Source organism: Mus caroli, unplaced genomic scaffold (genome assembly GCF_978045245.1).
Source record: "Mus caroli unplaced genomic scaffold, Mus_caroli_1 scaffold_1, whole genome shotgun sequence".
NCBI classification, from domain to species: Eukaryota; Metazoa; Chordata; class Mammalia; order Rodentia; family Muridae; genus Mus; species Mus caroli.
The window spans coordinates 34732862-34802799 of NW_028227256.1; the positions used below are offsets into that span (position 1 = coordinate 34732862).

General features: G+C 42.6%; 6 protein-coding genes across 17 annotated transcripts in view; 3 read left to right on the top strand and 3 right to left on the bottom strand.

Annotated features, from left to right (window-relative positions):
- The window catches only part of Tsga10 (testis specific 10), a 101346-nt gene extending 76651 nt beyond the window's left edge, over positions 1-24695 (bottom strand). For 2 of the 3 annotated variants that reach the window (XM_085836496.1, XM_085836506.1), the window contains exons 1-6: positions 24624-24695; positions 14634-14762; positions 8661-8876; positions 2495-2560; positions 1281-1448; positions 598-756 (exon numbers count right to left, since the gene is read on the bottom strand). In XM_085836496.1, the coding sequence (XP_085692622.1) occupies positions 598-756; positions 1281-1448; positions 2495-2560; positions 8661-8876; positions 14634-14762; positions 24624-24695 (810 nt within the window). Of the gene's footprint in view, positions 1-597; positions 757-1280; positions 1449-2494; positions 2561-8660; positions 8877-14633; positions 14763-24623 lie in introns of those variants that run through there. The other variant, XM_085836507.1, reaches the window with a different exon arrangement.
- A 5517-nt stretch (positions 24696-30212) lies between these two features.
- On the top strand, positions 30213-36230 carry Lipt1 (lipoyltransferase 1). Of its 6 annotated transcripts, XM_085836515.1 has the most exons (4): positions 30213-30661; positions 31640-31970; positions 32232-32265; positions 34818-36229. In XM_085836515.1, the coding sequence occupies exon 4, from the start codon at positions 34819-34821 to the stop codon at positions 35938-35940; it is 1122 nt and encodes a 373-aa protein (XP_085692641.1). In that variant the 5' UTR covers positions 30213-30661; positions 31640-31970; positions 32232-32265; position 34818; the 3' UTR covers positions 35941-36229. The 6 variants fall into 6 exon arrangements, with proteins under 6 accessions (XP_085692641.1, XP_029334853.1, XP_029334843.1 ...); XM_029478993.2 differs by lacking the exon at positions 32232-32265 and having other exon boundaries at positions 34818-36230; XM_029478983.2 differs by lacking the exon at positions 30213-30661 and having other exon boundaries at positions 31487-31970.
- A 1233-nt stretch (positions 36231-37463) lies between these two features.
- Positions 37464-38391, top strand: LOC110297750 (mortality factor 4-like protein 1). The gene has a single exon (XM_021166706.3). The coding sequence runs from the start codon at positions 37580-37582 to the stop codon at positions 38285-38287; it is 708 nt and encodes a 235-aa protein (XP_021022365.1). The 5' UTR covers positions 37464-37579; the 3' UTR covers positions 38288-38391.
- A 1462-nt stretch (positions 38392-39853) lies between these two features.
- Positions 39854-51294, bottom strand: Mitd1 (microtubule interacting and trafficking domain containing 1). Of its 2 annotated transcripts, none has more exons than XM_021166728.3 (7): positions 51066-51294; positions 46116-46217; positions 43570-43706; positions 42727-42777; positions 41930-42045; positions 40535-40595; positions 39854-40338 (listed from the first exon to the last, which is right to left on the bottom strand). In XM_021166728.3, exons 1-7 carry the CDS (start codon positions 51214-51216, stop codon positions 40243-40245), a joined length of 714 nt encoding a protein of 237 aa, XP_021022387.1. In that variant the 5' UTR covers positions 51217-51294; the 3' UTR covers positions 39854-40242. The 2 variants fall into 2 exon arrangements, with proteins under 2 accessions (XP_021022387.1, XP_021022377.1); XM_021166718.3 differs by having other exon boundaries at positions 39856-40338; positions 42691-42777.
- A 69-nt stretch (positions 51295-51363) lies between these two features.
- Positions 51364-59325, top strand: Mrpl30 (mitochondrial ribosomal protein L30). Of its 4 annotated transcripts, none has more exons than XM_021167632.3 (6): positions 51364-51500; positions 53860-53940; positions 54856-54932; positions 56248-56328; positions 58680-58826; positions 59050-59325. In XM_021167632.3, exons 3-6 carry the CDS (start codon positions 54882-54884, stop codon positions 59251-59253), a joined length of 483 nt encoding a protein of 160 aa, XP_021023291.1. In that variant the 5' UTR covers positions 51364-51500; positions 53860-53940; positions 54856-54881; the 3' UTR covers positions 59254-59325. The 4 variants fall into 4 exon arrangements, with proteins under 4 accessions (XP_021023291.1, XP_021023307.1, XP_021023299.1 ...); XM_021167640.3 differs by having other exon boundaries at positions 51430-51613; XM_021167648.3 differs by lacking the exon at positions 53860-53940 and having other exon boundaries at positions 51397-51500.
- Positions 59326-68084: 8759 nt separating this feature from the next.
- The window catches only part of Lyg2 (lysozyme g2), a 9603-nt gene continuing 7749 nt past the window's right edge, over positions 68085-69938 (bottom strand). Inside the window, exons 4-5 of the mRNA XM_021175975.2 lie at positions 69338-69476; positions 68085-68203 (exon numbers count right to left, since the gene is read on the bottom strand). Coding sequence (XP_021031634.1) covers positions 68085-68203; positions 69338-69476 — 258 coding nt within the window. The remainder of the gene's footprint in view (positions 68204-69337; positions 69477-69938) is intronic.

Sequence of the window (69938 nt, forward strand, 5' to 3'; positions counted from 1 at the left end):
CAGGGTTTTTCTGTATAGCCCTGGCTGTCCTGGAACTCACTTTGTAGACCAGGCTGGCCTCGAACTTAGAAATCCGCCTGCCTCTGCCTCTGCCTCTGCCTCCCAAGTACTGGGATCAAAGGCGTGTGCTACCACCACCGGGCTTTTTTTTTTTTGACACTTAGTCTTAATGAGACTTGATGAGATGAAACTTCTCTGAGGAGAAGGGGAGTGGGAGGTTGAATGGGAGAAGGGGGTGTGAGGGTAGGTCTGGGTGGAAAGGAGCGGGGGTGCCATTGGGATATAAAGTGAATAAATTAATTAATGAATGAAAAATTATTACATTGAAAAACAAAAAAGTACCTTGAGAACAGGGCTGTGGATGTAGCCTAGTGGTAGAGTACTTGCCTAGAGTTCACAAGGTCCTGGGGTTTGATTCCCAGCACCACAATAAAGGAAAAGGAAAAGGAAAAGAGAATATCTTAGGAAAAAATATAATTCCAAGTGTTAGATTAATTTGACTGGCATGTTTCCTTGCAGTCATAAAACCTACACAGAATTATAAAGCTCTAAAAGTGAGTACTGTTGCTTATACAATCTATGTATTTATATGCTTACCTGCTCATAAAGGAGGAAGGTCTTGTCTCTCTCAGATGTGAGAACCTTGACATTGCCCTGGATTTCTGCCAAATGACGTTCATATTTTTCCAGCATACACTTCAGCTCTTCACGGTCTCTTGCAGTTGACTTCAAAAGCTCTACATCACAGTTTGCAGCCTAGAATTATTATTTAAGATATCTCAAGTTCTTGCTTTACTTTTTGCTGCTGAGACAGTCTCAAATAATTCAAGCTGACCTTGAACTCACTATGAAGCCAGGGCTAGCCATGAATTCCTGATCCCCCTGCCTCTGGCTCCCAGAGGCTGAGAGGATACTCGTGTGCAGCAATACTCCTGGCTCGAGATTCTTTCTCTTACAGCCCTGAGGAGACAGTGTGGCTGCTGGCACTGCAGTCTCTCCTCAAGTGCCATCACCAAGGAATGAGGAACAAAAGCAAAACCGCCTTCTACAACCCCATCCCAAACTACACCACACTGGTCTACTTAGCGCCCAACCACAACTTTCACTAGGAATAAAGAGCTTTGTTGTTCGCCGAGCCATCAGAGACCTGTCTCCCAACCCCTTTGATACTGTAATTCATACAAAATCACATTAGTTAGTCCCAAATTAGATAAATCAAATAATAAAAGTCAGAACTTGAGAAACAAACTAAAAGATTCAGAAATGTCCTCCAAACCTACCCGGGAAGTTGGCGATGGGCGTCTTGGACTCTTAGATCTATTTCTCATCATTTTTCTTAAATTCTGAGCTTCAGTCTTATAATAATCTCTGTCTGCTTCTAAAGTCTTGACAAAGGAATCCAGTCTAGAAGGAGATGTATTTTGTGCTTTTTCAGTCTCTAAAATTATCTTGCCAAGGAGGAAAAAGTTAAGCAATTATTTTAAGCTAAATTCTTTTAAAAGTAGAAACACAAAGAAGTCTTCAAAATATTAAATTTAGTATTTTTTAAGTAGAACATGTAAAAACTTATTTATTATTTTTTTAAAAACAACACACCATTTTTAAAACAATTTTTACCATTTTGGTGTGCTTTATTTGAATAAAACACTATATTTGGTTAATCATTTGGAGAAGAATATATATGTTATTATATATTATATGCTTATTATATATTTTCTTAATATCTAATATATATAATTATATACATACATACATACTTAGGGATTTCAGAAACATGCAGACCTGAAGCGAATCTTAGAATGACTGACTCTGGAAATCTTTCCTATTACATAACGTTTCAGTGTTCTACGTTAGTTCACATTTTGTTCAATACTTGTTCAGTGAATGGATATGCTAATGAATCCTGAACAGTTCATACATTCAGGAGCCTTGCTATGATCTCCCATTCCCACGGACATTTAGAAAAACTTTTAAAATGTTTTTATATTTGTTTTATGAAAACTGAGAAAAAGTTGACATGTTTCAGATGGTGTCTTAAGTATTTTAAATAACAGATTAAAATATTTAAACAGAAGACTTTTCATTTCATGCTGTAAGATTAATACAACATCAACTGGTACTGATAAATAATTTATAACTTAAAAATATTAATTACAAAGGCATAAAATTTAAAGTATAGAAGAATGTACCTTTATATCAAAAATTAAAAATTCTGAAGCCATTTTAAAGCTAGGAGCAATTAGGAAGCTCTTTGCTAAAACCCACCGAAGGTTACCGTCACTGTCGAGAAGAAGGCGGTGGTGCCAGAGAGGCAGGATGGCACACTCTGGGATGAGGACGCCCACAGACCTCTGTTAGTAAGTGTTAAGTTCACAAAACAAAATGTTTTACTGTTCACAGAGGCACGAATCAAAGGGTATATTTACTTCTTTCAGTAGCTTACTAACTAAATAAAAATGACTGCTGACCATGTATTTATGAAAAATGTACTTACGGACTTAAGCCTTTGGATTGTATCTTCTAGTACTGTTATATTATTTTGCTGGCAAATGAGTTCAATCTGAAAAATTTGAAATTCTGTCATTTATACTGAAGATACTCCCCTTAAAAATAAAAGCATTTACACTGAATATTTTAAGCAGAAGGTAACCTGTCCCTCATGCTTGCCTACTTTTAGCAGTAAAGGAATCCAGACTTTAAAAAGGGGTTCCTTTACCCATTGTTTTCCATAAAATATTAATTTATTAAATTGTACAAAATTATATCATTAACTGAATCAAAATGTTGAGAGTAACTATAGTTCTGATGATTATAACAGGAAAGCAATACAAGCCTGGAGTGAAGTATTTTCAAACTCCCATTCAGTCTTCTTCTCTGATGAACTATTTAATGCGCTACTTCACTCGACCCACAGGATACTTTCATGTCAGTTTTATGATTGAACATATGCTCACTCCATTTTACAGTACAGCTATAATCTATAGCTATATAAGTAACACATCTATACCATATGTTTCAAAACACGTGATGTTTTTATTACAGATACTAAAGCTCTTTGCTTAAAGGCAGCAAATAAGTTCAGTGAATATATTTATAATTAATGAACATCAGATTATTGCCTCATTATCCTGAGCTAAGATAAACAGGCTACAATTTACATTAGAATTTCCTGGGACAATCAATTACCTTTGCTAGGATCCATGCGCAGGGCCTCACAAACACTAATTAAACGTTCTATCAGTAAAATCCAATAAAACCCCATCTCACTTTTCTTTATTATCCTTCTAAGATTCCTCTAGAAGTCAGACTATAGTTTATAAAATATTAAGAGGTCCTAATGTTTGGAAAATAACTTACAGTTCGTATACACTTTGTAAACAATGAATCATTAATCTTCAATGTTTTATTTTATGCTACTGTGATGGGTGTTCTTGGTTGTCAACTTGACAACATCTGGAATTAACTAAAACAAAAGCAGGTGGGCACACCTGTGAAGGACTTTTCTGAAGTGAATCATTTGAGTGCAAAGACCTACATTTCATCTGGATCATCTAAGATGGGAAGATATACATTAGTTATATGTATATATAACACACCTTAGTTATAAACATTTTAATCTGGCCACACCTTCTGGTGGCAGCCTATACAAGGACATGGAAGAAAGAAGTGCTTGCTCTCTGCTTGTTTTCTCTGTTCACTGGCGAGCAAGGCATTCCTTGTTTCCTCATTCCTATTCTTCAGTATTCTGGCACCTACTGAGGACCAGCTCAGGCATCCAGCATCGGGGACAAAGCAGCTACTGGATTCTTGGACTTTCCATTGGTAGACAGCCATCACTGGACTAACTGGACCAAAGCCTGTAAGCCACTCTAATAAGTCCTCCTTTCTATATACAGATTCATTTCATTAGGTCTGTTCATCTAGAAACCCTGAGTCATACAGCTTACTGTGTAGACACTAAAAAGACATAACTCTAGTATAAATGTATAAAGATTTTTGTTCTTTCTTCAGTATGAAAACCCTGTAAAAACAGAATATACAGTGTGATACTTCCTCTTAAAAATGGAAGTACACATATGCTAGATACAGATGAATCTTAACCAAAAATCTGTAACCAGAAGAGAGAGTGAGAGTAGATCCAAATATGAGAGCAGTAGGTATTATTTCCTTCTTCATAGTGTTCTAGGTGAACTGAAATCTTCTTGAACCTTTCTAGGCAAGCAATCTACCACTTAACTATACCTATAACATTGAAAATTTTATAATAAACATATAGAACCTTTATTACAAAAGTGCTAAGCCTACTCTGAAAATAATTATAGCTGGCCCAAAGAACAAGTGTTAATCCTGTGTTTTTACTTTCCTAACATCTGGCTAATGGTTGCTTACTGTGTGCCTCCCTGACAGTGCCATACCAATTCATGCTGGGAAACACAATAATGCAACAAGACACAAATTTCTGCCCCAGGGAGTTTACAATCTAGTTAAAGTGAGAAAGAAAAGATGATAGTCAAAATATATATCAAATACTGTCTATGTCACCAAAAGAAAACATAACAACATAACAACCATTCAGATTCTAAGACTTTTGAGATATTTTAAGATTTTATTTTATGTATATGGGTAATTTTGTCTTCATATACATCTGCACACAATAAGAGGGTCAGATCTTATAAGACTATAGTTATAAACATTGTGAGCTACCATGTGGATGCTAGGGATTGAACTCAGGACCTCTAGATGAGCAGCTGGTGCTCTTAACCATTGAGCCATCTCTCCAGCACCCAAGAGATTTTTTTTTTTTAAGCAAGCAAAACAGTTCAAGATTTTTGAATTTAAGGACACCTAATATTCCACCTGGGAAAGATAAATGTGGTGGTTTGAGTAAGAATGGCCCACAGGCCATTTGAATACTTAGCCACTAGCAGAGAGAGCTGTTTGAAAACATTAGGTGTGGCTTTGTTGAAGCAAGTGTGTCACTAGGAGTGGGCTTTGAGGTTTCAAAAACTCACACCATACCCAGCCAGTCTCCCCTCTTCCTATGGCTCGCCTCTGCTCCCCTCCCTGTTCCTGCAGATCAGGATGTAGCTCTTAATTATCTCTCTAGTGCCATGCCTGCTGCCATGCTCCCAACCATGGTGACAAGGGACTAGACTCACCCTCTGAAACTGTAAGCCAGCCCTAACTAAATGCTTTCTTTTATAAGAGTTGCTTTGTTCATGTTGTCTTTTCACAGCAATAGAACATTGACTAAAATAGATTTTTTAAGTTAAAATAAGTTAGTTAAACATCAAGTTATATAGCATGCTGACAAAGAAAAGCAGAGCTAAGGATACTATGTTTATGGAAATCAAGACTGGAATTTGAAACAGTGTCCACAGAAAGGCATCCTTGAGCAAGGTTTAAAGAAGAGAGCACAGAAAAATATGGGTGAACATCCCAAGAAAAGGGTAGTTACAGCAGATGCTCAAGGGCAAAAGAATGCCTAGTGAGTCCCAATGAACAGTAAAAAGGCCAGTGCTGCTGAGGCAGAGTGGAGGAGGAAACAGCGTGGGAAAGCGCTACACACAAAATAAGGTGGGGTTGCAGACAGCTCGCAGTTAAAGGTGCTCCTGAACCCACATGCTGGCTCGTAACCATCTCCAGTTCCAGGGGACCTGATGCCCTGGTCTAGCCTCCATGTGCAGAAGGAACACATGGTACACAAACACACATTCAGGCAAAACAATCATATACATAAGATAAAATAAATAACTGTAGAATATATTTTTAAAAGCAGGATAAGGATTTTTCAAATATAAATATTAAGTTTTACACAGTATTTTCTATGTGGTAAATTCAGTTATTTTGGCTGATTGAATGCCATGCAAAGGTAACAATAATGAAAGGGTATCAGAGATCTAGTTCAAGAATGGTCCCATGTGAACTGGGGAGAGCCAGGTTCCCCAGAGATGAGCCTCCTAACTGCTCATCTAGTACTAAGTGGTCGCCCCTAAAATATGCACATACAAACAACACTAAATGGACTCAGAAAATGTCTTTTAATTAAAGTCATAATTTAGTTGTATTCAGTTTAATTGCAAATGCCACAGAGTATAACAGCTAGTCAGTTTTCAGAAATTTATGGTTTAGGTTACTTTTCCTTAACATTATTACTGTTAAGTTGAGTTTCCAAAAAATTTCATATGTCTCTCTCATATCTCTCTCTCTCTCTCTCTATATATATATATATATATATATATATATATATATATATAGAGAGAGAGAGAGAGAGAGAGAGAGAGACAGAGACAGAGACAGAGACAGAGACAGAGACAGAGAGACAGAGACCCTTACATGTATGGTATAAAAAACTAACAATAGTAAACTTTCAATTCTATTCTTCACACTACAGAAAATCATAGTCAACTGCCTGGAAAGCTGCTATATTAAATCATAAATGGTAACTCAAGCTGGGAAGACAAGCAAAGGCAAAGAGCAGCAGTTTTATGTGTGCTCAAAGTCTAACACTGCTGTGAGAAGACACTCTATCGTCCCCCCCAACCCCCACTAAAGAAGGTCTTCTATGCAGCACTGTGAACTGTGAGCTCACAATCCGCTTGCCTGAGCCTCTCCAGTGCTGAGATTACAGGTGTGTGCTGCCACACCCGGCCCTAGTGAGTCATTTTAAGCAGAGCTGGTGGAAATGTGCACTGCAGATTCCAGCTTGTTCTCACACTTGGATCACAGGCTCAGAAAGTAGAGGTCAACTGCTGTTGTACAGAAGACTCCTGCTGAGGGCCAAGCACCTGAGAAGCAAGTTCTCTAGTAGCAGTTAGCATATGACTGCAATCTGACCATGAGCTTTCTTACAATTTCCTGAGAAACTGGACCACAACCACCACCTCACCTGAAAACGTCTGAAATCACTTAGCTTCGGAAGTAGCTTGTTACATAGCAATAAAAGCACAGTAGTAAAGACTCAAAACAGTTTAATGGAAGAGGTTATTACTTCATGAACATTTAAAAATATGACTAACCAAAATAAATTCTTCTTGGTGAATAAACGTAACCCTAGCGTAGCCTTAGATTCTACTTGCACATGTTAGAACATGTGAGGAGACTGGAAGAACAGAAGCATTCAGCAATCAAATTAGAAACTACTTCAAATTCTATCCCCAAACTCAGACAAGTATGTATCATGATAATCCTAAACCTACAATGCACTGCTAATGCAAAGGACGAAGACAACTGTGTGGTGTCCACATCCCCAAAATGGTCTCGCACCTTTCTCTTCTCCCTTCTTCCCTACAATGTCACTAAGTGTTGCTTTCCCTCTTCAAGGAACCAGTCCTAAAGCCACTCCTCTGATTTACTGTGATTTCTCACATTATCTCTCCGACACTACCCCACAGATGCTTTTCTCAAAAGCTCAAATAGCTTTCCAATTCTCCAATGTAGCAGAAGTTCTACATCATACATGAATATCATTTTTCTAGAAATATCCTTTTCTGAGCCAGGCAAAATTTTCATATTTAATATTTTCATTTTCATGTTTCAATTTTTTCATTTTTACTTAAAGTCTATACTTTATAATGCAGAGGCTTTCCATTCCTGGAGTTCTTTCTTTTAACATCAGAGAATTTACCCTGACACCTACCCACTCCCTGCTCCCATCTGGTCAATAGACCCTAAAGAACCCTTTAAAATAGATGCTTTCTACAAAGAGCATACTCCGGGTTGAAATTCAGCCAGTCATGTTTCCTCTTCACTCTGGGAAGGAGTCAGTTAATTTTTAATATGAAGAATGAAGGACAGTAAAACCTCAACTTGACAATGTTCACAGCTGAGATGCAGATTGTAACCACTAAGCTATGCTTGAAAGGTCAAATAAACTAACAAGTTTATGGAGAAATATTGAAAATATACACACTACTTTTAAGAAACCTTTAACAGTTGTGTGGTGACCATGTGTTGTACGTTATCACAGGCTAGAGATGCGCTGTTCTAGCTATTCTCACTGGGAGTTCTAGGACCTTCTCTAGGTAAGAACTTACAGGTAAGTGTTCTCAAATTAAAGGAATAATCTTTGTGTTGAAAAATGCAAAGGTAAATTTTAGAAGTTAAATGTATAGCTCTTGATGTGATAAAAATCTTCCTAAGCAAAAACTAAAACTCTTAAGTCAACCAAGATGAACAAAGTAGCAATATAAAACATTTCTCATTTGAATAAAAGTCAGTGATAAATCACTCTGTGTAAAAATTAACTAGAGTCAGGCAGGGCACCTGGAATTCCTGTTCTCGGAAAGCCAAGGGAGGCAAGAAGATCCAGAGTTCAAGGCAAGCCTAGGCTAGAGTGCAAGACCCTCTCTAACAAAGGCGTGGGGATTTATCTGTTTATGCAAAGAGAAGAAATTGGGGAAGCAGAACAATATTGTATATACAGACTATTCTTGCTTTGAAATTTTCATAATAGCCTCATAAAACTTAGTGGGAAATATGAGCAAAAATTATAAAAAAAAATAAAGTATGAGAAAAATATAACTTCATCCTTATGATAAATTTAAATATGTCAAACTAAAAGGCTTCCAAATTATCTAAAAATTTCACTTTTCCAATTTACTTTTAGAATCACATGCTTAAAGTACAACTAAGATATAATCGGTGGTAAGTTTAGTTACCTTTGCTTCTTCAAGTTCCTTGTCGGCAGTGTCCACCACAAAATTTTTTTCTTTTTGTAATTTCTCTGCTAGTTGGTCAAGTTTAATCAACTCTTTACAAAGGTGCTCATTGTGGTTGGCTAAGTCATCTACTTGAGTGCTTACCGCCTCTTTACTATCCAAGAGTTTCCTAACATATTCTTCCAAGTCATGATTTGTCTGTTTGAGATCTTCAACCTGTTACAACCAGAAAGGAAGTAATCATGTTAAAAGGATCCCTTAGCTTCCTTCTGAGAAAAGCAATTGGGTGTTAGAATCAGAAAGAGAGATTTTGTTTAGCTGGCAAGAACACCTAACTGTACAATCTTTGTGTCTTATTTATTTTGTACCATGTTGTTACCAATCTGGAAAAACCACTAAGTGAAAATACTAATTGAATAACCAATCAATGTGGTAAGGATCAAATCTAGGCCGGCAAGCAGCCCTGCTAAGCCACATCCCTAGCCACCAAATTATTTTTTCTTAATAACTGCATCTTTCATGTCAAACTTCAGGTTTTTAATAGAAATACTATTTTTAAAAATAGGTTTTTTTGCCAGGTAGTGATGGTATATGTCTTTAATTCCAGCACCTGAGAGGCAGAGGCAAGCAATAAGCAATCTCCAAGACTAAGGTCAGCCTGGTCTACAGAGCGGGTTCTAGGACAGCCAGGGCTACACAGAGAAACCCTGTCTTGAAAAACAAAGCAAAGCAAAACAAAATTAATGCTTTAAATAGCTTTTAAAAAGTACTTGCAAGTTATTCTTTGGGCATTTCATACAGCATATAATACACTGCAATCACACTCACCATCTCCCAGCCCCTCCTGGATCCCACTCCCACACGTAACCCGTACTGTTGTCTTATATACAGCTCTTTAAACAGACTATTAAAAGAACAACCAAACTGCCAGGCACGGTAGCATATGTCCATAGCCGGAGCACGCAGAAGGCTAAGGCAGACTGATCATGACTTTAAAACTAACCCGGCTCCTTAAACAGACTTTGTCTCAAGGGGGGAAAAAGCCAGATAATTATCTGCAGTAAAGAAATTAAAGTTAATTTGAATAATTAATGACATTTACTCCCCAAGAATCAAATTTCTGGGGGCTGGGATCAGGGGTTCTCAGAGAGGAAACCAGGAAGGGGGATAATATTTGAAATGAAAATAAACCAAATAACCAATAAAAAGGAATCAAACTTCTACTTGCTATTTAAAACTCTGTTAACTGTTTAGAAAAGTCTTTTCGAACACAATAACTTACTTGCCTAACTTTCTTATCTCAGTGTTAAACAACTGCAATTCATCTGTCTTCACAGTTCTGTTGAGGGGGTTTTTCTGGACTGTTGTGTGTGTGTGTGTGTGTATGCGTGCGCACATGCATGTGTGTATTCACATGTATCAGCAGACAGGGATGAACACATGTGTACATGTGTATGCATGTGGAAGACACAGTGTTCTCTTTAATTGCTCTCCACCTTATCTATTGAGGCAAGGTCCCTCAGTTTAGCTCCATGCTCCCAGAGTTGCCTCATCTAGCTGGCCAGCTGACTCCTCAGTGCCAGGGTTAGCAGAAGGCCGCTAGCCTACTCAGCATTTGCATGAGTGCTGGAAATCTGAAGGTCATTTCTCAACTTGCATAGCAACCCCTCCACCTACTGAGCTGTTTCCTCAGCAACCCTCATGCTGTGAATGCATGTGGTGTGTGGTATGCACATGCTCATGTGTGTGCAGGCCAAAGACAATCTCAAGTGTCATTCCTTAAGCACTATCGACTTTAGCTTTTTAAAGACAGTGTCTCTCAGTGGCCAGAGTATCCCAGGGAGATGCCTGTGCCCACCTCTCCAGAGTTGCAATTACAGGCAGAATTACTACCATGCCTGGCTTTTTCACACAGGTTCTGTGGTTTAAACTCAAGTCTTTGTATAAGCACTATACTGGCTGAGTTAACTTCTCAGCCCTTTCTTAGTATTTTATAAGATGCATTAAAATCATTTATTTACCTGTCCTTTCCACTGCTTCTAAGCAATACACAGAACTCCTTTATGCATCATGAATTATATATTCTGTACATCATGTTCATTTTATTGTTAAGTGGGTAATAAAACAAATGGATCGTCAGTAAATACATGGATACCCTCCTTGTCCTTGATAGTAGGCCCTGCTTTTATTCAATTCATGATATAAATGTTTTAGAAGAGGCAGGTTGGGGTCCTCCATGCCTGGAATCTGGGGTGTGTGTGTGTGTGTGTGTGTGTGTGTGCATCACTCTGTAAGCTCCAATGGACTTAGTTATCTGGCTCATAGGCCCTGCTGCCTGGAACACTCAGGGACTCTCTTAGGGCAAAATCTACTTGGTGCTACAGCTTTCCTCAGCAGATATCTCAGGTTCTTCAAAACTCCAAAGTCCTGAGTTCTTTACCACAACTTGGGATTCACCTTCAAAGCTCCATGCAAAGTACACTGAAGGACTCCCTGTAGGGAATCTGACAGTGCTATTCACTGCTTCACTTCCCAGACTTTTGTCAAAACTATTGGTGTAAGCCGCCAAGATAACTAGAATTCTTACCTTCTGCATGCTTCCAAATTACTATGTAGATGATCTCATGTTGTGTTGCCAGCTCAAGAACTGGGAGTCATGGACCACAGCTTGAGTAGCCTCGAGTGCCTGTGCACTGGAAACCCTTCCCTAGGTTGCCTCATTTAAAAGACACCCCTGAAGCTCTCTCAAAGAAAAATCTCTCAAATGCCTTTTCAGTTCTGCATCCTGAAGCCTTTCATGAGTCAAGCTTCCCCTCAAGGCACCTTTCCTATTGCCCTAGTGCAAGGTCAATGGATGGCTCTTTAACAATTGTAACAATTTGCCCACTTGCCTGTGCTGCAGTTTTAAACACAAGGCGTGCTCCTAAACTGCATGCTGTGCACATCTTTCTTCTGTACTTCCTGTCCCTCATTATAAAGCTGGCTGAACACAGTAAGCGATAATCATGCTATAGACTGAATATTATGCAGTCTTAAAACTTCCTCTTCTGAGATGTGGGGCCATAACTCAATGAATAGAGTGCTTGCTTAGCATGAGCAGGGCCCTGGTTTGATTCCCACCACCACACCAAAAACATTTGAAATTTCCTCCACCAATAAATTAGTTCATTACCTTTTAATTCAGCCTTACTCAAATGTTCCTGACACAGGCAGAATGGGCTGGTTTACATCTTGGTGGACCAGGAAGCAGAGGGCAAACTGGAACCATGGGCAGCTATGACCTTTAAAGGCCAATCCCTAGTGAGCTACTTCCACCAGCCAGGCCCCATCTACTAAAACAGCACCACAAGCTGGAGACTGCCCATTCACAACAAGAGCCTGTGAGGAACAATCTAGATTCAAATCCCAAGAGAGGCCTTGTGAGGAGAAATAAAGTCCTGAGTCTGCTGTAACTCTCCTCTGACACCTCCCTAACAAGAAGGAAGTGCGCCTCTGACTACAGGGTAGAAGCAGATGCCTTGGTGCCCCTGTGGTCTCTACTGACCTCAGAGACTATGCACCTTCCTACTACCTGATGGAAATGAAAGTCTTGGTTCCCTACTTAGTTTCCTTTGTTACCAACTCTTCTTAGGGATAGAGATAAGGAAATGAGGTCAAGAAGAGGCACAATTGAGGATCTTTGTAGCCACCTGGAAAGGATTAAAGTCTAGACTCTATTTGGCTTATACTGGCAGTTTCCTGCCAGGTCTATAGTTTTTTTTTAATCTGCTTGTTTTGAAGCAAGCAGTTATTAGCCATCTGCCTTGTATTTCTCTGGGAATTATTTTTTTGAGTTCACATTTTTATGTGTCAGCTTATATATGGATATTAGCCATTTAAAAATGATAACCAAGCTACAATCCACAGGCTCAAAGAAGATAGGCATAGAGGAAGGGACACACAGATGGTCAGACAGGCAGACACACACACACACACACACACACACACACACACGAACCTCCCTGGGAGGGGGAAATGGAATAAATGTTAAAGGTGAGCAGAGTGTGGGGAGCAGAGTGTGAGAATGGAAGGCTTGGGTGGGATTTGGGATTTAGGGAGAGAATGAGAGGAGAGAGAACTGGGACTGAAGGGCATTAGTAAAGTAACACTAAAAGGGCTTCTAATGATACTCAGCTACATTCATAGATCAATGCCATCTTCAGAGAAGCTTCCTCCCACAGCAGACAGATACAAATACGGAAACCCATAGCTGGAAATTATGCAGAGAGAAAGACCGTGGAGCACACAGCTCTACACAAGATGTCTTCATCAAATCCCTCCTCTCAGAGCTCAGGGAACCTCACAGAGATGAAGCAGCAGTCACGGAGCCCACGCCAGGTTCCCTGCAGCACAGCTTCAGTTTAGTACTTTATGGGCTCCTGACTGTGACAATGAGTGGTCTGGTTCTTGTGCCTGCTCTTGGGGCTCTTTTATTCTTCTGTTGGCTTGGCTTGTCCAACTCTCAATATGATGTGTTATTTTATGTTATTATATTTTGGATGTTTTATGTTTTGTTGTTATCTCTTAGGGGCCTGTTATTTTCTAGTGAGTGGGTCTGGATGGGAGAGGAGGTGGGAAGGAACTGGGAGGGTAGAGGGAGGGGAAACTGCATTCAGATTATACTGTATGAGGACAGAATCTGTGTTTACTGAAAGGGAAAATAGTATACGGTTTCACATCTCATGCGCACAGCCTGTAGTTGTATTAAATAGGAGGAAACAGGAAAGGAAAAGTTGAATCCACCTTTTCTTCCCCAAAGTCCCTGCTCTCCCACCTCCAGGCAGACAGTCTCATGGAGGCTCTGGCTGGCCTCGAACTCAATGTGAAGTCTGAGTATTACCTTCAACTTCTGATCCTTCTGCCTCCACCTCCTGAGTGCTAGGAGTCCAGGCATGTTCTACTATACCCAGTTTGTATAGTGCTGGGATCAAATCCAGGGCTCTGTGGATGTTAGGCAAGCACTCACCCAACCGAGCCACATCTGCGCCTGGAAGGTCTGTTCTAAGAGCCTTGACTATAGCACTGCTAGATGGGCTCAAACCTGTGGCACAGAGCACTATATTTAAATCCCTGCTAACTTGGAAGAAATCCTGTTTGTCATTTGCTATCTAATCATCATAATTATTTAACCACTTGGAATTTCACAGAAATGTATGTCAAAAGAAATGATCACTATTTCACATGGTTGGAAATGGCTAAGTAAGAGTCTGCATTAAAAAGCAGCTGATGGGAGCTGGAGAGATGGCTCAGCAGTTAAGAGCACTGACTGCTCTTCTAGAGACCCTAAGTTTAATCCCACGCAACCACATGGTGGCTTACAACCATCTATAATGGGATCTGATGCCTTCTTCTGATGTGCCTGAAGACAGTGACAGTGTACTCATATATATAATAAATAAATCTTTAAAAAAAAAAAAAAGCAGCTGATGTGCCTGGCAAGGACTCATCCCCGTAACTCCAGAATGTGAGGCTAACACAAAAGTTTTGTTATGAGTTGGAGACCAACCTGGGTTATATAAAAAGATCCTGAAAGGGGGAAAAAAAAAACTACATGATACATAACTTTCACTCACTAACTCTGAATCAATTATATCAAAGTGATTATAAAAATTGAATGAAGCCAGGCACTGATGGTTCAGGTCTTTAGTCCCAGCATTCAAGAGGCAGAGGCAAGAGGATCTCTGTGAGTTCAAGGCCAGCCTGGTGTACAGAGAGAATTCCTGTACAGCCAGCGCTATTACACAAAAACGCTGTTACAGAAAAACCCTGTCTCAAACAACCATCCCCCCCTCCAAATTGAGTGATTTTAGAATCATTAGATTTAAACAAGCTCTGAATTAGTAATTATTTACTCTATATCTTCTTGTTCTAAAATAAACCCACATGCCAAATTAATTAAGAAAAGTATTTATTAATATATAAACCAAGGCTAACCTGTAATTTCAGTGTAGAGATGAATCTATCTTGGGTTCTCACTTCTTGTTCTAGTTGGAAAGTATTCTGGTTTCTTCCAGCTTCAGAAACTGGAGCCCCAAGACCAAACTGATGTTCTTTGGTGTTAACCTAACAAAAAGAATGAGATATAAGAATGAGCTCTGTTTAAAACAGAGCTGTGATTTCTCACATCAGTAAGTTTTGAAAACTAGTAACAATCTATTTCGTTCACATTTTCTATTGTTCTTAACTTTCCGTCAGTAATGCAGACTTTACCAAGCTGTATTTTCTTAATAAAAGCAGTTAAGGGTGCTTACTCAGAGGACTGAAGTTGAGATCCTAGTATTCAAAGTGAGGGAGGCAGCTCATGTACGCCTCCAGCCCCAAGGGACCTGATGCCGCCTTCCAGCTTCTGTGGGCACTGGTGTACACATGCACACAAGTGAACACAAACACACACACACAAAATACATATTTAAAAACAAAAGAGATAAATCAACAGGAAAGATACTGTGCCTGGTACTGGAAACCTAGCTATCTAATCAGTGCTAATGGAATCATGGTTATTGGAGGATAATCTACTAACCCTACAAATTTACTAAACCAGCATAATCCCTAACAATGATCTATACACATTTGTCCTCATACCCAAAAGATGAGTATAATCTTCACTCCTCATTAAGGAAACTTCCTTTTTCAACAGATGAAGACCACTACAGAAAACCACAACCAATCAATATGCAGAGCGGTGGAGCCCAGTCCCAATGGATACATCTACAAAACATTCCCACACCTGAGGCTCAGAGAACACTGCAGAAGACAGGCAGACTGTAAGAGCCAAAAGACAAGGGAGTTTGCCGTGAGACTGCATCACCTGGTAACATCAGAAGCTACACTGGTAAAATCTCACCAACATGACCCACAAATTTGAGCTGAGTAAGGATGGCGCCAATAAACTTGCCAGTTCTTATTGGCTTTCCATCACACTTTGAATTGCCAACATCTGTTTTTCCCATCACGCAAAGTTCTTCAGTTTGTTCCCTTCCACTCTGACTTTATCTCCTAACCGACACCTAGAAATACTCTTCTTCGCTAACAGTTTAGGGCTCAGTTTGAACTCCATATTCTAAAGATCATTTCTGTTTTTTATTCTATGGGGATGATGTCATCAACAAGACTTCCATACTGATTTATACTGATTTGACAACAATTTAGGTATTCATGTTTTCTAGACATGACTTCCTTGCATGTTTACTTGAACCTTAAAAAACAAGCAATGTCTGAAAGTTATGCCCCTACCAGTCTGTCTAAAGAGATTTGTGTGTATGTGTGTGTGTGTGTGTGTGTCCTTGCACAAATGGAGGAAGACAGGGGACAACCTCAAGTGTCAGCTCTAGTTTTCCCACATTGTTTTCCTCAGGGTCTATTGTCTGGGGCTGCATTTACCAGGCTAGCTGGCTCGTAAGCTTCCAGGGTTTCTCCTGAATCCACCTCCCAGCCTTTCGCTACCATCTGGCTTTACATGGTGTGTTGGTTGTTTTTTGTCAACTTGACACAAGCCAAGGTCATATGAGAAAAGGGGAGTTCAGCTAAAAAAAAAAAAAAAATGCTTCCATCATACAGGCTTGAAGGCAAGTCTAGAGTATTTTCTGTGAGTGACACCACTCTTGGGCAAGTGGTCTTAGGTGGTATAAGAAAGCAGGCTGAGCAAGCCAGTAAGCAGCGTGCCTCCATGGTCTATTTCAGTTCCTGCCTCCAGGTTCCTGCTTTGATTTCCTACCCTAGCTTCTCTTCATGACCACAATTGTGTGGTGGCTTGATTGAGATGTCCCCTGTAAGTCTCAGTCATTTGAATATTTGGTTCCCGGTTGGTGGATATTTTAAAAAGTTTAGGAAGTATGACCTTGTTAGAGGAGTCGTGTCACTGGGGGAGGGAGGGTGAGTTTAAGGTTTCAAAAGCCCCTGCCATGTGCTGTTTCTTGTTATGGGTCAGGAAATGAGCTGTCAGATGCTGCAGCACCATGCCTGCTTGTCTGCAGCCATACTCCCCACCATGGTGGTCATCAACTCCAACCCTCTGGAACTGTAAGCTCCAAATAAACCCTTTCTTCTATAAGTTGCCTTGGTTATAGCATTTTCTTCACAACCACAAAAAAGTAACCAATACATACTGTAAGTGGAAATAGGCTCTTTGCTCCCCAAGTCCCTTGTGGTCATGCTATTTTATCACGGCAATAAAAATCTACTAGAACACATGGGTTTTAGAATCTAACTCAAGTCTTTATCATATCACTCACTGAGCTATCTCTCTAGCCTCTAAAGTTCTTTATATAACAGGAAGGCATCTGAAAGCAGTGTGCTAAACTAACAAAACTAAACTCTTTTAATTCTCCTTTGTAAACTAAAAATCAAGTGTAAATTCTACAAAATTAGATATTAGGCTAGGCTAGTAATTAAGTAAGAAAACATACCTGACTAAAGTTGCTACTGTGCCTTCCCTAGCTTTCAAGGAAATACTATGGGTAGCAAAGAGAGATGTATATCTGAAACTTCGGTGCCTGGCCTAGCAATCTCCACCCCACACATACAAATGATCTCCACGTTCCAGTGATCTCTCATATCTACTTATTTAGATCTTAGGATATTTAGAATCTACTACTTTCCATCCCCAAAGGCCTATGAACAAGCCCACGTCAGAGCACTTAACACTGCTGCTCTCACTGCACATCCACTGACACAGCAACAGAAGATGTCTGAAGCTAGCCTCTGAACTCCCTCACTGCCCTTGGATCTCCTTTGCCTCATATTCTTTCCAGATCTCCACAATGAGCCACCATCAAGCATGTACCCGCCCAATTTTTTAAAAATTTTAAAAAGGAGGGTGTCTTTGATTTTTTTCTTGACACTCACCTAATATATCGAGTTATGTTGGTTCTATATCCAAAATGTATATCCTAAATCCATCTGTGGTGGTTTCAATAAAAGTGGCCATCCTAGGCCCATAGGGAGTGGTGCTATGAGTGGGTGTGGCCTTGCTGAAGGAAGTGTGTCACTGGGGGTGGGCTTGAGGTGTCAGACCTCAATTTGTGGAGATAAACCTTGTGGAGGAAGAAGTGGGAGAAAGAGCAAGGTCTCACAAGTTTCAGAGACCCCTTGAAGAGTCCAGATCCACCATCAAGCATGTACCCGCCCAATTTTTTAAAAATTTTAAAAAGGAGGGTGTCTTTGATTTTTTTCTTGACACTCACCTAATATATCGAGTTATGTTGGTTCTATATCCAAAATGTATATCCTAAATCCATCTGTGGTGGTTTCAATAAAAGTGGCCATCCTAGGCCCATAGGGAGTGGTGCTATGTGTGATCCGACATGGATCCTGGCATACCAGTGAGACAACACAAAGGACCCAAGGCCAGGAAGGCTGCTTCCTGTCTTCACAGAAACCTCTCCAGGAGACTGGACCCTCCCCTACAGGCTCATAGACAGGTGAGTTAGATTCTGCTAAGCAATGCAGGTTGCTCCCTCACCCCGGTTGCCCTTGAATACATAAACATATTCTAATTGGCTAAAAAGCTATAGATAAGCTTATGTGATAAACAATAAAGTTAGATCTGTACTCTGATGCTGGTTTCCAGAGTCTGACTCCTGGCATCTTTGTGGGCTCTGTCTCCACTTTCTTCCCACTTCCCAGTACCTGTTCCTACACAGCCAGGCCCAGTACTGCTATCTCTTCTTGCTGCCTGTAGATCCAGATGCAGAACTCTCAGCTGCCTCTCCAGCTCCGTGTCTGTGTGCTGCCATGCTTCCCATCTTGACCAAAATGGGCTAAACTTCTGAAGTGTAAGCCAGTCCTAATTAAATATTGCCCTGTATAAGAGTTGCCATGGTCATGGTGTCTCTTCACAGCAATAGAAGCATGGTAACAAAAGTTGTTACCATGGACCGGGGTATTGCTGTAATAGGCTGAACTATGTTTTTATTTGGAGGACTAGGAAACACTTTGGGACTTTGGGCTAGAAAAGTGATTGGAGATTTTAAGTGGGGCTTAATGGGCTATCCTACTACGAACATGGAAGACAGTGGTATGGTACTGAGGGTGATTTGAACTGTTGGGGTCTAGTTCAAAAGATTTCAGAGGAGAATACTATTAGTATATGTCCTTGAGATTGTTCTTGTGATATTTTATAAAAAAATGTGGCTGCATTTTGCTTATGTCTGCAAAGTCTACCTGAGGCTAAACTAAAGAGTTTTGGGTTGTGTTAGCAGAGATTTCAAAATAGCCTAGTCCTATGTGTATCTGCGCTTTTAGTGGCCCATAATACGCAGACCTATAGTGAAAAGGAGAAAATACAAGGAAAAAATAAAAAATGTACAGTTTGAGGAGAAAAGGAGCACCAGGACGTGCACACAGGTTAAAGAGAAGCCTGATGCTGAGTGGGAGAGCAGGAGTGGTGATCTCAGAACAAGACTCCACCCACCCAGCTTATGACTTGTGAAAATGAATTCAAGAAACATGAAAGGGAATTTTTAAAAAGCTTAGAGATGGGTGTGGTAGTACATGCCTTTAATTCCAGCACCTGTGGGGCAGAGGCAGGTGGATTTCAGGTCTATAGAGTGAGCTCCAGGACAGCCAAGTTTAAGCATTGAAGCAAATCATCAAAACCAGAAAACATGTTCTAGCCCCAGCAAGCAGCAGAACTTGGCAGCTTTGGCCACATGGTTCTGGCTTTAGAGTCGAGGGAACAAGAAAAGAGTTATAGAATCTCTCTCTAATAAGGAAAACCATTGAGGCCAGTCCTGTGGCAGGGGTGTCTCTAAATGAAGGCTCAGAAAGACCACTGCATGAAGCTGTGGAGGCAAAGCCTGGATTGCTTTGGAGACCTCAAAATGATAGAGATGCCAGAGCCATGGGCTACCTGCTGAGAAAAGCTGTTAACAAGGAGTATACCCAGCCCATGAGAGAAGTGCATTACAGTCAACAACGCTGAAAGGAACTGGAGATCTGAAGAGGGCTTTGACATCAATCATGGAGATGCAGAGTTTGGAGTTTGCCCCAAACTAGTTTTCAGTCTTGCTTTGGTCCAGTATTTCCTCGCTGGGCTCCCTTTTGGAACAGTCATGTCTATCCTATACCATTTTATGTTGAAAGCATATGATCTGTTTTTTCATTTTGATTTTGCAAGGGACTACAGATAAAAGACTGCATTGAGTCTCAGAAGAGACTTTTGAATCTTGGACTTTTAAACAGTGCTGATACTGTGGTAGACTATGGGAACTTTTGATACTGGACTAAATGCATTTTGCATTATGATATGGCTATAAGCCTATGGGAGCCAGGGAGTGAAAACGTGAAGCTTGAAAGATAATGGCCATCCTAGGCATACAGGAAGTGGCACTATAAGGAGTGGCCTTTTTTTGAGTGGGTATGTCCTTGTTGGAGGAAATGTGTCACTAACAGTGGGCTTGAGGTTTCAAAATCTCACGTGCTGCTACCTCTTCCTGCTGCCTCCAGATCCAAATGCAGAGTTCTCAGCGGCCTCTCCAGCTCCATGTCTGAGTGCTGCCATGCTTCCCACCGTGATCAACATGGGCTAAACCTCTGAAGTGCAGGCCAGTCCCGATAAAATGTTGTCCTATATAGTTGCAGTGATCATGGTGTCTCTTCTCAACAATAGAAATCCTAAGACATCATCCGTTTCTACACACTATATGGATGTGCCTAGACCCAGGTACAACAATCCCCACACCTAGATTACTGCAAGTTTCCTACAGTTCTTCCCCCTCCTTCCCTTGCTTTATAAAAATTATTCTTTACCCTATAATCAGATTAATCACTTTAAAATGTTTAGAGGCTGATCAAAAACACTCCAATGGCTTTCTACTACAATTGGGATAAACTCTGAACTTCCTTAGGTCCTGTATGAGTTGGTGCCTTCTCTTGAAAGATCCGGTACTTCTTTTTCACTCATCAATTAGCTTTACTGCTTATCTTTCTGTTCCTTCCATGGGTGGCTCAGACCTGAAAAACTGTATATCCCTCAGGTTACTATGATGAAAGCCTTATGCCCAGAATGATGGCACTGAGAGGTGCAGGAGCCAGTTGGTAGTAGAACACACGCTTAGCATTCCTAAAACCCTGGAGTCAGTTCCTAGCACCAAAAAATAAACTAAGTCATGATTAATTAACTTTATAGAAGAGGCCCCAGGCTCTTGTCTCTAGCTGCATATGTATCGAAAGATGGCCTAGTCGGCCATCACTGGAAAGAAAGGCCCATTGGACTTGCAAACTTTATATGCCCCAATACAGGGGAATGCCAGGGCCAAAAGAATGGGAATAGGTGGGTAGGGAAGTGGGGGGGGGCGGTATGGGGGACTTTTGGGATAGCATTGGAAATGTAATTGAGGAAAATACGTAATAAAAAAAATAAATAAAATTAAAAAAAAAAGAAGAGGCCCCAGGATTCTCTCATACTTTATACCATGAGGAAACAACAATAAGATATCTATGAACCCGGAAAAGATCCTTCACCAGATGAGATCTTAGAATTCTCAGTTTCCAGAACTGTTAGGATTAAATATCTGTTGCTTACAATCTACCAAGCATACAGTGTGTTGTTATATCAATGCACATGAGCTAAGACGTGTTCCATTTTCAGTCGACTTCACGCCCTCCTCCCACTTTTCCCTACCAGGAACATTCTCTCCTCAGCCTCTTACCTGCCTGACATCTGCTCAACCTCAGTTCTTTGTCTTTTCTCCCTCAATTTCCTTTTTAAAGCAGGTTCTCTCTCAGTCACCCTCCACTCAAGCTACTGCACTTGTCCCTACTTGAAATTATATTATCTGTTTGTTTCCCTGTTTACTGTCTACTTTCTTCTACCGGGATATAAATTCCAAGATGTCTAGGCTGTTGTCTGGTTGCTATGTTTAAAAAAAGTCTACCAGAGTTTCTATATAGAACATTTGTATTTACTCAATGAGTAAATTTTTAGAGTTAATAAAACATTTTTAAAATAATGAAATTTAATTAAACAAAGCAGCCTCTGTGGAGGAATGAAAGTAAATCTGAAGAGGACTAATAAATGAATAAGGATTAAAATCAAAATATAAAATGTAAGCTTTTAATCAGCATAGCTGCGAGAGCCAAAGAGGCAGAATAAAAGTTAAGGAAGACTAAGGCTGTAGAAGGTTCCCTGCCAAAAGCAGGAAAGTATGTTTCCTTCTTTCCAAGAGACCCCTTCCAGAATCAAGCGTGGACTTCATCTCTCAAGAAAATGCTGCGAATAAAAGTCTGCTTAGCCTTAGTCTGAAAACTCAAACCTTAAATCTCCACAATTCAAAAATGTTCTGAGCAACAGCATGAAGCTACAAATGGAAAATTCCATACTTGACCTTGGGAGAATGTCCATAGTCAAAACCCCAGTAGACCAAAAGAGTTACAGAAAATTACCTTCAGGCCATGAATATAAAGTTCATATGAAACATAAATTTTCTGTTTAGATTTGGTCCCATTCGTGGGAAGCATTATGTACATACAATATCCTGAAGTCCCCAAACCCTGAAACAGCAACACTTCTGATCTTAAGCATTCTGAAGAATGATATCTAACATGCATACACAAAGCCAGGAACAGTGAGACAACTTTACTGATCAAGGCACTGTGCCTGAGCCTGATGATCTGCGTTTGATCCCCAAGGACCCATATAGTAAAAGAAGAGAACCAACTCTCACAGGCTCCTCTCATCTCCATATGTGCACTGTGGCAAGCATATACCCTGGCAAGCGGGTGTACAAGCACACATACACATAAATATACACACAAGTTGTCCTTTGACCTCCTCGTGAACACACACACACACACACACACGCACATACACACAAAATTTTTTTATTTTTGTTTTTTTGTTTTTTCTTTTTCTCAAGACAGGGTTTCTCTGTGTAGCCTTGGCTGTCCTGGAATTCACTTTGTAGACCAGGCTGGCCTCGAACTCAGAAATCCGCCTGCCTCTGCCTCCCGAGTGCTGGGATTAAAGGCGTGCGCCACCACACCGGGCACAAAATTTTTTTAAAGAAAAGAATTCCCTAAAATCTGCAGGTAATGAAGCCCTACAGCAGAGAAACAATGAAGACATAAATTAATGTTGACTGGTGGAAGGGCCAAAAGGTGAATAACATGAAGAAATCCAGGTAGTAGGTATACTGTATTCTGACACAAGAATGAGAAAAGGTAAGTGAAATTTTAACTAAGGGGTATAATCTGAGGACCTTCCTATCTACTGGGACTTTAATTTTTCAGTGAAATAGAAGTTAAGATTATATGTTTAAAAAATATCAGCAAAAGGTGGGAAGGGACTAAAGTCATTAAAGTTTAAACTTTTCTTAAGGTAAACAACAACAAAATCTTTCCAGTCGTTCCAATTCAAGCTCCAAGCTCATCTTGTTTCTACAATCCAACCTCTAAAGAAATTACTTATGCCCTCAATGAAGAATGAAACAAGACCTTAGAAACACAAGAAAGGGGTCAGTTGTTCTCTGGAGGCTTTTCTGGACCAAAGGGATTAGTAACTTAAGACTAAGACTAATGGTGTAACTAAAACAAAAGGCACTACCTTTCCAACCGCCTCTCCTCAAAACATGAGATGCATATATTTTAATATCCATAGCCCTGTCCGTTATTTTAAAACCTACTGTCCACTAACAGTAAATCGTGGTATATCTTTTGTATATCTTTACAATGGAACACTAACCAGCAAAGTACCTAGAAGCAACAAGGCTACAATCTCTAAGTGTTGAGCACAGAAGCTGTAGAACACGTGTTACAATTCCCCTTATATAAAGTTCCATAACAAGGCAGACTGTATGCTGTGTGTTCACATAAGAAGATGATAAAACTATTAGGAAAAGCGAGAGAATGCCTAACATTGTCAGTCTGGGCAACAAGCGAAGAGCAAGAGCATGTGGTTCCTGAGAGAACAAATAACACCTGTTCTAATGGCCCCTACTTGTGGGAAACTTTAAAACCAAATTATTTCTAAACAAATAAGGCAGAACCCAGAGACTCTCTCCTTGCCTGGTTATATGCTGGACTACAACAGTGATTCTTCTTTGAAAAATAAGTAAAACCTGTTTTTGAAACTGCCAATAAATAATATCGAGGTTTGGAATTTCAAAGAATATTGATGAATGTAATATTTACCTTATTTCTTTCTCAATAATTAAGACAGAAGAACTTAGTTTACTGTTTAATTAAAATACAACTGGTTTGTTCTTGAAGCACAGTTAAATACGATAACTACAACCTATTCTATTCCGAAATTACTGTGACTTTATTTCCTGAAAGTGAACAAAATGTATTCGAAGTCCTGAAAACAAGAATAAATTTGAAATGACAAAGACCGTAGGACACACAGATTTACAGGGGCTTAAAGAAAACAGCCACTTGTGCAAATTTTTCTTAGTGTCTAAATCGTTGACTGAGAGATATATACAAATACATGTATCCTTATGTACATATATACTGTTTAGGTATCAAGTGCATGACAGACTTGAATAATTTTTTCAAGCAAGACAGCCTACCTTGCCTTTCTTCTATAAAACTATAAAGAGATTATGAGATTTTTTTTTCCATGCAAAATCTCAATTTCTGCCTTCACCTGCCTCCTAGTCTATAAAGAAAAGATTAAGAGAGACTGAGGGGTTCAGGAACAGACAGGCTGAGCTTCCAAATGCCACAGCTTCACCTCACAGTGTCTCTAAGCAAAACAGTCCCCCAACAACCAAGCTGAGGCAGGCAGCGAAGCGGTCACCATAGGAACTGGGCTCAACCATGAACTCCCCTGAAACTAGGGTAAGCTTTGCTCCTGGAACCCATTCCCACCCGGCGGGTCCGCGACGCAGCCGCCTAAGCAGCGATGCCCACCCCGGGCCACCGTCAGGCTCTCCCCACCCTCTTGCAGCCGCCCCGGGGTGGCTCTTCTCTAGCCCAGCGCACCTCCGCGACTCCTCCCTGGAGCTCCGCAGCCCTCCCCCGACCTCCCGGACCGTCGTCCTCCCCGGAGCTCATCCCGGCTACTGAAGGGCCTCCGCCCCAGCGGAACATCCAACCCCACCCCGGCCTCCATCCTCCGCCCCAGTCTCCTCCTTCCCGCCCCTGTCTCCTCCCCAGTCTCCTCCTTCCCGCTCCCTGGACCCCGCCCCGGCGGAGGCGGGCGCTCCGTAGGACGCAGCGGGAAGAGGGCGGGAGCGGTTAGCTCCGGGCTGGCCGACGCCCCGCCCTCACGCTCTGTACCTGAGCGGGGCTCTTCTTCCACCTCCCCGGCGCCTACGCTCCACTTCCGTCCGGCGCGCCCTAGCCCCCGTGCGCACGCGTACCTGTCTCGACACGCCCTCTCGCGGAGACTACGGATCGTGCGCGCGCACCCGAGCGAGCACGCAGCGACGTGGACCGCCGCCGGCCCGCCTCTCAGGGCTCCGACTGGAGGCCTTTTCCTGGCCCATCGGTGCCGCGCAGGCGCACGGCCACGCAGCGCCGAGATGGCCGACCCCTGCGTCCCGTCTCCTAGTAACCATCCTCCAGCCCGCGCAGGCGCGAAGGCTGTTGCCCAGCGCTGAGCCAGTGCTGTGGTCCCAGGAGCCCCTAGGCGTTCTTGGCTGAGGGAAGCGATTACTCCCTAGAGCTGCTCCAGTGCGAAGCAATGGTCGGGAAGCTGTGCTGTGGGAACCTTCAGGTGGGGTGCCCTGTTGCAGCTTACCGGCGGGAGCCGATCTTTCCCGGTGAGCGTGGCACCTGGCCACCAGTCTCACGGGTCAGGATGGACCTCGGAAATGTCAGACCCAGCAATTATCTCCCCTACGCCAGGTTGACATTTCTTCTCTACATGCCAGTCCTCTCTAGCAAGCCTGGCGATGAAAACCAAGAAAGGATATAAAACCTTGTGAGATGTTAAATACTGTATCTGAAGTTTTTAACCCCAGGTTTGGCTCCTCCCAGTGAGCAGATTTGGGCCTTCTTTTCTTATCCGACGTGGTATTTTTGGCTATCCAACTGCGTTAAAATGGCATCTTGAATCTTTTTAAATGGAAAGAAATGAGCACCGCGCTCTGCTACCAGTGTTTCTTTCAGTTTAGCATGAAAGACATTTTGTTTTACTGCTTTTTGAGTGCGTAACCGCTTCTACCCATCTTTAGCCAGAAGCTTTTTTTTAACCCTGTCTGTTTTTACTTATTTTATTAGGATACAAAGTAAACAGGTTTCCTTGTGGCATTTGCGTTCAGAATTTGTTTCTGTTGTTCCTCCTGCGCCTTTTCTCCCCCCCCCCCTCTTTTGCGGGTTCACTCCAGTGGTCCCTGTCTACTTCCCTGTCATAGTGTTCTGTTATCCCCAAACCACTCTTTTCCCCCCTCACCTTGCAGTTTCATGAAGTTTCATATACACACCCGTATATACCCCCTACTTAATACGTTTAAAGCTAGAATCCGCACGCAAAAAAGAACATAATGGCGTTTGACTTCGTGAGTGTGGGTTATCTCATTTCAAATAATTTCCAATTTTTTTCTGCAGATTTTGTGACTTGGTTTTCCATTATAGTTGAGTAAAGTTTCATCGTATATGTATAATGTTTCCACTATTGATTCATCTGTTCCGGTCTAGGCTGGATCCATTTCCTGGCTATTGTGAATAATGCAGCAATAAACATGAATGTTCAAGTGTCCCTGTGGTAGTGTATGAAGACCTCTGGGCGTGTCAGAAGCAGTAACACTGAGTCATAGGTAGCTCTGTTTTTTGTGTTTTTGAGAAGTCTTCACACTGAGTTCGTGTCAATTTGCATGCCCTCCAGCACTGTAAAGGGGCTCATCACATCCTTGCCAGCACTTGTAATTTGTTTTCATGATGATGGCTATTCTGATTTGGAGTGAGGGAGAACCCTAATTTGCATTTCCCTGATGGCTAATGCTGTTCAGCACTTTTCAGAACATTTACTGGTCATACATGTTTCTTCTTTTGAGAATAGCCCATTTCATTAGCTCGTTTATTGGCTGTCATTTTTACCCGGGGGTCTTTGTAAATTTTAGCTTTAAATTTTTTGATTACTTTATGTGTACTATAGGTTTGTCCTGTAAAAAACACCCTTAGTTGGATTTAACCTTAGCCACAATTCTTCATCTGAAAACTGTTCTATGTGCTAGGCTTTGTGGTACATATTTGTAATGAGAGGGCTTGGGAGGTAGAAGCAGGGGGATCAGGAATTCAAACCAGTATCATCTCCAGTGAGTTCAAGGTCAGCCTGAACTCCATGCACTGGGCTACATGAGATCCAGTGTCAAAAAAAAGAAAGAAAGGAAGAAACAGAAAGGAAAGGATAGGGGAGGAGAGGAGAGAGGAGGGAAAGGAAAAAGGAAAGGAAAGGAAAGGAAAGGAAAGGAAAGGAAAGGAAAGGAAAGGAAAGGGAAGGGAAGGAAAAGGAAGGAAATAGGGAAAGCAATCAAGCAAGCTTGGGGCTGGAAAGTGGTTAAGAGCACTGGCTGCTGCTCTTCTACAGAACCCAGATTCAAGTCCCAGCATCCATAAGGTGACTCACAACCCTCTAATTCCAGTTCCAAAGGATCTGCTGCCCTCTTCTAGTCTCCACAGGCACTACATGCACACAGTGCACACATACATGCAGGCAGAACATTCATACACATAAAATAAAAATACGTTTCAATAAAAATTAGAATTGTATTTTTTATTGCCGAAAGTTTGATATTTTAAAAAACCTTCCATTATAAAGCATATTGTGTCTACGCTGGGCAGTGATAGTGCAAGCCTTTAATCCCAGTACTCAGGAGGCAGAGGCAGGTGGATCTCTATGCGTCCAAGGTCAGCCTGGTCTGCAGAACAAGTTCCTGGACGGGCTAAGGCTACACAGAAAAACCCTGAATGTATGTATGTATGTATGTATATATGTGTGTATGTGTGTATGTATAGATAGATAAGTTTGTGTGTGTGTGTGTGTGTGTGTATATATAGAGAGAGAGAGACATACTTCTCTATATACTGTACTTTGCCATTATCTTGGGAATATGTAAATTAGCTAAAATAACTATGTCTGTCAAGTACTTTGATGTACTGCACTTCCATTTGGGGAGTTTGCTGTGGGGGCCCTCTACCTTCCTCCCTGTTCTGAGAGAGCTCTGCTGACGGCTCTGTAGGAAAGAACCATAAGTCACCTGCCTTCAGAAGCACTCCAGACCATGAGTCTTTTCTGGCGGGCTGCCTTCAATTCAGAGTTAGGAAGTAGTTCCTTCCAATTCGAATAGTTCCTCTTGTGGTAACTATCATTTTATAATGATATCTTGTATGAAAAAAGCTAAACCTATATCTGTTGTCGAGATATCACATAGTATTGTCCCAAGTGATGATGGATGTAATGAAGACTTCTTTGTATCTGGATAGGTGGGGACTTGTAACCATTTATACAATACAGGGGTTTCTGTTATTGTGTGTTTGCTTGGTTCGATGCTGGGGAGTGAATGGAAGGCATGGGACGTGCTAAACCTGCAACTCTACCACTGAGTTCCACCTCGTGTTTTGAACATGTTCTTGTATGCTAATATTTAATAACTATATCTATTTCTCATTGCACTATCTCCTTAATATAAACTAAAGGATAGAGAAAAAGGCATCTCAGGATGGGAGAGGAGCAATATTTTATAAAGCAGGCCAATGCTAAAGAAATGAATCTTGAGCTTAGTATTAAGAAGATAGCTAAATAGAATGTACTTCTTTTTATCCTTCACAAAACATAATTCCCTTTTTTCTCTTTTTATTTTTAATTTTATATATGTATAAGTGTTTTGAATGTGTGTGTGTGTGTTTGCCCTATGGGGCTGTCTTGTGCCCATGGAAGACAGAAGAGGACTTTAGATGCCCTCAGACTGGTTACAGTTGTGCACTGCCATATGGGTTAATTGACCTGAGGCAAGAAGACACATTCTGAATGCAGGTGACATCATTCTATGGGCCAGGGTTCCAGACGGAATGAAAAGACTGTAAGAGAGGTGTGAGCATTCATTCGTTGCTTTCTGCTTCCTGACCACTAATGCAATGAGACCAGCTGCCTCCTGCTGCGTGGTACCTAATACCCTCAAACTGTAATCCCCAGGAAAGAGGTTCTTCTGAATCAGGTTCCGTCCGCCAGATATTTTGTCAAAGCATCGAGTGATGCAACAAAGTCACCTAATCCAGAGTCATTCTTGGTGCTGGGGATATGGCAAAACAGCCACTGCCTTCTGTGGAGAAGACACAGTTAATCAACGGTTATACAATACGAGCTGTGGCGTGCTGTGAAAAGGAAAGCAAAACAGCAGCTATCACATCACGTCTGTGCGATTTTAACGGCTGCAACTAGGAAGGCTTCTCTGGAGGTGGCATAACTTCAGTTAAGTGGTTATCCAGACAGCTAATGGCAGTCGTGGTCCCAACGAAGCAGAGCAGGATATAGTGAGGGGCAGACATGAGTGAGATGTGATCAAGAAAAGGAGGCGGGTAGATGCATTGAGGTTTCCCAGAGGGATGAGAGAACTCAGTACTGGAGTTTTAGATAGATTGAGTTTTCAACAATGAGATGGCGCTCAGTTTTTAATTTGGATGCTCTTAAGTCCTGCTCTCTATTACATCATATTGTGTAAAACTGTGGTGGTGGGTTTTTTTCCCCCAAGACTAATTTGTCCTGAAAGACTCCATTTTATAGGCAACTTTGACTCCTTTAGGGAGTTGACTGCATTTGAGTGAGCATATGATCTATACCATCTTTCTTGCACCCCCGGAAGCACAGACTAAGAAATGACTTATTCCTGGGAGTAGGCAGGGAGCCAGCCACCCTATAGACATATCAAGGTGAACTGGTTTGATAAGAGCACACAGCTGATTTGAAATTATATCAGAGGACTGTAAGGTGGGCCCAGCAGATAAGACACATGCCACCAAGCCTGATCAATTTGAGTTTGATCCTCAGAACCTATCTGATAGAAAGATAGAGCCAACTCCTACATGTTGCCCTCTGACCTCCATAGCATACACATGTAAAAAAATAAATAAAAACATAATGAAACACAGGAAAACTGTGCCTGAGAATGTATTAGATACATAGGCCATGGAAATCGGACCCCACAGACGGCAGAAACTATGACTGTAATACCGATCGACGGCCCCACTAACCATCCGGTATGGGACTGTGGGAGAACTCGACAACTCCCAGCTCTCCCAGGGGCTTCTGCTCTGCCTTGTCCCAGCTTGTTAACACAGGCTACTCAAATTACCATCTGCCTGGCTGTTTGCTTACCTAGATCTGCATCTATCTGTCCACCTATTTGTTCTTATGGACCAGGTCCTGCCCTTTCACCTCTGCAGCTAGACTCAATTTGCAGCTCAACTCTGACCCCGTAGCCTGACTCTGTAGCAGCAGCCACATCCCTTTCCAAAAACTTAAGCTGGCTTTGTATCTGACAGCTCCTTTGCCTTTTTGTCAGTTTCTAGCTTTGGACTCTCAGGTCTCTTTGAAATGACTTAAAACGCCTTGTTTCTTTAACCCTTTGTAGTCATTCTATGTACTGGCTATTCCTGGTTGTCAACTTAACTATATCTGGAATGAACTACAATCCAGAATTGGAAGGCTCACCTGTGATCCAGATTATGAGGCTGGGAGATATCTGCTTCTGACCTGGATCTTGGCATGGAGATCTTGAGGCAAAGTGGTTACGAGTCCCAGGAGACTAAGGCAAGGAGATCTCTTGAGTTCAAGGTCAGCCTGGGACAAAACAAGTCCCAGATCCAGGTGTGGTGATACATACCTTTAATCTGGGCCACACCTCATGCTGGAGACCTACATAAGGACATTGGAAGAAGGAAGCTTCACTCTTCTTTGCCTGCTTGTGTTTACTTGCCAACACAACTGTTTGAATCTACTAGCCTTGTGGGACTGAGCAGCTACTAGATCCTTGGACTTCCCATTCACAGCTGATCGTTGTTAGGGAGTTGGACTACAGACTGTAAGTCATCATAATAGATTTCCTTACTATAGAGAGACATCCATAAGTTCTCTGACTCTAGAGAACCCTAATACATTTTGTAACATACATACATACATACATACATACATACAAATTGATTTGCTGTATAATGTGTGTTATCTCAGCCTTAATATGGTGATTAATATTTAAATGAAAGAAGCCCATGCTAATGCCTTTAATCCCAGCACTTGGAAGACAGAGGCAGAAAGATCTCTGTGAGGCCAGTCTGGTCCACATAGCAAGTTCCAGGCAAGCCTGCCTTACAGGGTGAGACCCTAACTCACACACAAGTAGAAGTTTTAAGAAGAGCAGACAGAGCCAAGCATGGTGGAGCACACTTTTAATTTCAGCAGTCCAGAAGCAGAGGCAGGTGGATCTCTGTGCATTCAAGGCCAGCCTGGTCTATAAAATGAGTTCCAGAACAGCCAAGGCTATACAGAGAAACCCTGTCTTGGGGGTTGGGGGCGGAGGGAGGAGACAGAATAAAATGCAGGAAAGGAGAATCGCCATCACCAGAGGACTATAAAGAAGGTTTTGAGTGTTATTGGACATTCCAGTGGAGAAGCTGAAGAAGTAGAAAAAGAGGGTAACTGGTCCAAGGACAGACAGCTTAGAGCAGACAGTGGAGAATGAAGGAAGGTCATTGAAGGAAATTAAAACAAAAAAACAGAACAACAACAACAGAAAAAACCTGTCCCTTTTCAGATTTCAAAGAATACAATTTAGAAGCAGACTACTAATTTAGGAGCCCTACTAAGGGCAACACAATGTGGGGCTATTTTGATAACTAGCAAAATTCCTACAATGACGAAAGGAAAACTATCCCTTCCCACTCTCATAATACCATCCAGCTGAAGACTGATCTCATCAAAGTTGCAGTAACAGACAGGAGTCCTGTCTGTGGTGCAGCTAATTTATATACCCTGGATTAACTCTGTTCATTTACTGCATTAACAGTACCAGGAGGCAAGGCTGGAGAGGCTTCCATTCTAACTGAAGGAGGAGAGACTGGTTTCTGTGGAAGAGCGAGGAATGACCACAAATTCTTGGGGCTCTGCTCATCAAGAAGTGGGTCCTGATCTCATTCCTTAACTCTAGTCTGGCTTTGTTGTTCCCGAGGCCATAGGAATGTGGTTGAAGCGCTTCCAAGTGCCTTGAATCGAACAGCCCCAGCAGCTAGACAGCACCTGCCTGAGTGTGAACAGACCATTTTGGACCACACAGTTTAGCCAACTCTTGCTGAAAGAAACCAGCGTAGGAATCACCCAGCTCGTCTTTACATATTTTGGTAAGTGGACTTTGTCCTTTCCATGAATCTAGTTTTAAATGTATTGGCCTGAAGGAAATAACCTTAAAAATACTTGCTTCTATTTCAGGCTTGGCCATGACCTCCTGGGGGTGTGGCTTATCCAGGGGGCGAGCTTTACGGGGGCGTGGCCTCTTGAGGGCGGGTCTCTTGGGCGGGGCTAGGGAGGACTCCCCAGCAACTGCGTCTGGTGGGCTGAGCGTTCTGGGTTCCACGTGGGTTGATTTGAGCTTTAATTTGCAGAAAAAGCTGCTGCGGGCGCGACCGGAAGTGGCAGGTGAGTGAAGCCGGAAGCAGATGGAGTGAATTCTTTGCGGGTTGTAGAGGCACACGCTGAGCAGGAGTGGGTGCTGCAGAGAGCACGCGTGCGTCCCATGGGCCCCTCCTGTTGGTTCTGAAAGCTCTGCAGATCACGCCTGGTGCTCCGGACGCCGTAATTTCATTATTGGGAACAGTTGATTTCTAATACGGCGGAGGGTAAACTAAACAAGACATTCAATGCTAGTCGCGTGCCTGCTCGCGAAGAGTAAAGCTTGCTTAAGTTCGTAATCACTTCCAGGTTTGGATCGCGTTGTTAGGAGGGTAGCAAATAGTTTTGGTAAGGCCTTGTGAGGAAAGTAGGCCTGTAGTTTGGTCTTGCTTTGCACGCTGTCAGGGAGAAGCATGTGTTGGCAGTTGCAGAAGTGTCTCCCAGAACATGGAAGTAAGAGCCTCCTGAGGAAATAATTATAACACCAGCAATGAAGATGAAAGCAAAGAGCTGTGGGTGGATTGCTCGGCGGTACAGTTCAAACCTAGACTGAGTGAGTTCCATCCCTTGCTCAGCTAAAGCTGTTAAAATAGAGTGTAGTTGGGTGTATCAACCACATCCTAGCCCAGGCGCCTACATTAGGAATAGGTGGCCAACACAAAACAAACTCCACGGGCTTTTTTTTTTTTTTTTTTTTTTCCTATTTTGGTCTTGTCTCGTTGATCTTTTACTTATTTTGACTTTAGTTTTCATAGGTTTTGGTTTTTTAAAGAAAGAACATAAAGTTGGGTGGATAGGGAGGTGGTGGGATCTGAAAAATCGGGGAGGGGAAGGAAGGTGATCAAAATACATTGTATAAAAAGTTTTTCAATTAAAAAAGTAAAATATGGGTGTGGGTCGCTATACAAAGTAACACTGTAGAAGCAGAATTCTACCAGGCTTTCAAAAGCTAGATTGTTTCATTTAGTCTGTCAGCTACAGTCTGTCTCAGAGGGTATGTCAGGCCTTCAACCCAGAGGCAGAGGCAAATAGATCTCTGTGAGCTCAAGGTCAGCCTGGTTTACAGGGGTAGTTTCAGGAGAGCCAGGGCTACACATACATCCTGTCTGGGGGTGGGGAGATTGTGTTCTGATAACTAAAATAATTTGTGATACATAATAATCATTTAGTTTAACTCCTTAAAATGACTCACGTGTAACTATTTTAATAGTCCTATTTAAACATGACTCACAGATTTACAGTCTTCTCTATTCTGGCAATGTGTCTTCCTTCCATGTGACTCTTATCACCTTTATGTAGTTCACTGATGAATCCCAACTGTCAAGGACAAAGCATGCCTTATAGTTAATGCAGAGTTTGTCAGCATTTGGCTGGTCAATTGTGGACCATAGTTAATGTATCAAGGTAAACTCCAGTTTGACATATCTTTTAGGAATCCTTGTACACTTGAAAGAAGACATGTTAAACTGTCAAAAAAAAAATGGATTAGAAGAGAAGACCTTGAAATCACAATTATTTAGGTTCATCTCATGTGCTCTTGAATTCAGTTAAAGGCAACTGGATCAGATAGAGATTAAACTACTGGTCTAAAGCTATTCAGTGAGTTGCAAAGCAAGCATTAAAATGTAAAAGCAACTATTTTACCTGAACCTCTATAATAAGTGTGACTATCGTCACCTTAGGAGAGGATGTCACAAGGTCTTTTTCAAATCCCAACTTCAATGGACACATTCTAGTCTATTAGTATCCAAGACATCATGACACCTAATTCTTGATGTTTCTCCCTTGGATCACCCAGGAAGAGGACCTTTGGCCAGTGAGCCCAGAAAACCACTAAGCTTCAGGTTGAGTAAGAGAAATATATAGTGGAGAGTGAGAGAAGAGGACTCTTGGACATTGACCTCTGACCTGTGCATGCACAAATGTGTGCTCACACACAAACACATACACAGAGACACAGACAAAAATAAATTTAATAAGTGAAAGCCAGAATGGCAGTGTATGTCTATATTCTAGTTGAAGCTAGGGCAAAAGGACTATTTGAACTCAGGGATTCAAGGTCAGATGGGTAACATAGTAAAGTCTCATCTCAGGGGGGCAGAAAATGATTGAAATAGCAGTACCATTACACATTCAGGGGGAAATGTGTGTGTGTAAATGTATATACATAAGAACAGAAGCAATAAAGGTTATTTATACTAAAATGTTAATTAACTATCTCCAGGTAGTAGAGTTCTGGATTCTTTCTTTCTTTTTTTTTTTTTTTTTTTTTGCTAATCTATTTTTTTCTCAATGAAAATATATTATGAATTCAAACTAATTTATTTGGCTTTGCTGTATATTACTTAATGTGTTTACTCCATATCATTGATTTCAGTTTAGTTGAAATTATCTAAAGTTTATCTTCATTGCTTTCCATTGGTCACTCTATTAAAGAGCCACCAAAGACTAAGGGTAAAGATGAAAAGAAGGTCTGGACCCTTTGATAAGTTTTGTATAATTACCAAATAGCCAAAGAATATAATTTGATTTTCTTTTTTTTTTATTGAATTAATTTATCTTGTCTTGTTTTTTAAAAGCATGCTAATTCCACTTTCAATGAAGAATTGCTTCCGATTACTTTGTCAGCACAAGGTCCCAGCAGCTGGCTTTAAAAGCCCACCCACACATGGGCTCATTTTACAGTCGATCTCCAATGATGTGTATGAAAATCTGGCTATAGAAGACTGGATCCATGACAACATACATCTAGAAGGCAAGCCGATTCTTTTCCTTTGGAGAAATTCTCCTTCTGTCGTCATCGGCAGGCATCAGAATCCGTGGCAGGAATGTAACCTCCATCTGATGAGACAGGAAGGAGTCAGACTGGCTCGGAGGAAGAGTGGAGGAGGAGCCGTGTACCACGACATGGGTAACATCAACCTCACCTTCTTTACCACCAAAACCAAGTATGACAGAATGGAAAATCTGAAACTAATCGTGAGAGCGCTGAATGCTGTCCATCCCCAGCTAGATGTGCAGCCTACCAAAAAGTTTGACCTGTTACTCGATGGGCAGTTTAAAATCTCAGGAACCGCATCAAAGATCGGCCGGACTGCCGCGTACCACCACTGCACCTTGCTATGCAGCACCAACCGGACAGCTCTATCTTCCTCGCTGAAGAGCCCGTACTGCGGGATAAAGAGCAACGCCACTCCCAGCATCCCATCTGCTGTCAAAAACCTTCTGGAAAGAGATTCTACGCTGACCTGTGAAGTTCTGATGAGTGCTGTGGCTGCAGAGTACGCGGCGCATCATCAAATTGATGATCACGTCAACCTAATAAACCCTGCAGATGAGACGATGTTCCCTGGAATAAACAGCAAAGTCAAGGAACTGCAAAGTTGGGAGTGGGTATACGGCAGGACTCCCAAGTTTACGGTGGACACCACGTTTCATGTGCCGTATGAGCAGGCGCATTTGGAAATCCAAGTGTTCATGGGTGTAAAGAACGGACGAATCGAAACCTGCGATATTAAGGCACCCGATCACTGGCTGCCGCTGGAAATAGGTGACAAATTAAACTCAAGTTTCATTGGCAGCAAATTCTGCCCCGTTGAAACCACCCTGCTAACGAATGTATTACTGAGAACATGTCCAGGCGACCATCACTTACACAGTAAATGGTACATTCTGTGTGAAAAAATCAGGGGGATAATGTGAGCCTAACAACTGTCTACACTGGCAGTTTCGGTGAGAAAAAAAAAAACTTTAAACTACAATTTGGTTTATATCTTAAAAGAAATAGGGGTGTCAGTTTGAACCTGTGTTGGTCTTGAGGTGGCCTGTCCCTAATTTCAACTCCTCAGCTTTTGTCAGACTTTGATTGATAATCTGTCAAGGGTTTTGGCACTTTCAGGGCCTCATCCTCTTCCATTTCTCCTCTCATTAAACTTCAGAGAAGAAACTGTGTCCTTTTCCTTAAGGTTGTCTCCCTACCTGGATTTGGTTCTCTCCTGCTTGTACCATTGGGGGTTTGTTGTTGGTTTTTTTTTTTTTTTTTAAAGGGGTGTGTGTGTGTGTGTGTTAGATTTTCTGTTGCTGTGATAAAACACCATGACCAAAAGCAACCTGGGGAGGAGAGGGTTTATTTCATCTTACAGTTCCACACCACAGTCCATCACTGAAGGAAGTCAGAGGAATTGGAGGTAAAAACTGATGCAGAGGCCATGGAGGGAGGCTGCTCATTGGCTTGCTCAGCCTGACTTTCTTACAGCCCTCAGGACCACCAGCCCGGTGGTGGCTCTGCCCATAGTGAGCTGGGCCCTCATCAACCTTAACTCAAGAAAGTACACCACACTTGTCCACAGTCCAATCTGGGGAGCGAGGGCGAGGGACGATTTTCTCAATTAAGGTTCCTACTTCCAAAATGACTATGGCTTGTGTCCAGTTGACATAAAACTACTCAGAACACGGTCTCAACATGCAGCCCTCATCAGCATAGAACTTGCTATTTGGACCAGGAGGGCCTCAGACTCAGAGATCTGCATGCTTCTGACTCCTGAGTGCTAGGATTAAAGCCGTGCACCCCCATGGCCAGTGATTCATAAATGTATTATCTATTGGATCTTTAACCAGTCAGTCAGCATATCCTTTTCCCCAAACTGAGATCCCATTCTTCATGCTTTTACTTTTCCAAGTTCACACTGTAAACGTTTTCATCGAGTAACATCACTGTTGGCTGCTGCTCAACTCTACAACTAATCCATTTTGCTCCTAAGGCACTGCTAGGCACTTCACATGAATATCGAGGAATATCCTAGATTAATGTGATTAATGTGGTGTAACGAATGCTCCCCAATTATCTCTGATTGGTTAATAAAAAGGTAAACAGCCAATGACTGGGCAGAGGAGATAGGAAGGCTGAACTACTGTTGGGGGTGGGAGGTCTCCAGGGAGAAAGTCGGGAATGAAGAGGATTTGCTAAGGGAGTTCTCCATGAGTACAGACAGCTACAGCAAAGCGAACCAAGGAAAGACTAAATACAAGTAACTTGGGGACTTGGGGCATGTGGTTGGGAAGGAGCTAAGATAACACAGAGGGTTAGGAGAGTCTGCTCAGTTATTGTGTTTAAAGCCTGTTGATTAAAATCACTAGGTCTCTGACTCAATTATCTGGGTGCCAGCTGGGTTAGAAAAAAAAACACCAGTTTTAAATTTCATCCTATAGATAGCTTAAGCATACATTTAAAGAGTGCCCATTAGGGGTGCCAGAAAGCAGAGTACTCAAGTACGTGGACACCAATTTGCAGAAACAGCGAGAACTTCAAAAGGCCAATCAGGAACAATATGCAGAGGGCAAGATGAGAGGGGCTGCTCCGGGGAAGAAGACATCTGGTCTGCAACAGAAAAATGTTGAAGTGAAAACAAAAAAGAACAAGCAGAAAACACCTGGAAATGGAGATGGTGGCAGTACCAGTGAGACACCTCAGCCTCCTAGGAAGAAGAGAGCCCGGGTAGATCCTACCGTTGAAAATGAAGAAACATTCATGAACAGAGTTGAAGTTAAAGTGAAGATTCCTGAAGAGCTGAAACCCTGGCTTGTGGATGACTGGGACTTGATCACCAGACAAAAGCAGCTTTTTTATCTTCCTGCCAAGAAGAATGTGGATTCCATTTTGGAGGATTATGCAAATTATAAGAAGTCTCGAGGAAATACAGATAATAAAGAGTATGCTGTTAATGAGGTGGTGGCAGGGATAAAGGAATACTTCAATGTCATGCTGGGCACTCAGCTCCTCTACAAGTTTGAGAGACCACAGTACGCTGAAATCCTCGCCGACCACCCGGATGCACCCATGTCCCAGGTGTATGGAGCGCCACATTTGCTGAGATTATTTGTGCGAATTGGAGCGATGTTGGCCTACACGCCTCTAGATGAGAAAAGCCTTGCTTTATTACTGAACTATCTACATGATTTTCTCAAGTACCTGGCAAAGAATTCTGCAACTTTGTTCAGTGCCAGTGATTATGAAGTGGCTCCTCCTGAGTACCATCGGAAAGCCGTGTGAGGCTGTGCGCTCCTCTCTCCCTCGGGCTTGGATCTCTGTAAACTGTTTGGTTCTTAGTCCTTCTCTTGTACAAATGATGTACTTTGAAGACCGTTAGTGTATAACAGAGTTGTTTGTTTCCTCTTTGATTTTAAACAGAGAAAATAAAAGGAGTAACTGCTCAAAAAAAAAAAAAAAAAAAAAAAAAGAGTGCCCATTAGGACCTGGTTGTGATAGCACACACCTGAGTGTCAGCATTTAAGGGCTGAAGCAGGAAAACTGCCATCCAGAGACCAGCCTTTGCTACAGAGTGAAAACCCAGTCTTAAAAACCAAAGTGCCCATGGGCTAAGGCTGTACAAAGGTTACTCCCAACCTTGGTGACCTCACTGACGTGCCTGAGCAGTGAGGAAATGCAAAGCCAACTCCTCCAAGAACTTTTGTTCATGCAAAATACAAAGCAGGGCAGCAACGGCTGGGAATGTGTGCCATTGGCTCCTTATCGACTAGGATTCGGGCTCCTGGGTCAGGGCGGGTGTGCGTGTGTGGACTGACTGAACTGTCAGAACTGTGTGAAAGGGATTTCTTCCTTGATGACTAGTTTCTCCTCCGGCTGGTACCACACTTCAGATCTTCTCCCAGCACGAGATTCCTAAGGAAATGCCAATGTACTGGGGCCATCATTGCAGCAGGCATCTGATAGCCCCAGGAGGGGGACAAGTAGTCTGTCAGAGTACCGCTGGGTCCTGCCAGGACAGTTACATGAGGATAACTAGACAGGCCAAGTGACTTTATGGAGCTCTGTGACATTGGATATCTGAGAGTCAGAAAACATCTCCCAAAGGCTATCATTTTTTTGTTGTGTTTGGAGGCAGGGTATCACCCAGTCCACATTGGCTTCAAGCCAATTTAGATAGATCGCTCGATAGATAGTCTAGAATGACCCTGAACTCAGGATCCACTAGCCTCTACCTCCCAGGTGCTGGATTACAATCATGCCCCATCAACTCCGGCTAACTATTTTAACTAAAACTACTGTGCTTGACTGCTTGTTTTGTGGTGCTAGAGATGGAAGCCAGGACCTGGCACACACCAGATATGTGCTGTAGTTTGAGCTACAACTTCAGCCATGTGTACATTTTTTTTTCTCATGATTAGGCCCTCAGCCCATCCCTCCCCTCCCACCAAAGATTTATTTATTTAATGTATATGTGAGCACACTGTAGCTGTCTTCAGCCACACCAGAAGAGGGCATCAGATCCCATTACCGATGGTTGTGAGCCACCATGTGGTTGCTGGGAATTGAACTCAGGACCTGTGGGAAGAGCAGCAGTCAGTGCTCTTAACCACTGAGCCATCTCTCCAGCCCTATACATCTCTTACAAGCACTGGAATCTATGATGCTCACTTAGGAACACGAATCTCCCAGGAACAAGACTATCATCCAGTTTTCCGCATAACAGCTGTGCAACACTTCCTGAGCTACTTTCCAACAAGCAAACAGAAATTGGTAAAATCTTTGAGTTAACTCTGTGACTTAAAAGGAAACACTGTAAACCTGCTGAACAGCATAGTTACAGATGAGTGGATCCAGAAATTAGTAGAAATGTAAACATTTATTGTTAAATTCATACATTATAAAAAATATGTTTGGAGTAAATAAAAAGGAGAAACAAACTCAGTATTTGCTTTGCTATGGTTTGAATGTGCCCCCAGAAGTTCATGAGTTCGAATCTTGGTCCCTAGTACAGCAGTGTTGAGAGGAGAAATCTCTGAGGTGTCAGGCTTTGCCTCACAAGCCTGCTCCATCTGTTTTGCACTATGCCCTGTGGGATGCAGAAGGAAGAAGATCCTCTCCAGATGCCAAAGCCCAAACCTCTATCCTTACACATTATCCAGTGTGTAGTATTCAGTTCTAGCAACAGAAAATGGGCTGAGGTCACCTACAGCAGAGACGTATACTTAGGTCATTACACATCATATTTTTTTTGTGTGCTTGTTGTGAAATATGTCCACTGTTGTTTCATGACACGGTCTCAGGTCTAAATCACAATATCCAAGAGAAAAACGACCCTGCAAAGAAAAGAAGAGTACTGTTAAAAGCAACTCACACAGAAAGTCAAACGTGATGTTCTGTCTAGAGGGCCAGCCTCTCTAGAGGCTAAGAGCCCAGGAGCCCATCAGAACAAGTAAGAAAACAGTGCTCACACGTCGTCATAAAGTCATATCGGAAACAGTGCTCACACAGAATCATACAGTCATAGCCTACCTGTGGTTTCTTGAAATAATCAAGGCCCCTTCCGATTTTAATCATCCATCCATTGTTGAACCTGTTGAAGTGAGTGCATAGTATTATATTCAAGCCATCTGAGTCAGACAGTTTTTAAAGGCAGAGTTGGTTAAGAATCAACAAGATCTCCCCCTAAATGAAGTAAAGCATGAGTGGAATAAAACTGGGGTTAGTCCAGAGTTTCGTCTAAGAAAAACAAGAGGGGCACTGAACTCCATCTGCTAACCTTGTTAGAGCACTGGACACCATCTGCTAACCTGGTTAGGGGAGAAAGAACTCGACTAGTAAATGGAAAGCCACTTTTGAATTTCAGCTTGCCCAAGCTCTTCTCTGATAACAAGTGGTTTGCAAAGTGCTTTCAGGAAGAGTGTGGTGACGTTTCAAAGGTGCCTGTGAGGGCTATTCTGGTGTTCAACTTGATAACATCTAAAACTAACGAAAGCTCAAATACCTGTAAGGGATTTTTTTTTTCTTTAAACGATTTGACGTGCGAAGACCAATTTCTTATCACAATCTTTTGAGGCAGGAAGATCTGCCTTTAATCTGGAAGAAGGAAGCCTGCTTTATTTATCTGCTTGCTCTCACCTTGCTAGTCAGTCTACTCAGCCACTAACACTCAAACCTACTTACTTCTTCAGGATTCCAGTGTATACTGAAGACCAGCTGAGACTTCAAGCCTCATGGGCTGAACAACTCTGGGTTCTTGAACCTTCGGTTGGTAAACAGCCATTGTTGGACTAGCGGGACCACAGCCAGTAAGCCACTCTAACAAATCCCCTTTACATATACATATACATAGTCCTTCAAGAGAACCCTGACTACCACAGTGCCACTATGCAGAACAGAGATGCAGATCGGGATCCCAAGGGCAGCCCAGACACTGACCTCTGCTTCAACAACAGCAACATTGCCATCCAATTTACATATTTAGCTTCTGACTTACTTTTTATTAGAAACAGGGTCGCTTTGCAGTAGCATATGAAATCTACTATGCTATAGGGAAGGAAGGGTCACTAAGAAACTCTGCATGCATCCTCTCATCGACAGTACACTACTAGAACATACCACCAAAGCCACACCAGGTAAACTAATTTCAGTAGGAAAGGAATTATCTCCTAACATAACAGTGGCTATGGTCTGCACAGAACTCAGAACTCCCTCCCACATGACATAGAACCTGTAAATATTACTTGACTAAGAATTAATGCACTCTAAGAGGTAAACCAAGTTGGTTTATTTGTTTGTTTGTGTCCAATGTACAATTACTAAATTTGAGCTTGATTTGGATATTTAAATACATGTATTTAATTATATTACATTAGAATTTTTAAAGTATATCTCAGCTTTAAAAACAGTAAAACCTTATACACTAACCTAATTTCTCGGTCATGTATCGATGAAGAGTAGTTTATTTCCAACGCCACTCCGTGACTCCCGAGGGACTGCTTTATTTCTTCCAGGCCACTACTTTGCTGTGTGTTCCCCAAACCCTATTGATAGCATGAAAACATAATTTACTGCCTCTGTTATTAAGTTAAACTATCCATGAGCTATACAATAAATAAATAGATCTACAGAGAGATTAAACTGAAAAGATTTATATCAATTTCAATATTGCTATCTCAAAGAAGCAACTGTTGGTTGGGTAATTCTCTTCTTTTTGTATTGTTTTTATATAAACAATTGAGAATATCACACAACTCCCTCCTACCTCCGCCTCCCTGTTGCTAAGAGCACAGGCACATGACGCCATGCTCAGCTTCTTAAAATGTATCCTAGCAAGGATGCTCAGTTATCCGTGTGAGACAGCCTACTGCTTAGACTAACCCTGGAAAGTATAATTCTTCAGATACACTTCTACTCAAGTCAAAATCAAGAAAGACACAGCCACAGTCTAACCCCAGCACATGGAGTAAAGGACAGAACAGTCACTGGTGCAGACTGCAGGGTCACTGAGACCACACTGACAAACTCAAATTCAAAGAGCTCAGCAAAATGGCTGAATACGAGGTCAACACTCTCAAATCAATAGCTTTTTTTCTTAAGACAGTCTATGCTTGGCACACAGTGCACGATCAGGTCACATGTAACGGATGCAGTAAGTTAAGAAAGAATGAGGCATTTCAGATACCTACTTCATACCCAGAGGTGAGAAGGTGAATGGTTCTTACTTTACACGGCTTCTTAATCAGCATCTCACAAAACCGAAGGAAGTTATAGAGCTGAAAGGCATTAGGGCGGATTAGTACTAGCTTCACAGTGCTCCGGCAAGAACTGAGTCTGTAATCCTCAGCCAGCCGGATCAGAACCAGGCTGCAGAGAAGCAAGCAATCTGAACGCCAGCAGAGAGAACTAGAGAAAGCCTGCAGTTACCAAGCTGTAGCAGAGCTGTTGGCACGCCTGGAGGAATGCCTGGGGGCCTCCCTGGTGGAGGAGTTCCCCCATCTGGTGGTGCTTCTTCAGGGCTCACCACCAAAGAGGTGGATTAAAATAATTCAAGTAAAGGTGGAGCGCTGTTCCACAGGGAAACACATGATGGACCCAAATATAGCAAGCTACATGGAAGTTTTAAATTTAAGCTTCTACAGCAAATTATTGGGTACTGTGCACAGGGATCAAAATAAAACACTGTACTTTATAAGCACTGTATCCTGAAGGAAACACCAATGTCTAACAAAACTATTTAAGAGAACTGATTCTAGGATACCCTTCCCTAGCCAGATACTAAGATAGCCACAAATGGTTCTGTCCCTTATTTTAAGCAATATAGTATCATCCCAAAACCCACACACCTCCTCCTGGGCCCTTTAAATTGCCTCTAGACTACATGATACCTAACACAATGTAAACACCATTCGTTACCCTTATCTTGTCATGTTTGTATATGTTCAGTACAGATGGAATTTTTACCTATATTTCTGATCCTCTACTGAATCCGTGGGTAGGAAACCCATAAACACAGGTAGCTGACTGTACATTTAAAGTCACATTTCATTATATTTTAGTACACTTACCTGATGAGTTTGTCTAATATAAGGGTCTTCTATCCAAACTTCTGTAACTGTCTCGTGTAGGTATTCTCTAAAGAGTGACTCGTAACTGAAGCCAGTTGCATTCTCTTCTATTTTAATTTGCTTGTGATATTTTCCATCTGCAAAACACAAGCTACAGTAACGTAACCAGGGACCACTTTAAAAAGTTACATCTCTAATCTTTTGTGTGTGGGGATGTTTGTGGGTCCCCAGGGATTGGACTCTGGTCTTTACATTTGTTGGCAGGTGGTTCTACCCACGGGACCACCTCACCAGTGCCTCTGAGCACTTTCTTTATACACAGTTATGTGGCACACAGGGGACAATCAGGATAAGTTACAATCTTTCAAACTTACTGACTCAAAAGCTATCACATGCCTACACTAGGCTGCACACTGCAAAATGTTTCATACCCATAGGGAAAGAAGACGAAATACTATTCCAAAGGCGATTCCTGCCTTCGCAGACGCTAAGAAAGGGCTCCATCCTTTTTTAAATTTAAATTTTTTTCTTGAAATTAAAATTTTTTCTTGTTTAAATTTTTAAAAAAATTATCTACCTTGTGCCTATAAATGCCTTGCCTGCATGTATGCATCTGCACCACATACATGCAGTCCTGCGTAAGTCAGAGCACAGCCTTAGATTCTCCGGATTCAGAGTGAAACATGGTTGTGAGCTCCTATGTGGGTGCTGGGAACTGAACCTGGGCTTCCCTGCTGCGCCATCTCTCCAGCCCACAAGGGGTTACTTGAAAAAGCTTTCAAAAGAGTCAGGCAGCAGTGGTCCAGACCTTTAATCCCAGCACTCAGGAAGCAGAGGCAAGTGAATCTCTGAGCTCAAGCCTGATCTACAGAGTGAGTTCCAGGACAGCCTGAGCTGCACAGAGAAACCCTGTCTGGGAAAACCAAACTAAAAAGAAAAAAAAAAAAAAAAAAGGAAGAAAGAGGATTGTGCTGGTTTGCATATGCTTGGTCCAGGGAGAGGCACTATTTGGAGGTGTGGCCTTGTTGGAGTAGGTGTGTCACTGTGGTGGTGGATTTTGAGACCTTCCTCGTAGCTGCCAGAAGATGCCAGCCTTTTCCTGATCCCCTTTAGAACTCTCAGCTCCTCCTGCACCATGCCTGCCTGGATGCTGCCCTGCTCCCACCTTGACGATAATCGACTGAATCTCTGAACCTGTAAGCCAGCCCCAATTAAATGTTGTCAATTAAAGAGTTGCCTTGGTCATGGTGTCTGTTCACAGCAATGGAAACCCTAACTAATACAAGAACTGACTGTATCAAGGTGTGGTTTAGACCCTGTCACAGTGGGCAGAACAGGACGTATCCAGTCATATCCACCTTCCTTCCAGCTGGCCACTTCATATCTCACACTCTCATGGCTAACATGAGCGTTAAACATAAACAGTGCCGGGGAGATTAGAAACAGATGCTAGTGCTGGAAGAGCGTCTTTTTAAGACTTTGTTTTGAAGACAGGGTCAAATGTAGCCCAGGCTGGCCACAAACTCCTTATGTAGCTGAGGGTGACCTTGGATCCCTAATCCCTTTCCTCCACCTCCCACGTGCTGAGACTACAGGTGTATACACCACAGCCTCGCTGTATTTTTATTTATTTACTTACTTATCTGTTTGTTGGTTTGTTTTGGTTTTAAGGTTTTTTTGTTTCCTTGCTTGTTGGTCTGCTTGCCTTTGGTGCTGGGGATTGAATCCAGGGCATTGCACATGCTGAACGTGCTACTGTTTTAAGCAGACTTTTAGTGGTTCACACTATGTGAACTGAAGTTCTTAGGAGACTGTGTAAAATGAAAGACAAAAACAACCCATGCTAGCAGAGTTGCAGATGTGTCCGTGTGTCTGCCAGCACCAAGTGGGCTTTTCTCACCCAGGAGTGGGGTATCTCTGAATGAGCAATAGCCATGTGTAAAGTCAGAAGGTGGCCACGCCCACTTACACAGATGCTCATGAGCTGTCGGCCACGCCCACTTACACAGATGCTTATGAGCAGGGAACTCATAGCAGGTCCAGAGGAATACCGACCTCACCTCTAATCACTAAGAATATATAACTCTCGAAATGCTTTGATTCACAAGAAGCCACTGGAGTTCCCTTAGCTATTCTAACGATGTTCATTTTTTTCATAAAAGTAAACAGATCCAGAATCCACATTTAGAACTCTTCTGCAATATTCTTAAACTGAGGTCCATTCATACACTTCTGAGCGATCTACAGATACCTTTAAAATGGCCAAGTTTTCCTCACGTGCTCAAAGGATGACCGAATCCCCAAGTCCCAGAATGAAACCCAGACACTGTTAAGAACAGCGTCTGTACGAGTGGTAAGGAAACAGCAATCCCACAAAGCACCCAGGTACTAGTGAAGTTGCCAAGACAACATCAAGCTCCAACAGGCAGTATCTTTGAACCCAGGGCCTCAAGAGGCACCCCAACTCTAAGCCCCACCCCCAACTCTAAGTCCCACCCCAACGCTAAGCCCCACCCCAAGTCATGTGGCAAAAAAGAGCCTTTTACCTTCTTTTTCTTGATCTAAGTATTTCTTTATATTTTCTGCTCTATCCATGTAGCCGGAGATTTTCGTTCTGAGAACACATCTTTTACTGGACTCTTTGGTGCCTATGAATAGGAAAAAAGAACAGGAATTTTTCTCAAGTTTCAGAATAGCTTTTCTATTTAGTTCAGCAATTTGTCAGGTTTTCTACAAACTCCCTACCGTTTACAATGTGCTCAGATTCAGTGTGCTGGAGGACATGAAACAGCTCAGGCTAGGAGCACTGCTTCAACACTGCTCATCTCTTCCTGATTATCCACACCTTGGAAAGTCTAGATAGTTAAGCTATCATTTTATCAAGAGCCAGCTTTTCTTTTAGGCCTCCACATTATAGTTAATGTTCAATCATTTTCCCAGCCACCAAAAAACAAAAAAACAAAAACCAACCCACACAAAACGGCAAGTTATTTTTCACAATACATTATCAATAAAGCTTACCCTGCCCTATTACACAATACATCATCAATAAAGGTTATCCTGACCAACCCCCAACCACATCTGGTTCCCTTCTTCCTTTGACATTGTTCATAGTTTCCTAATTTGTTTTTAAACATCTCGTGTTGATTTGTGTGTGTGTATGTGTGTATGTGTGTGGTATCAGGGATTGAACCCAGAGCCTAATGGATGCTCATGATAACACTATAAATGGGTAACATGAGCTATCATTGAACAAGATCCCCAGGACTCTGAATTAATTTGAACTACATATCCAAGGTAAAGCGAGCAGATAAGCTAGGCGTGAACCCTTCTACAAATCTTAGTTGCAGAATGCGTGTTAGTTTGAGTTGTTTGCTATCTTCTCATGAACAAAGTGAATTTATGCACTTGGAACAAAAATATTAGAGAAGCCAAATGCCCTTCTTGGTGGATTTATGCATGTGTGTTTTGCCACTGATTATAACAAGGGTTAGTTTAAATTTCTCTAGTCATCACTACCTACCCCTCTGTAGGAGAGAACCTTGTAACCCTCACGTTCCACCTGCTGAAGTGTGGTGGGTATTGGTCTTAAGCTGTAGTGTGCAATCCAGAGCTACAGTACTTCTTTCAACATGGTCTGTTCCCTTTTGAATTCTTTCTCACTCTTACGTTTTGCAAGGTAGTTGTTGTTTCAAGACAGGATCACCCTATGTATCCCAGACTGGACCGGAACTGCTTAGCCTGTGCTGGCCTCAAACTTGTGCCTGTCCACCTCAGGCTCCACATGCAGCCAGATAGAGACAGAATGGGATTACAGGCTGTGCCAGCAGGCCTGGCACTCCCTTACTTTTGATGTGACATGTTTTAAACTCATCTTTGAATTTCTTGTTCCATCCTTGTGCGACCAACCATTTTTCAGAAACCTGTGTCTTTTTATAGTAGTTTTATAGAAGACAATCTTACCATGGCTTCTAGGCTCTCTCAGCCAGCCAGCTAGAAGTCCATGTGGCTTGCACACTTTATAAAGTATTTCTGTCTCTATCTAACTGTATGTGCATTTTAAAGCATGAGTTATGCTGACAACTTTGACCCAGTAAAGTTCATTCCAGCCTTCCCTGTTCCCTTCCTTATAACTTAGAAATATTTTCTTCACTTAATTGTAGGGTACACTTAAGGAAGTTTCAGGTTTCCTACCCCTTAACCTGTGCGAGAAAAAAAATTACCAGCCAGCATACAATACTTGCATGCTACTAGAGTTGGCTTTTTTGCCCTTCTTCCTGTTTTTTTCCCCTTCCCTTAAGACAGGATGTTATGTAGCCCAGCATAGCTTCAAATTAGAAAAGTAGCCAAGAGTGACCTTGAACCTCTGACCTCCCAAGCGCTGGGATTACGGGTGTCCAACTGTCCAACACCATGCCCAGTTTTGTATAGTCCTGAGAATGAAACCCAAGGCTCTGTGCAGGCTATATAAACATTCAGCCAACTGAGATATCCCCAGAGCTGTATCTCCCTCCTCCTCACGCTCTTCAGCTGAGGAGCTCAGAATGCTGTCAGTCATTCTTGATTCTCCTCCTTCCTTTCTTCCTCCTTCCTCACCCACAATGCTTTAGGTATAATCATTCTCATTCATTACTGGCTTCATCCTTTGTGTATTTCCTGTGCACAATGAACATCTCCTCTCTTCTCTTGGATACGGTTTGAGTGTACCCCCTCCTTCAAAGGTTCATAAACAGGAGGCTGCGTGTGTCCTGTGTGACAACATTAAGAAGCACAGAGCCTCTGAGTGGAGAAGGGTCACTGAGGTGCCGGCCACTGCAAGGGATTGATACAGTTCCCCTATTGCCAGTTATCTCCCACAAACAGCTGTTACAGAAGCACAATACAGGGGCCAGCAAGATAGTATGGCAGGTGTGATGGTTTGTATAAGCTTGGCCCAGGGAATGGCACTATTTGGAGGTGTGCCCTTGTTGGGGTAGGCGTGACCTTGTTGGAGTGGGTATGTCACTGTGGGAGTGGGCTTTAATACCCTAGTCCTAGCTGTCTGGAAGCCAGTCTTCCACTAGCAGCCTTCAGATGAAGATGTAGAACTCTCAGATCCTCCAGCACCATGCCTGCCTGGATGCTGCCCTGCTCCCACCTTGATTATAATAAACTGAACCTCTGAACCTATAAGACAGCCCCAATTAAATGTTGTTTTTTATAAGAGCTGCCTTGGTCATGGTGTCTGTTTGCAGCAGTAAAACCCTAACTAAGACCAGGTTAAGGTGCTTGCCACTAACTCTGAAATCCTGAATTCCATCCCTGAGACATAAATGACAATGAGAAGTGACTCTGCCAAATTGTTCTCTCACCTCCAGAGATATACACTGTGGCCTTTTTTTTTTTTTTTTTTTTTTTTTTTTGCTAATCATAGACCTTACGGGGGCATTTTCTCAATTGAGTTTCCCACCTTTCAGGTAAATCTAGCTTGGGTCAACTTGACATAAAACTAGCTGCCATGCCTGGGGAGGAGAGCACTAGCTAACACTGACAGTACTGATATTTGGTAAGTGCTGGATAGTTTTATGTCAACTTGACATAAGCCTAAGTCATCTCAGAGGAGGAGGGGACCTCAATTAAGAAAATGCCTAGCTGAGCGTTATGACACATGTCTTTTTAATCTCAGCACTTAGGAGACAGATCTATGAGTTCAAGGCTACCCGGTCTACAGAAAGAGTTTGGATAGCTACGGCTACACAGAGAAACTCTGAGGAGGGGTGCCTCCACAGGTTTGGCCTCTGGCAAACTTGTAGGGCATTTTCTTTATTGGTGATTGATGGAGAAGGGCCTAGCCCATTGTGAATGGAGCCACCACCCCCGGGCTGGTGGTCCTGGGTTCTATAAGAGAGCAGGCTGAGCAAGCCATGATGAACAAGCCAGCCAGCAAGCAGCACTCCTCCATGGCCTCTGCATCAGCTCCTGCCTCCAGGTTTCAGCCCTGTTTGAGTTCCTGTCCTGACTTCCTTCAGTGATGGACTACAATGTGGAAGTAAATAAACCCTTTCCTCCCCAGGTTATTTTTGGTCATGGTGTTTCATCCCAGCAACAGAAACCCTAACTAGGACAGCAAGCTAATACAAAAAAAAAAGGGTGGGGGGAGTTTAAATTTTAAGTGGAGGTATTCTCTGTGGATAGATAAAGCTGCTCCCAGAAACACAACTTACTAAACAAATAAATAGGAAAAATAAATAAATAGATAGATAGATAGATAGACCCCAGTGCTGAGAGTGGGCTAGCTGTGAGTTCCCCCCAAACAATACAGGATTGCCCCTGCTTTTGGATGTCCATCAAAACTCGTTCATAAGACCCTATTGCTAAAGACGCCACATGTCTAGCCCACTCTCAGCACTGGGGTCTATCTATCTATCTATCTATTTATTTATTTTTCCTATTTATTTGTTTAGTAAGTTGTGTTTCTGGGAGCAGCTTTATCTATCCACAGAGAATACCTCCACTTAAAATTTAAACTCCCCCCACCCTTTTTTTTTTGTATTAGCTTGCTGTCCTAGTTAGGGTTTCTGTTGCTGGGATGTCAGAGAGAGAACAAACTGGAGCTGGTTGAAAGCGTCCTCCTTGTTGGATAGTCCCATGGTGTTGGATGGTGCTACTCAAGCTGCTGGGGGAGAAATGTCTTACTCAGCCACTCCCTCTGTTAAAACCAACCAGCTGGGCAAGATGAGCCCATTGGCGCAATCGTGGTAAACGTGGTACCCAACTGCTTTCTGATTGGATGTGAAGTCTGCTTGACAAGAGGGACTCTCATTTGGTACTTTATACCTAACTAAAAATCAAGACTGTGACGGTCCTAGGTCCTAGGGGCCGTACTACTACTGCTGTAGTTTTATTAAATCAACATGATGTATCTGTCAAACTGCCCTCTACCTCATTATGTTTATGCCCATAGAGCAGTGCTGTAGTCCACATGGTCAGAGAAGCCTCTTCCACCAGTACCGGGTAGTGACTGCAGAGACTGCACATAGAATAAATGGCTGTGGAATGCACCCCCATCTTGAGAATGAATATATATAATCATTGATGGAGGAGGGAGAGACAATTTATTCAGTGCTGTAGTCGCTGGTAACGTGCACATAGCCCTGTAAACAAACTTCCACCCTAGTGAAACTCAATGGATCATAGTTGGGGTGAGGGCAGGAAGGTGAGCCAGAGGGAGGAGAAAAATCATGTCACAAACTGACAACAGCGAAGAATAAAATTGATTCAAACGCAAGACCTATCAAGCCTCATAGCTTATATTTGGTTATGCCTCTTACGTTTCAGAATAGTGACCTATGGTCCTTAGCGATAACATCGGTCTATTGCAAAGGCCACCACCTCCGTTGTCCTGCAGATTATCAGAATATAACTCCTGAATTTGAATGCTTCCTGGTAGTTAGTAAGTTTCGTTTTCTTAAGTTTCCGCTCAGTCCCAGACAGAGCGGAAACCGAAACTCGCTCACCTTTCAGAACCTGCAAGAGCATGTCAATCCCCTCCTGGTAACACACCAGAGCCTGCTGGTACCGGGACTCTGCATCCAGCTCTACTGCCCGCTTTAGTACCGCCACCGCCGCAGTGCTATCGGAATCCTGTCCCAGGCTGGACTTAGCCATCACTGTGACAACTCCAGGGCTCCGCCAGCAAATTCCAAGACCTTGACCCACTGCGCTTCCAGGAAGCGCACAAGTGACGCCACTGCGCCTGCGCTGTCTTCTATGGCGCGTTGTGAATGGGCCGGGACAAAAAAAAAAAAAAAAAAAAAAAAACTTTCCCGGAACCAAAGAACCTTACGGTCTGTGACGGCAACGGCGTGGTTTGAATGTTGCACTCGGTCCACCTGCCTCTGTTCCTCTCCTTCCGGCTGCGGGGACGTTCCGAGTGGATACAGCGGTCGCCGGTGAGTGCGGTCGTGGGAGCTGGAGGCTCTCTCTGCAGTTACGAACTGACTTTCTTTCTGTTTCGAGTTGGAGGTCCCGCAGACCCATTTCTTGATCTTCTGAAAGCAGCCAGGTTGTCACTTTATTCGAGTTGTGCTGCGACGCGCGTGTCTCTGAGAGTCTCACTAGTGTAGATCTAGGTCCGAGCCATCCAAGCGTCAGTGAAATTTATTTATTTTTTTAAAGAAGGCAAAACTTGATTAATTTTAAGATGTTGCGATTTTAGAGTGCTGAGTTTTTGGAGTTGCTGTTTATTAAAGACAGTGATTTTGCAGGCCGCTGTGATTGTCACCTGTTAAAGCAGCTGCTTTTTGTGGCTGAGAGGCCGTTATGACGGCTGCCTACTACCTTTACGTCCTGGGAATTCGAGGAAGAGAGACATTTGTTGATTTCAGAGAACTCGGTTGATTGCACGGGAAATTCTGGGTTCTATATTTTCAGAAATGTTCACTCCTCGTTATAGATATATACCTTGTCCCTTTAGAAAGAGAAATTAATTAAAGAACCACTTACGAGCTGGTGTTGTAGTTTAGGGGTAAAGAGCTGTTTACGTGCATAGCCATTGTAAAAAGGCAAAACAATAGCAAAACTCCAGCAAACCTTTCGGGGTGAGGGAGAAGAAAAATGGTTTTGGCAGCCTTCTGTTTTTCTGTGTATACTCATATATTAACATATTAGAAAATAGAAATAGGTTATATATCCCATGTGATAAATGGTATTTTTCAGTTTATTTTTATGTGTATGGGTGTTTTGCCTGTCATATCTACACCATGTGCATGAAGTGCCCATGGAGGCCAGAAGATAGTCAGATACCCTGCAACTAGATAGAGTTAAAAAAAACATTTGTAAGCTTCCAGGTGGTCACCGGGAATTAAATGTGGGACCTCTGGAAGAGCAGCCAGTGCTCATAATGGCTGAGCCATGTCTCCAGCCCCATTTTTCTGGTATTTGCAACAGTACAGAGGAAAGTTGTTGTACAGTAGATGGCAGTATAATTGCTTCAAGGTCCAAAAGCTACGCACATAAGAATAATGCCTACTGTATTGAAATGAGTTGCAGCTCAGAGCACTTATATTCTGTATGCAAGGCTATGGGTTCAGTCCCCAGTACCTTCCCTCACCAAAAGGAAAAACAACAACAACAAAAAGCAGTTTTGATGGTGCTGCCTGCTTATATCTGAAGTTAAACTTCAGCAGAGAATCTTGAGTGCCGAAGCTGCTTTGAGAGACACATCTATGACTTGAGCAGATCCAAACCAAAATATAAAGTCCTTGTCTTCTGGCACTGTCCCGTGTACAGAGTGGAGATAACCACTAAATGGTAAACCAGCAAAGTACAATAGAACATGAGTACTCAAGTAAGGCAAGGGGCAGAAGTGCTGGCAGGGCTGTGGCTGCGAATGTTAAGCTGTTTGGTGGAGGTAGTCCTCATCCAGGACTGAAACAGCGTGATCCAGGTAGACCTGTTGACAAGAGAAGGTTTGAGCCAAAATAGGGAGAAGACCTCCAGCTTCAACTAGGTGTTGAACGCAGAAACTCATGCATGCCAGGTAAGCGTTGTACCTCTGAAACATATTCCTAGTTCCAGCTTTAATTTTTTTTATTTATTTTTTAATAAATGAGCTTTTAGTTTTAGGCAATTTTAGATTTCAAGAGAAGTGGTGAGTGAAGCTTAGTACAGGGACCTGTACCTTCCCTGCTCAGTTTCTGCCTTTATCATCAAATATTAGGGTAGGGTGCTCAGTGCAGCCGCTGAACCAAATTGGTACATTATTAACGTCATTTGCTTTATTAAGACAGATTTCTTTAGCTTTGCTGGGGGTCCATGTCCTATTATATTCCAGGATCCAACTCAGACACCAATGTGGTGTGTATTGTATATAATGATGATTGTGTAGCTCTTGGGTTCTTGGCCAGTTTCTCGGGTTTCTAGTTGTGATGACCTTGGCAGTTTTCAGAAGTGAGATATTTGAAAATGTACTAATGAAGTGTTTTCCACAGTTAGGGTTACTATTGCTATGAAGAAACACCATGACCCAAAAAAAGGAAGCAAGTTGGGGAGGAAAGGGTGTATTTTCCTTTGAGAGACACATCTCTCTTCTACATCATAGTCCATCACTAAGGAAGTCAGGACAGGAACTCAAGCAGGGCTTATGGCAAAGTAACATAAAATTAGCTAGCACACACAATAACCCTCAGTCCATGGTGGTTTTTCTCTTAAGTGGAGTTAAATGTATCGGGTTTGTGGTGGAAGTCATCTCATTACATGTCCTGGGATCAAGTATAGGTGCTAGCAATGTTTTGTTCTGTTTTATGATAGGTTCCCACTATGTAGCCCTGGCTGGAATGCTGTCCGCTCTGATCACCAGTGGTGTTGCCAATCCCTGAGCTCCTGGTGGAGGTAGTGTTACGTGTCAGTTTGTTCTCCTTAATGGCAACCCCTGCTGTTCTGTACAGCACTCCTGGGAGCAGTTCTCCAGTCCCTTTACTTATATGTAAGTGTGGACTGATTCATGACAGTGTAGCTCCCAGTTATAAACTGAAACTTTGTTGTGTATTTGTTTAACTATAGTCACTCCAGTATGGCCACTGAGAGTTGTTTCAGTTGTGTCTGTATCCCTTTAATACGCTCCCTTGGGTTTGCATTTCTGAGTACCTACTGCCTGAATCCTCAGGTTGCAGCAGACTGTCAGCTGTCTCTTGAAGGAGCCCTTTCAAGCGAGTGCTATTAAAGTCACTATCTGAGCACAAAGTGTGTTCATAGCTGCTGGTGTAATTGTCCTCTTCACAAACAAAGTGAGCCCATGTATACATACATGCCAACCCTAGTGGTTGGCAGGGTTCCTGAGGGGAGATGAGGAGTCTGAAAGGGAGGACTTTTCTTTCTGTCCCAGGCTTCCCAAGTGTAGGGTCAGAGGCATGTGCCACCAATGCCTATCTGTACATACTCTCTTAATGGCTAGATACCTTGGGGAAGTGATTGCTTTCTGGAAGTCGTTTTCCTCATATGTAAAGTAAGAGGGCACTTGGTTCTGATTCTAAGAGGTAGAATTTCTTCAGTACCATCTAGTTTTGCATTTTCTGTGATTTCTCTGACAAAAAAAAAAGATCAAATATTATTTATACTTGTTGTGACAAGTTTTGGGTGATAGAAAACTCCATTTCCCAGTTTTGTGGGATGAACACAGACACTAAGCTCACTAGATGAAAATAGGATTGTTTAATGTATAATGACTACTGAGGTTTTACCGACACGGAAGGGGAGATGTGCCCATCTGCAATGTGTTTGACCAGCAGTGTGTTTCCTACTCCTCAGCCTCTGAAGAGAGAATTCCCACCCCCATGGCTGGGGTTCTGCGCTCCGTGTTCCAGAGGCCTCCATGCAGACTGCAGGTAAGCTTTAACTTTCCATGGCTTTCTCTTACAGCTAGGGCTGACCTCAACCTCACTGTGTGGCTGAGGATAACCTTGAGCTCTGCCTGCCTCCACTTCCCAAGTACCCAGGTTTGTGCAGTGCTGGGGACTGGACTCAGCTTGATGCATGCAGGCAAGCACTGTGCCAAGGGGGCTACATCCTCAGCTTAAGAGCTTGCTTTTTTATTTTTTCCTCTCTTGTTAATTACAAAACACAAAAGCAAGTTAATCTTTTTAAAAGGTCCTTCTGATGTAAATTAGTTGGTTTAGTTCTGCTGCATTTGTGGTGTGAGAGCTCAGAGCCTTATGAGCACTGGGCATACACTCTAACGGAGCTACACCCAGCCCTTGTTCATTTCTGCTCTATGTGCTATTTTCCCTAGAGATTTCCTATCCCAAAACGCCTTTTCCTGTAGACTAAGCCAATGAAAAGGCTACTGCTGATTGCCCTTGGTCTGTTTTAATGTTACAGTTTTAGGGGAAACCCTTCAATTATGAAAAGAATACATTTTCAATCACAGTCAGATAAACATAGAAAAAGTAGAAGATATGCAATTGCCTGAAGAAAAGAAATGTGTTAGCATCTCCTCCTAGTGTTTAGAGAGTACATTGGGATAACTAGTGTATACGTATTGACCAGACTGAGTACAGACCCAGAGATATGCTAGGACTCCATACAGAACACCTCCTGGCTGTGGGGATGGAAATGTCAGCTACTTCCATTTGGCTCATGAATTCAGTATGGTCTCCCTTTTGGTACTTTGGAAATTGACCCTCTGGGAAGATGTGTGACTCACATCTTAGTGTTGTAAGCAAAGGAAGCAGGACCAGGTTTCCCTTTTCTCACCCTGTCTAGACTTACCCTCTAGTTGTTGGGTCAGCTCTGTAGTTCAGGGAAGTCTGGAAGAGAAAGACTGCAGTGAATCCCTGTGTCCAACTGCAGGAGTAAAGGAGGATTGGGCAGTAAAGTCAAGAGGTGAGAGCTGGGCCTGGTGGTGCTGTTAGGACTGGGGACACTCACTGTGCTTTGTGTGGTGTTGGTTTACAGACAGTGTCTTACTCTTTAGGCCTACTCCAAACTTGAAGGAAGTAGCCAACCCCAGACTGGAAGTCTAAGTGCGTGTGGTTTTGCTTTGTTGTTCATTAGTGCTTTAATGAGATGTGACCATTCAGTGAGGTAGCCACGATAGACTGTTGTAGACTATGTTAGATCAGACACTTGTCACATAAAGGCTGGCGGATACAGGCTCTCACCCTACATGGAGTTCTAAATGACAAATGTTTTCTGCTTCAGACTGTGAAGAAAGGTGTAGAATCTCTCATTGGTACAGAGTGGATTCGTCACAAATTTACCAAATCAAGAATTCCAGACAAAGTAAGGCCTGATTCTTTTTAAAAATATTTTTATATACCAATTTTATAAAATTATAAGTTATTTTCAAATTTATTCCATTGTGTGTTGCATTGTGTCTGTGTTTGTGTTGCACAGATGTGTGTGCACTTGCCCTGGTTTGTGTGTGGAAGCCTAGAAGGCAATTGTGTAGTCATTTCTCTCCACTGCCATGGTACTGCTGGGGAGCAGAGCTCGGGTCATCAGACGTCAGGCACAGCAGCAAACACTGCTCATGGCAGATCACAGCCTGCTAGTGGAGATTTGCTTAGGTTGCACATGCATATATATTAGATATGGTGTAGACTTGGAAGTGCATATAGACAGACATAGTGTAGACTTGGAAGTACATATACATATGTGCTTATACATATAGTGCAGACATGAAAGTACATATAGACAGATATAGTGCAGACTTGAAGTGCATATAGACAGATATAGTGTAGACTTGAAAGTGCATATAGACAGATATGGTGTAGACTTGAAGTGCATATAGACACATATAGTGTAGACTTGGAAGCACATATAGACAGATATAGTGTAGACTTGGAAGCACTGTAGGAAGCTGACCTCCCTGCCCACAGGGTTTCATAGGAATGGGCTCCTATAATTTTCTGGCCTGTGTATTCTGCCCATGGTTCTCCCTTTATATACTGTGGTCTTTGTCACCATCGTCCTGAGAAGACTGTGAGTAGAGGCTCTCTCCGTGTGACTCTGTCCTCACTTCCTGCATCAACCACACAGGCAAAGCTCTCCTTTAGTTTGTTGTTGTCATTTTAATTTTATTTGGGTTTCACTTGCTTCTTAGTTAATTGAACTTTATGTAGTAAAACAGTTGAATGATACAGAAGAACATGACCAGAAGGCATGGAGGCTTCCTCTCTTCTTCACAGGTTCCCATTTGCATTGATATAAAGCAACTGTTAACATAGATGAAACAACTCGGACATTACTGCAGGCCATCATGTACGGGGTCAGTTTGCATGCTGTGTATACCCTGTGGGTTTTGATGAATGCATAAGATTATATATTCACTATTGCAGTGTCACACAGAACTGTGCACTGCCCTACATGTCACCGTGTCCCGCCTCTCAGGCTCTAGTCCCTAGCAGCCTTTTTAATCACTTTCTGGTTTTAACTTTCCCAGAATCCCACATAGTTAGAATCGTACAGTCTGTATATTAGCTTCTTACAACTCTTTTCTTGTTGACAGTTCATGATGCAGGTTTATGTAGTTTGTTTATGTGCTTACCTGCTTGCTTCCAGCTTGGGGCAGTAATGAAGCTGTACAAGTGCTTGTGTACTTGTGTATGGCTGTTAGATTTTGGTGTGTTGGGGAGATATTTGGTAGTACAATTAAACAGCAAAGACCATTTAGCCTTGGGCTGGTGAGATGACTCAGTGGGTAAGAGCACTGACTGCTCTTCTGAAGGTCATGAGTTCAAATCCCAGCAACCACATGGTGGCTCACAACCACCTGTAATGAGATCTGACGCCCTCTTCTGGTGTGTCTGAAGACAACTACAGTGTACTTCTCTATATAATAATAAATCTTTGGGCCAGAACAAGCAGGGACCAAGTGAGCAGGAGTGACCAGAGTGAGCAGAGGTCCTAAAAATTAATTCCCAGCAACCACATGAAGGCTCACAACCATCTGTACAGCTACAGTATACTCACATACATAAAATAAATAAGTAAATCTTAAAAAAAAAAAAAAAAAAAAGGCCATTTAACCTGGTCAAGCTGCTGGAGAGGTCATTTTGTTGGATGGCAATGTTTTTGTACAGGTTTCCTCCCCTACTATATTTTTATTTACTTTATTTTCAGATATTTAAAATTTTATTTTATGTGTATAAGTGCTTTGGCTGCCTGTATGTATGTGTATCATGTGAGTACCCAAGGAAGTCAGAAGACAGCAGCAGGTCCCGGGAACTAGAGTGTGAATGGCTGTGAACACCATTTGGGGCTGGGAACTGAGCCCAGGTCCTCCACTAAAGCAGCAATTGTCCTAGCTGCTGAGCCATCTCTCCAGTATCACCTGAAGAAGTGATAGAATACAGAGGGCAAAATTTACCACATAACGTCAATTTTAGAATTTCAGCTCTGGGCAGATTGTTTACAATAGCCATGCTGGTTAGCTGTCCTGTCGTAAAAGCCTGAAGCTAAAGTATGTAATTCTCAGACTCTAAACTGCTTAGGCCGAGGTTAAGGATAACAGAAAGATTATGGGCGGGATCATCACAAACTTTTGTACACTTTTGTCCATTTTTTAAGGCATAGGCAATATATAGAACTGTAAGTTGGGAGAGTTACCAGTCACAATTCTCCTTTTCTAGGTGTTTCAGCCTAAACCTGAAGATCATGAAAAGTACGGTGGGGATCCCCAGAACCCTCATAAACTGCACATTGTCACAAGAATAAGAAGTACAAAGAGGCGTCCATACTGGGAAAAAGATACCATCAAGATGCTCGGACTACAGAAGGTATGCAGCGATCCTGATCACCACCTCAGAGTCTCATCGGCTGCAGGCTCATACTTTAAAACCCACACTGTGTGCATTTGCTACCTCTTATGTTTAAATATGTCACTTAGTGTGCCCTGTTTATAAGTTAGCATACAAAACATGGTCCTTCAATGTGATGTTTTCCTGAAATGGTACCACTGCCTTTTGAATTGATCTGTGATATTGCTGCTCTTGTTCCTAGGCACACAGCCCTCAAATTCACAAGAACATCCCATCGGTGAATGCAAAGCTGAAAGTGGTTAAACACTTGATACGCATCCAGCCCCTGAAGCTGCCACAGGGACTTCCCACAGAAGAGACCATGTCCAGCACGTGCCTCAAGAGCACTGGGGAGTTGGTCGTGCAGTGGCATCTGAAGCCTGTGGAGCAGGAAGCGAAGTCCTGATGCCACAGCTTCAGCTCACAGATGCTCTTACTAAGGAAACCGTTCTCATTAAAGTGTATGTTAATCCAGTCATCTCCGCTGATGGAGTCCTGATGCTATCACTTCATTCAGTTCTCTCCCTTTGTCCCTTGAGGATTTTACTCCACAGTGGGCAATAACAGCGTTATTCAGATATCTACCATTAGGCCCCTAACACATCATTGTCTCCTTGCAGAAACTGTTATCTTCTTCAACTGCTTTCTTATTGAACTCTATAGACGTGAGAGACTATGTAGTAGTCAGTCTTGTGTTGTAACCAAATACCCAAGGCTTGGCTAACTTATTGGGCAAGGAGGTTTATCTTGGTTCTAAGCTCTGATGAGTCCAAGTGAGGGCAGTATATCTCCTGAGGACCTCCTGTAGGATTCCCTGTCATGTCATACATGATAAGGGGACATGACACAGTTTTTATGACAGTGGTGGAAGAGGTCACAGGCAAGATAGGAAGCAAGAATCAGGTGCTTACTCCTGGCACTTGGGAAGCAGAGGCAAGTGGATACCTTATGAGTTTAAGGTCATGGTCTATATATTGAGTTCCAGGCCAGCCAAGACTATGTGGTGAGACCCTGTCTCAAACCCAAGAGACCAGTTCTGGCCTCCTGTAATGGTCCCTTTGCTGCAAAGAGAGGCATCTTTGATGTTGAGTGGGAGCTTCACTTAGCTATGGTAGGATACATGCTGGAATGCAGTTAGAAATTAAATAGATCTAGTAGTGTGGTCGCAGAAGGTCCTCTGTGTCCCATGACCTCATTAGCCATAGTAGTTGGTTAGATTTCTAGTACCAGGCATGATTCCCTCCAGTGAGGTGATCGACTGACTGTGGAAGTTCAGCTCCAGACAGTACACCCACGGTGCAGCTCTGCTCATGAGGTCACAGGCAGTACACCCACGGTGCAGCTCCCGATCATGAGGTCATAGGCAGTACACCCACAGTGCAGCTCCCGCTCATGAGGTCACAGGCAGTACACCCATTGTGCAGCTCTGCTCATGAGGTCACAGAACCTCTTAGAAGTGGGGGCAGAAAAATTGGAGCTGGAAGGCCAAGAAGTTTGCTGTGAGATTTTGTCTCAGAAGTGCTAGGGAGGCTACACCTACAATACTTCAACTATATCTGGCTGTCTAAACAATACCTGATCAATAACAACGCCACCTGTAGACAGGCTAACATGGAGGAAGTCCTGTGGGTGGGGCAGGTGTTCCACCCCTAGACAACTGAGCAACTCATGACTGTCAACATAGAGAGTAATTCTCCCCCCAAAGGTATCCCCTAGTTGGTTACCCAATACAAAGTGCTCAGCCCTAAAATAAACTTACAAGGAGCATCAAACAGACTCAGCAGGTCATATGGAAACATTTACACCTTTATTTCCCTGTGTATAATATCTGTGTAAGAATAATAAAGAAACAGGGGTTGGAGAGGGAAGTGATGTCATCATTTTTTAACTAAAGATTGAATAAGCAAGAGCAAAAGAAGAGGCACACTCACTTTGTGACAACCTGCTCTCAAAGGTGACATTAAGCCTTGAGCAGTCCCAAGGTCAGTCAGTCCCCTTCCACTAAGTCAACTTCATAACCATTCTACTACACTGAAGATCAGTTTTCAGCAAACAGCAGCAGGGGACCAACCTTAAGCTGTAGCAGGTTCTTTTGAGAGAATGCAGCTGTCGAGGAATTCCAAAGCTGGCCAAAAGACCAAAGGTGCAGCCAGAAGCCTGAGGCACAGGGTGTGGCTGAGTGCCACTCCCTGCCTCGTGCCCAGAACTGGGTTCATCTCATCCCTAAATTACAGAAGTATGTGTTTTTGAATTATAGGTCTAATTATGGCCGGAACCATATTATTGCAGTCTGCCTAGATAAAACACTCACTTCTGTGTAAATTTGTCCTGCTGGAGCAAGGGTGTGTAAGGTGCGTTAGCAGTTACTCAGCAGGCCATTCTGGTTTAAACGCTAAAATGTAGTGTTTGGATTTGTAAGGATCCTTGATATCAGTAGCTGAGCTTGCTATTTAAAGAAAGAAATGTGGGGTGAAAGAGGAGCTCAGTAGTGCTCGTCCTGTGTGGTGGCTTGAAGATGCCGAGCCCATGGGGGAGTGGCTCGATTACCCAGTGTAGAAGAAAGCCGCCTCGTGGCTGCCTACAGAGGACAGTCTCCTGGTGCTGCCTTAGGATCGAGATGTAGAATTCTCAGCTCTTCCAGCACCAAGTCTGCCTGGATGCTGGCAGGCTTGCCACCATGACGATACTGGACTGAACCTCTGAAATTGTAAGCCAGCCCCAATTCAATGTTTGCCTTTGTAAGAGCTGCCGTGGTCATGGTGTCTCTTCACAGCAGTAGAATCCTAAGATGCCCTGGAACCTAGATTGCTCCCCAGCAACCACGTTTTTAAAAAGCTAACCATGCCAGCTCCCTCATTAATCCCAGTACTGAGGAGGTAGAGAGAGGCCAGTGCATGGCCTAGCTTACTTGCCAAGCCACAAGCCCATTAGAGACCCTGTCTCAAGGAAAACTAAAGGATTGTACCTGCAGAATGGCAAATTAGGTTATCCTCTGGCCTTCATGTGCACACATGAGCGTATGCACAAACAGAAAGAAATCTAAGATTCTTTTTTTTCTAAGATTTATTTATTATTATATCTAACTACACTGTAGCTGCCTTCAGATGTGCCAGAAGAGGGCGTCAGATCTCATTACAGATGGTTGTGAGCCACCATGTGGTTGCTGGGATTTGAACTCCGGACCTTCAGAAGAGCAGTCAGTGCTCTTAACCGCTGAGCCATCTCTCCAGCCCTCTTTTTTTTTTTCTTTTTTTTTTTTTAGGATTTATTTACTTATTATGTGTAAGTATACTGTAGCTGTCTTCAGACACCCCAGAAGAGGATGTCAGATCTCATTACGAATGGTTATGAGCCACCATGCTGGGATTTGAACTCAGGACCTTTAGAAGAGCAATCAATGCTCTTAACTGCTGAGCCTAAAATCTCACATTCTTTTAAAGATTTATTTATTTATTTATTTATTTTAAAATTATGTGTATGTGTGTCTATTTGCTTCACATGACTTCTTTTAAGTGTCTACCTTAACCCACAATGCCCTTGTTTTAAATCCCTACATAAATAAATAATCTATTTTTAAGAAACATTTATTTGGGGGCTGGAGAGATGGCTCAGCATTTAAGAGCAGTGACTGCTCTTCCAGAGGTCCTGAGTTCAATTCCCAGCAACCACATGGTGGCTCACCACCGTCTGTAATGAGATCCGATGCCCTCTTCTGGTGTGTCCAAAGACAGTGACAGTGTACTCGTATACATAAAATAAATAAAAATAAGAAACATTTAGTAATGTGTGTGCGTGTTTGAGGGAGGGGGTACACATTAGTGCAGGTGTGTGAATAGACCAAAAGAGGGTGCCAGATACCCTGGGTCTGGAGGTCCAGGGGCCGTGGGCACCGAGACCCAAGCGTTGACCTCTGGGAGAACAGTGTGAGCTCCTAACTGCTGAACTGCCCAGGCAAGGGGAGAATCCTTTCATCTCCTTCCTTTTTCAGATACCTGGAAAAGTGAGAAGTCGTAAGAATTCTAGGGGAGACCCAGTAGTGGGAAGCCCGCGCAGCTCATTAAAGGAAAGCCTGCATTTTTTTTTTTGTTTGTTTATTTGTTTTTTGTTTTTCGAGACAGGGTTTCTCTGTATAGCCCTGGCTGTCCTGAAACTCACTTTGTAGACCAGGCTGGCCTCGAACTCAGAAGTCCTCCTGCCTCTGCCTCCCGAGTGCTGGGATTAAAGGCGTGCGCCACCACGCCCAGCTCGAGAGCCTGCATTCTTGTGCCCTTTGCTTTGCTTTGTCCTTGGTAATTTTCAGCTCAGGCCACACCAACATTTGCAAACACTTTTGTTCTAGTGTTCTGGCACAGGTCTTAATGTTGAGTACTTATCAAGGCAAAAGTGTCATTGAACTACAAGCCTGAAATCAGCTTTTATTTATTAATGAGCTGATAGCCAATTGCAGTTTTAATTTTGTAATTATTGAATGTCTGGTATATGTGTGGCCTAGAGGAAACAGGAGCCCAAAGGCCACTTTAAAATGGTGTCTAGTTGGAGAGAAACCTGCCCATTTAGTGCCACAAGCATACCCCTGCCTACAGTGGGCTTGGAAAATCCTGTATACATAGGAATTATTCTATGTCACCCCTTTGGTGTTAATGTTAATATGGAGAACAGGAGAAACTAGGTTGGTTTTGTTTCGTTTTCTCTAAAGAGTTGCAGTTTGGGTAATCAACTTCAGCAGCCCACCACTGGAAGGATTGTTAAGCTGAATATTTAGAAATGAAGATGTCTAAAGAAGAAACAGTCAAGAGCATAGGCCGCGGGGGTGGCTCTCTGTTGTTACACAGGCAAAGCTGCTTAAAGCACGGGCTTCCTCATGGTTTCTGTGAGGCTGCAGAGTGGCCAGAGCCCAGCTGGTAGACTGCTTAGACCAGCGGTGCTCATTCTTCCTCATGCTGTGTCCCTCATGTTGTGGTGACCTCCAACCATAAAATTGTTTTGTTGCTACTTCATAACTGTAATTTTGCTACTGTTGTGAATTGTAATGTAAATATCTGTGTTTCCCAATGGTCCTAGATGACCCCTGGGAAAGGGTCATTTCATCCCCAAAGGACTGACTACCCACAGGTTGAGAACCACTGGCTTAGTGTCTCATGGAGCTGCAATACATACTTCCTGCTAATGATGTCTGGTCCTCAGCGTTAAGAGTGAGCAGGAATCTACTTCCAGATCCTGAGCTTGTTGGCAGAATTCACTTTTTTTCGTGACTGTAGAATGAGCAAGTCACCTCTTCAAAGCCAGCGCTGGGGGGGGGGGGGGGGGGGGGCGGGGCTCTAGCAGAATGGACACCATTAAGCTTGTAAAACTTATCTTCATCTAGGTTACATTCTACTGGCCAGAAGAAAACCACCCATCTTGTCCCCTCTCAAGGAAAAGAGAAGTTACATGTGTGGCCAGGAGGTGGCAGGAGCTGTGGCTCCTGCCAATCTACCAGCTGAAACAATCCACCCTGTAGTCCACCCCCAAGGGCTCTGTGTATGACAAGCTCTTCAGCTAGGTGTTCCTCTGCTTCACATGGTCTCAAAACCTTGTAGAGACTCGTTCCTTAGTCCTGACCTGGTGTCGCTAAGGATTATTCATTTAGGTTTATCTGGTTGGGGCTCCATTTGTCTGGCCAGAGGTTTTGGTCTGGCCTCTGGTGACCAACTGACCATTTTTCTAGTAAGAGTCAGATATAAAACACTGGACACTAAATAAAGAATCTTACCCTTAAAATGGCAGTCAGCAAGCTGAGTATTATTATCTGTGTGTTATTTCGATTTTTACTTCCTTGCAATTTTAAAATATAAAATGAGTGACCTTATGGCAGTGCCAAGCGTCCTGAAGGCGCTGTTTGACAAAGTCCCAGAGCTTGGATGACCCGGACTGAGCCTCCAGTGCCCTGGGTAGAAATCTGCTATACATATGATACTTATGTTTCTCACTGCTAAAGGCCTCTCTGAAAGCTAGAGCTGGAACAAGAAGCTGCTATAAACAAGAGTGGAATCAATGGCTGTTCCCTGGGAAAAACAGTTCTGCAGAAAACTGAGTCTTTCTTAGAACTTACTATTTAGATACACTTTTAGATTATTAATGAGTGTTGCTAGTAAGGATGATACAGGATGTGAGAACAATTAGTAAAGAAGAAAAACTTAGGGAAATTCTAGCAGCTGGCAAATGAATTGAATCACTAGGCTTTTATATCTCGCTTCAGAATCAAGGAACTAGTGTGAATAGGAAAAGAGTTTGACCACACAGTTAATGACAAACCTAGGTACCTTCCTGAAGGAAGCAGGTTTGGGAATCCTGATGTTCTTCTGTTCTTTACAGAATTGTAAGAAAGATGGGAATTGTATTGAAACATGGGTTCATGACAGAGACACAGAGGAAAGCATGCTGGCTCCGTGAACTGCCTGCCTTCCTGACCAGAACTTTTCTATATATTACAAACAAAGAACAGACCACCTTTGCTTAAGCAAGGGGCTGCACAGTGTTTTAAGAATCTAAGAGAAAGGACAGTGATCTTATGTCAATTATAAAAGAAATATAGAGGAAGGAAAGGAGGAATTAGACAGAGGTTAGAGAAATGGAACCTTTGTAGAAATCCAAGCTTGATACAACGGGTAGTAGGAAATAACTTTCTATCTATTAATTTTGTGCCAAACTGAAACAGAATCAAATTCAAATAGTCGTCCTGTCTAGTATTTCTGCAACCACAAGGCTTTCTGACACCAATCTTAAGGAAGAAGATACTTAAAGAAAATTGATTTCATCATAATGTTAGGTCTTAGTTCTCATAAAATTGCTGTTTGCTTGCTGTGTTCCTCTTTCAATATTCTTGTGTAATCAAGGAAGGTTTTAGAAGAAAATGTATCTTGAAAAGCTGGGTAATCAATGAATAAAGTTCCTGAGGAGATGATTTTGTGTCTAAATAAAGCCTGTGAGAGACACAGGTTGTTAGACTAGGCCAAGCCATACGGAGATGTGCTTCCATCTCTCATGAAACAAAGCTGGATGGTGTTCCCCTTCTGAATCTTCCCTCGACGCTCTTAAATCCATCAGCTGCAAGCCCTGGCCTCAGCAAGGGCTGGTCCCTGGCAATCTTAGGCACTAACTCTTCATATTCTGTTTGCTAGTTTCCTTGTATGGAATAAATTATTAGTCAGTAATACTAATTATACTAAGGGCAGTGATTACAAAGAAATACAGATGGGTATGACTTTCACATAATAGGTATCCTCCTGCAGCTGGAAATGAATGGGAGGAAGAGGGAGGGGCTGGGGCTTGATATCCAAGTCCAGGCTGTGCGCACCATGGCTAGAAGGCTTCTCAGTAGGCCCTATCTTTTAAAGGTTCCACTCTTCCCATTGATGCCAAGTTGGGACCAAGGATTGAACATGGGGGCTTTGGGAGACAGGCACTCCAGATCCAAGCTACAACAGCCCTCTTCACCCAGCTTTGGAGAAAAATTTAAAAGTGAGAAGTAAAGTTTACATCGAAAAGCCTGGCGCGTATCTCTAAGAGGAATATGGGCAACAAATATAAGGAATTTGAGGCTGCTGAAGATGCAAGGCAATTTAATGGACATTTGGGTTAACATCTTAGGCATAGTTCTCAGTAGATTCCTGGGAGTTGGCTGTTGAGCTACTGGTGGAAGGAGGATGAAGACCGAGATAGTTCTATTGGGTCCAACAGTCCATTCTAATAGATTCTGCAGAAGCCTGGCACATGAACAGGAAGGCTTGTATATTTAAGACTATTTGTAACATGTTGTTCAGTCGGGATGGAAACAGGAAGCTCTGGAGTGACGCTTCCTCCCTCCTAAAGCAGATGCAGCTAGTACCTCCCATGCCCCTGGACCTCTCAGGATTCTCACTCGCTCTTCCTGTCTGTGCCCCTAGCTTCTCACTCTTGGAAATTTAGACAAGGGTTCCACATTTGTACTTGTTTAGCACATCAGACTAGCAAGAAACGACACCCTCTCCCTACAGGTAGATACCTCAACCAGTGGCTTTCAGAGGTGCTGTGTAGACTCCAGTCCTGCACTGTGCAGATAGATCTGTGGTAAATGCTCATGGCTTCCCTGCAAGGCTGAGTCTCATTGCCAACTAGGGTAGTAGCTTGGTGACACATGCTTTGCTGTTCTCTAATTCCGTATCACGGAGCCACTTTATAACAGTGTTTCCTGTGTCCCCATAACTGCTTGCACCCACATTCTTGTCACTGGTATAGTTTAGAGTGAGCCAAACTAAGACATCTTTATTATGTGGCCTCCTATAGGACATCTCTGTGTGCCAGGCAGAACAAGAACTCTGAGGAAACAGATTCAGGGAGTAAGCCAGTAACTGTTTCCTGTTACTTGGCCTACATATTAGTTACTGTTGCCATAGTAACATCAAAAGGGCTGGTGCTGGTGAAACTAATGCTTCCAGGGGAAAACCCAAAAGAAATTACCCCTGAGCAGCATGGCCAACTGAAGAACGTCTCAGTCTGCACACATGCAGAGACAAGAACAATATTTAATAGCTGGTAAAGCTGGGCTCTGGTCAAATCCTAAGAATTGATTACACAATGTGTATGGGCCCCATACTTGTAATGTCAGAATTTGGGAAGCTGAGGCAGGAGGACTTCTACGAGTTTGAGGACATCTTGGGATATAGAGCGAGACCTTGTCTCCAAATCCATGATTCCTGGCCTCTGAGACATACACATCTCATGAGCAGAGTCCTAGCAGCCGGGGTAGATACTGCGAAAGGGACAAAGGCTCACTTCTGATTAGCAATTCTGGTAGAGTATAGGTGATGATAAAGATGGTAGGTGGTGAGTATAGATAAAATCCTGGGCTAAAATGAAGTCAAGCTAGATCATGCACATGCCGTGTGCTATGATAATCATACTAACCACAAAGAAATTATATGTATGTCTATGCAGTCTTCCTATGAACCATACGTGAAGCTGGGTTTTTCTCTTTGTGATAAAGATGGGACCTGGGGCCTTGCAGGTGCTAGGCAAGAACTCAAGAAACTAAACAGTTGTACATCCTCCCTCCCTTCCTTCTTTCCTTCCTTTCTTTAGCTTACTTTGAATGAAAACTTTGAAGATGAACTTTCTTTCATAGTTTTAACCATTTCTTTGCTCCTATTGAATGCAGTGGGCTAATATTAGACCTTGAGAGGGACCAGCTGAGTACCTCACCGGCGTAACTCGCTCTACCTAGAAGCCATGTCTCTTATAGAATTTGGCCCGGGCAAGGACATCATCCACTAAGTCACCGTCTATGTCTGCTGGAGTGACAATAGTTTCCATCCCCGACTTAAAAGCAGTCAGACCACCTGAAACAAAACACATGGGTTTAGATTCCAATCTCAGCTGTCAGCAGAAATAAGACATGAGCCCCCCCCCCCCAGTACATCACCTCACCTCCCTCCAGGCAAATAGTCCAGAGCAGTAAGTCTTCTCTTTACATAGCCCAGATCTGACAGGACTAACACAAGATTGTAACATTTTCTCATTTATTCAACAACTCATTCATCAATTCATCCATCCATCCATCCACCCAACATGTTTTTAAAGCACCTATTATGTCAGAAAGTTCCCTCACTGAGTACAAGGTACCCAAGACCTGTTCATTTCTCACGAGGGCTTGTATGCACGCATGCACTATTTTACCCTAGAGGTTCGTCCGAAGTCATTATTGATATATTTAAAGGAGTTGTGTTTGATGCTGGTTGTTCTCATTCCTGCCTTTGAAGACCTTGAGATATAACAGAAAACTCTTTGCTCAGAGTTCAGACTATGAAAGGATGGAAAGAGATAATCCATGTAAATATGGAAAGCATGATCCTGTGAGAGGCAAAATGAGAAACTGATCCGTAGGGAGAAACAGCGAGTGAATCTAAGGGGGAAAAAATCTGTTTTTCTGGCTGTGATGACTGGCTGCATCGGTGTCTCCAAATACAGAACAAAAACAAAAGACAAAAACAAAAAAACAAACAAAGAAAGAAACAAAAAGAGAACGCTATGAGTTAATTCCATCTCTTTAAGGGGCTCTGAGTTCAGCCAAATAGAATTTTTTTTTTCACTTAGACTTCTCCAAGTTAAACAAAGCTCTGAAATTTCTCAGAGTAAAAGTTTATTCAAACAATTTGAAAAAAATTGTAGTGTTGGCCCGAAAAGGGAAAAAAAAAAACTATGAGAATGTAAACACTGTTTTAAACTATTCTGTTAGCGCTTATGCTGCCACTCTGTGGCTTAATAGTTGACCAGAGGTACAGTTAGAAGCCCAACATCTAGCAGGAAGGTAAAGGATGTGAAGTCATGCAGGGCTCAGAGGATGCTAAGGCCTTCTTGAGATGGGCTTCCTCCAAGCCAGCCCACTGGGGATGCTTCCTGGGGGTCTGAGGCACAGTTACTTTCAGTAGTCTCATTTGCTGCCCATTTAAATAAAGCACAAGGCATGGGCCTACCTTTCAGGTGCTGAGCTGTATTCCAGGTGGGAAATTTCCTCTTCATTGCCTTAATTCTTTCTGTTAGAATCCCAACAGACTGTAGAAGGTGTTCCTTGCTATCCCAGGAACCAATAGGATGGTACATATTTTTATCAAGCTAGAAAATTCAAACAATCATGTCAGTATCTGGGCACGGTGGCACCGTTTCTGCTGTTCCTAGGTCTCTCCCGTTGTATTCAAGTTCAAATACCAGATTTCAGCATCTTTCCTCTAATCCAAGAAAGTCTACATTCTAATGTCTTGTCTCTCATAGACAAGAGCGTCAGAGAAAGCTTTGTTTGGGAGAAGCTCACTAGGAGACGGGGAAAGAGGAAGGGGGAGGAGAAGGAAAAAGATTTCAAAGCAAATACTTAGTATCCAATTTCTAGCCATTCCGGATGAAAATTACACAGCTAATTCAAATATAATATTGTTTGTAGCCAGGCTTGGTGATACATATAATCCCAGTACTACTAGGCAGGAAGACCAGCAGGCAAGCTCCTGTCGCGCATGGGTTACAAAGTGTCCGGTTAGCCGGGCGTGGTGGCGCACGCCTTTAATCCCAGCACTCGGGAGGCAG

Bases quoted from the DNA above. Each gene is read 5' to 3' on its own strand.
- LOC110297750 (XM_021166706.3), top strand. From the start codon at position 37,580: ATGAGAGGGGCTGCTCCGGGGAAGAAGACATCTGGTCTGCAACAGAAA.
- Mrpl30 (XM_021167632.3), top strand. From the start codon at position 54,882: ATGGCTGGGGTTCTGCGCTCCGTGTTCCAGAGGCCTCCATGCAGACTG. The intron at 56,329-58,679 runs GTAAGGCCTGAT...CTCCTTTTCTAG, and splicing joins AATCAAGAATTCCAGACAAA to GTGTTTCAGCCTAAACCTGA. The intron at 58,827-59,049 runs GTATGCAGCGAT...TCTTGTTCCTAG, and splicing joins AGATGCTCGGACTACAGAAG to GCACACAGCCCTCAAATTCA.
- Lipt1 (XM_029478993.2), top strand. From the start codon at position 34,819: ATGCTAATTCCACTTTCAATGAAGAATTGCTTCCGATTACTTTGTCAG.
- Mitd1 (XM_021166718.3), bottom strand. From the start codon at position 51,216: ATGGCTAAGTCCAGCCTGGGACAGGATTCCGATAGCACTGCGGCGGTG. The intron at 42,046-42,690 runs GTAGGTATCTGA...TGCTATCAATAG, and splicing joins TTCTCACCTCTGGGTATGAA to GGTTTGGGGAACACACAGCA. The intron at 40,596-41,929 runs GTTAGTGTATAA...TCACTTCAACAG, and splicing joins ATACATGACCGAGAAATTAG to GTTCAACAATGGATGGATGA.